The sequence below is a fragment of the Choristoneura fumiferana genome, chromosome 22, assembly GCF_025370935.1.
Source record: "Choristoneura fumiferana chromosome 22, NRCan_CFum_1, whole genome shotgun sequence".
NCBI lineage: Eukaryota > Metazoa > Arthropoda > Insecta > Lepidoptera > Tortricidae > Choristoneura > Choristoneura fumiferana.
In genome coordinates, this window is record NC_133493.1 from 11,608,816 (window position 1) to 11,680,614 (window position 71,799).

Sequence of the window (71,799 nt, forward strand, 5' to 3'; positions counted from 1 at the left end):
CCTGTATAACACGTCTGTGTGCGTAACGTAAACATGTCTTTCGTCGCTGTCGGTGCCGCCAGTCACGCACACTAAAGCATCTTGAAAGCAAGAGCTCGATAATTTGCTGAGGGTTGTTACTTCTCAGATGAACAAATTGATCTGTTTGTTCTAATTTTTCTTGGTACATAATCAATCATTTTTCGCCAAAAGCTCTACCGCCTGTGTGGGCTCTAGATGAGTTACTGTTACGATATTACTTGTTCGAAATTGAGATGATACATCAAGTTTTTACTCGACTTTTCATACTTTTCCGTAGTCTACGCGAAAAACGTCTATACAAACGCTCTGAGCGCGCGAAGACTTTATAGGAGTAAGAAAACGCGTTTAGGCCAGAAAAAATACTTTCTCATTCACTTCAATCACGATTCGATACTTTTTTTTCTAGTTTGGATACAGTCTAAGGTCCCAAGATACAGCAGGCTCTGCCTGGTTTTGGGGTCTGTTAGATATCCATTTTGTATAATTATTAATGTGTAATATGAAACAATTTTATTTAGAAAGGATCTTGACATTGAAGTTAAATTATTAAATCGTACATTCATGAACTATACGATTAAATCCATTATTTTTTCGATGAATAGCTGTTTTTTGCAGCTTCCTTAGAAAAAAAGTCGGTTGAAAGGCAAAAATGCCCCAACAACGACCTAACATACATCTCTATACTCAATGTTAATTTTGGAAGGAAATAATGTCAATCGGATGTCAATGATTTATGACAATAGTTATGTGGTTGAACAGACGTCATTCATTCATTAGATACATTTTAATGACATATTTTTATGCCGAATGACTTTAGCGAAAATTTCATTTCATTTGTTAAATTGTAATGTTATATTATGATATAATGCGGCGTCGAGACTAAATAATAATTGTGATGTGCCGATCTCATGATTGGTAACTAATTGAATCTAAAATAAGTGATGTTAAACTTCTAAATGTCTAGTGGTTTCAGTGTCTCGTTACAATACAATGAGGTAGTAGAACATGTGTCAATTTGAGATCTCCTCATTTAAAATAGGTTGCCAATCCGAGGTCTCGTCGTGTAAATTATTCGTCAATTCGAGATTTCGCTATTTAAAATTGTTGTCAATTCGAGATTTTGTTATATAAAATACTTGCCAATTCAAGATCTAGTAAATTCAAGAAAGCAATGAATCATCATTCAAGAGCCATCAGCAGTTCGAGGAATTAAAAGCGGTTGTCAATTGGAGAAAACATCAGTTTAAGATTTATTTTATTAAATAATTTTATTTCGGATTTTTATGCATCTCGTCAATTTCAGAAGTCGTCAATTTAAGATTTCGTGGAGTAAATTCCGCAGTTAAGAATTGCAACAAGTCGATTCAATACATCGACATTTAATAATAATCTCCAGTCTTCAGTTTGATCACCTTTTAAAATCATTGTCAATTCGAGATCTCGTTAAATTAAGTTAATTTTTTTTTATCAGCAGAAGAATTGCTCAACGAAATCTAACTTTATTTTTTTTTATTTTAAAAACACTGAAACCACAAAACACTGGCAACCTAAAAGAACTCGTGCACCTTGCGAAATACCGAGAACACTCTTCATTTCTTCGCCTTGACTGTGACGTAGGCGGGCTCCTCGTCGCGTCCGCCGCCGCCCCCGCCCCCGCCCGCGCCTCCGCCCCCGCCCGCGCCCGCGCCGCCACCCGCGCGCAGCAGTAACGGCAGGCGGCGGTCTACCTGCTAAACATGTATTATTTTTTTGGTACTTTCTCTACTCCCATTTTGTGAGCATGTTCGATTTTTTTTCCGCACTTTTTTTTTGTCAAATAAATTATAACAATTTTTTCGTAAAGGCGAAGCCATGATGGTTGAAAACGTTAAAAGGGTCAAAATTCTTTTCATTGCATTGTTTCTGATCACTGTCACGAAATTATTTCTTCTCTCATATAGGTAAACAAAAAAAAATGTGGTGCCGTTGTTTCTCTTTTTTGATGTTACTACAGAAAAAATAAAATTTAACTTTGCCCCATACCAAGAATTTTTACTCCGTCACTTTTTTTCGGGGACAAAAAAACCAAACGAAAAGAATTTTGACCCAAAGACATTTCAGGCATCTAAAAAAACTCGTGAGGTCTTCAGCTGACGACATCGTGAGAGGTAAACTAAAAGGTAGATCGTCAGAGGTAAACTGTCGTTTACATATTGTGGCGTCCCAAGGGGGAGGCTTTTATTATTTATTTATTTACTAGCTTTTGCCCGCGGCTTCGCCCGCGTGGGATTCGGTTATGGCGCGGTGTTCCGGGATAAAAAGTAGCCTAAGTCACTCTCTGACCCATAAACTATCTTTATGCGATCCGTCGCTCCGTTTCGATGTGAAAGACGGACAAACATACCAACGCACACACTTTCGCATTTGTAATATTAGTATGGATTTATTTATTTAACAATTTATGTTCAACATTGAACGTGTTGCATGAAATGCAGTCTTAAACGCATAATCAAAGTCAAACCCTTTTACCGTTAAAATAACTTGGTGCAACTCCTTAGCATACAGATTGAACGGTTGAATAGCAAGTAAATAAGTGTGCATAGATTCTTGTGGGGGGGATTCGATTTTCGACACAAAAAAGCTCTATTCTCATGACTGAAACCAGAGACATTCAATACTGCACGTCTTCCGGCTGATGATGATGATGATGATGTGTGTTACCTTGACGACGGAGGCGTATATAGGCGGCGGCTGTATGGAGGCCGCGTCTCATGTCTGCAGCGCCGCGTTGATCTCGCGATTGATCGTCGACTGTAACAGGAATACATTACATTTTAAACACACGCTTTTTTGGTGACTATGCTTTTCGAATTGAAACTATAGTCAGACACAGATGTCACACGGATCACTTATGTATTAGTAGTCGAGGTATGCCCGACATGTTCACGGATGGTCTTCCGTTAGAGCTTACCTAGACATTTCTTGTCAAAGGGCTGACTGTTGCATTCATATTATTTTAATAATTACCCGAAAAGAGTTTTTCATCACACTTGCTCGTAAACGTGTCGTAACATGCAGGCTACCTTGGTTGCGACCCCCCAAATAAAACGCTCGACCTTAATGTGCTTGTCATGAAACCCGTGGTCGGTCGCACGAGTCATCGCCCGTACTGATACTGCAGCGTCAGGCGTGTACTGCGGGAGGGGGAGGGGGAGGGCGGCGCTGCAAAGAGCGCAGCCTAAGGTATCGCCAATATTTGGAACAATTATATTTTTTCTTTTACAAATATAAAATTTTACTCTCAAATGTGACGAAAAACATTGGATGTCGCACGGGCGGTACTAGAATTACGAACATCGACTCATTAAGCCCTCAATCTGCAACTTCGGGCTTTAAATAGACTCTCGTTCGTAATTCCTTATTGACCGCCCTTAAGACACAATGTACTATTCTTTCCGGCGACGCGCCGTGCCGACATCCCCATGTCCTTTGTTCAACAATGAGCGTGTTTTAGTGTTTTAGCCCATGATGATGATGATGATGATGATGATGACGACATGCACTGACCAGTTCCTCGAGCTGCCGCGCCAGCTGGTCGTTGAGCGCCTGCACGACCTGCCGCTGGCCGTCGTGCGCCGCCAGCGCTAGTTCCAGCTGGCTCTGGGCCAGCTTCGCCTCGGCGTCCTGAAACACAACACACAAATATGATAACATACAAAAGTGGGTAGGAGTTACGTGACGCTGTAACATGAAAGAAAGAAAGAAAGAAAGAAAATACATTTATTCACAACACAAGACAACAATATTATTAGGTACAAAAAAAACAACACAAAGGTATGTGTCATTGCGGTTGTGAATCGGACACTGGCTCAGCATAATGCTGAAGCGTTAACACCCCAGCGCTGATTTTCAGCCAGCACCGTCGGCAACCCTCGGACCGTTATAAAGACATACTACACACCATTAACTACATAAGACTACATAAATAAACATCGCCATCAAACGTAGCAGTACCTACTTAAGTTGTAATTTAAATATATAAATAAATAAAAATAAAAGTCTATTCCCACCGAGTAGCCAATTTTTTTTAACAGATGTCAGTGGTGACGGCATGTTAAAGCTTAAATAGGTACACACCCAACTCACGCTTTACCAGCCGGGACTCACGTTTAACGAAACGAGTAATAATTACTTGGACATTCGGCCACATTACAGCAGCCGTGGACAAGTAGACTTAAAGTGTAGGGTATTAGGTTTGGTTAGCAGCGCGAGTCTTTCGAACAACCCGCACCTGATTTTCAGATTCCCCGATATCGGTATCGGACAACGATAGACGACATCTGATAGCCGACAGCATGTGCTACTTTCTCATATTTCCGACAAAATCGTTCCGATACGGGCGGCTCAAAATGGCCGCCACGCGCCCGATGCGTACACAGAGACAATTTAGATACACGCATAGCACACATACAAACTTTATCGTCCGACAGCCCACGGGCGTCCGATGGTGCCGTGAACATATCGGTGTCGGCTCCGATATCCGGTATCGGGCCGGACAATGTGAAAGACAGGTACATATTTAACACATTTTACTTGCCCCGATATCGGATCGGATAATGTGAAAACGGTCTAAATCCGATTCCGCGTCGATAGATTTGGGGAGAACCTAACCGAAGTATGGTAGTTGTCAGCTAAGCACGCCACGCACCTGTTCGCTCTTCCTTGACTTTGTGATCTGCGCCAACTCCTCGTTCTTCTGCGCCAGCTCCGCTTCCAGCTGCGCCACGCGCTGTCGCAGCTGCTCGGTTTCATTCGCCTCGTTGCCTGCCAAAGGAAACTGTGTATGAGAGTAATACTAAAGGTAATAGAAGAGATAGGTAATAAAATAAATAGTAGATTGTACCACGAAGGAGCGAATTATGTTTTTGTGAGGGCGCTGTTGTGGATCGTGAGCGGAGCGAGAGATTCAAAGTACGAAGCTTGAGAAAAAATTGCGATACACTCTACTTTTTATCTCTATACAAGGTACCTTAGTTACCCCAAAAAATACTTCTTTAATTTTAAATTACTTGATTGCATTTATTTTAGAATACCTTCACTATTTCAAAAAATATTCGGTGTCTTGCTAAGCCAGTAATTATAATTGATTTCTAACTCTACGCCCATAATTTATATTTGTCATTTTTTCACGTTTTTAGAACAAAAATAAACTCGCCGCATCCGTTCGTATCCTTTCCGACCCGATCCGATGCGAGCCGTTTGGTGGAAATCACAGATATAGATTACACTAGATAACGCAAACACCTCAATCTGTATGAAAACAACCGTGTCACTTTTTATATCTACTGTGACGTCTCAAGAGCGAATTAGCGAATTCCCCGATGTCCGCGCAAAATCGATTTAAATGCGCCGCCTGCCCGCGCCGTGGGGCTCGAGTCAGTCACTATAGTCATGATTAGTCATGTTAGCGGTCAGTCTTTGTATGGGGCCAACCCCGACGTTTGGTCGGGGTTCGGACACGCGAAGTAGATGCATTGGCGTAATCTAGTGTAATCTATATCTGTGGTGGAAATCATGCTTTGATGGTCACTCCATGAAGCCTACCTTTACCAGCGAAGTGTCTCGCGCGCGCCACTTCCTCCCGGTACTGATGCAGCTGCCGTTTCCACTCGTCCACGTTGGCGGTGCTCTCCTGGAGGGCAGCGGTGAGGCGGAGGTTGTTGCTCTTAAGAGTGGCCAGTTCCACCTCCCACTTCTTGGCGTTCGCAGAGCTGCAGAGAGGAAAGGTTTCGATACGATGACGCTAATATCGATGAGGGGTTTCTTGACAGGCGATGTCGCTAGATGGCGTTAGTATCGTGAGGTACGTTTGACGTTACAGTCTAGCTTGTGATTGGCTCGTTCAGTTATTTAACGGGATTCGATTTTAGCATTCGAAGATGGCGGATGTAGACAATATCTAATTTTGCTATTTCTGTTTCTTTGGCTAGTTGAAGTATAATTTTGATAGTGTTTTATGCGGCGATTAACCTTAACAGTGAACAGTGATCCCAAAATCCTATATTGCTCTCGTGTCTAACATTTTTTAATGCGCAAGTGGTCTCCACGTGGTTTCTGGAATTTTACTATCAAGTTGCAAAAACTACAATCACCGTACAACGTCCCTCTCAAAGAGAGTTTACCTTGACACTGGCGAAATTGTCCTATTAATTAGGACAGAAAAGCCATATTTTAAAAGAGAAGAAGAAGAAGAAGAAGTTATTTAACCAATCACAAACAAATATCGTCACTACTTTGAGATAATCTCGTATCTCAAATCAGTACGTAAACAAAATTGATCCTTGAAAGAATGTCCGTAAAGTTCACTCCGATAAATTATCGATTTTGATAAGAGTTCTTTTAAGTGACGACATCAAAGTTGTCAAACGGACCTCACGGTTCTAGCGCCAACTGGCGCACACTGGTTGAACACATACGAACTATGCATTTAATTTATTTAACAAAGTAAATGAAATAAATTCAAATTATAACATTACACACTCCCACATAATTTATTAATAATTAATCTAAATGAGCCAACTTTGCGTAACGAACGGTTATAAACGCAACTATGTTTGGTTGCTGGTATCAAAATAACATTAATCGATTGAGCCACTGAGATCGCAGAACTCCGCTGCGCCCTGTTTCCTGCGCTCACGCGGTGCAATGAAGATTACTTATTGTATAAGTTCTAATTGCAATTATTGTTTAACGCTAGTTAACGAGGTTGGTTTTCGAAATTGTTACGCGTGTTTCTTCACGCATCGGCGGTTCAGTTGGATGAGTCTAGGCTTTTTTTTTTATTCGACTGGATGGCAAACGAGCAAGTGGGTCTTGCAGAGCACCAGGGGTATTGCAGATGCGTTGCCAACCTAGACGCCTAAGATGGGATACCTCAAGTGCCAGTAAATTCACCGGCTGTCTTACTCTCCACGCCGAAACAACAATGCAAGCACTGCTGCTTCACAGCAGGGTTAGCGAGCAAGATGGTGGTAGCAATCCAGGCGGACCTTGGACAAGGTCCTACCACCTGCAAATGGCTGCATATCCATCAGAGCTATGCGAGGATGTGTAGCGAGAAATGTGTTTTTCATGGGTCAATGGAAACGCTTCATTTACCTAGCTTCGCATAGCACAGCTCTAGTGGAAGGAGGAAAGAGTTTGTCATGTACAGAACCCTCAGTGCGCGAGCCAAACTCGCACTTGGCCTGTTTTTTCAATGTGTTCGAATGGAAAAACCGTAATAAAAACCTGTAAACAAATTTTCTGACTTCGCTAGCAGTTGTTAGAAGTGTAAAAGTTGGAAAACCCCCGACTTCACTTCAAAGTTCAATATCTCGAAAACGGCAGAACCGATTTTGACAAAACATGTCTAAGAACCATCGCTAGAAAACCTGCTTTCAAATAAAAAAAACCGCATTCAATTCGGTTCACTCGTTTAAAACCTACAGTGCCATAGACAGACACACAGACAGACAGAGAGACAAACATACACACATAGCGGTCAAACTTATAACATCCCTCTTTTTGCGTCGGGGTTTGAAAAACAAACTTAATGAAGCGTGTGACAGACATACAATTATACAATACAGATCCGAGCTTAGATAACGTTATTGACTTGTGTTTATAATTTTATGGGCCTTCCAAACTCGCGAGTGAACGGGCCATAGACGAAAGAATCGACGAATAATGGCCAGTGTGCACGAGCCTTGCGTATGTAACCATAGAACTTGACTTCCCACACACCTCACAGTAGGGGAACGTGTAAAAACACAAAGTTTAAAAAGAATAATGAATGAAATTCATAATGATCATTTCGCACACCTTAGATCAGGCGTTTTCAACCTTTTGGTTTTAACGGCACACTTTTCGTTCATCAAAGTTTCACGGCACACCAGTAAAAAATAGCCAAGTTCGAGTCGGACGTTGAGGGTTCCGTACAGTATACCCATAAAAATGCATTACGGACAGCGGAGGTTTATTAAATGGCGTCTAGTGACTAGTGACACCTTTAGGTACGAAACCCCAAAAAGCTATACAGGATGGCCCGTTTAGATCGGTCAGTATGGGAAAGTCTGAAACTATAAGACGTACGAAGATCTGTTCTTAGAAACCATGTCATCGATTTTGATAACAAGAAAAACTGCATTTATACATTTAAAAAAAAACTTGTAAGTACTTGACTCGGGAATCGAACCCGGAAGCTTTGAAAAATAAAACTTACATAAGATAAAAAATATGAAACAATGCATTTTATTCATTCTAGATATCGTGTTTCATAGTAACATTTATTGCTTATGAACTACACTACCGATATCCAAATAGAACTTAATGTAAGTTTTATGTTCAAAACGACCTGGTTCGATTTTCGTACTGAGAACAAGTCTTTTTTTCTTGTTACCAAAATCGATGACATGGTTCCTAGTAACAGAGTTCCGTATGTCTTACAGTTTCAGACTGTCCCATACTGACCGATCTAAACGGGCCACCCTGTATATTAAACTAGTTATTCATTATTTCAAAGTAGCATACACTTCGCGGCACACCTGAAAATATACGCGGCACACCGGTAGAAAACGTCTGCCTTACATCTAAAGCGGTATCAACTTAAAATAATACACTAACCAATTTATTGAATCAGGCGTTACTTTGCGGAGGTCCATATCAATGAACTAAAATAATTTCCTTGCTCACCCGCGACCTTACGATAGCTAAGCTTATGCAAAATATGCGTGTTCATGCAGTTCCTCCACCTCCACACTGTAAGAACACACACAAATCACACAAACCCGTCCATCACCACCACCACACTACACTGACGCGTTTCGAACTCAACCAGAGCTCATCTTCAGAGTGACACAACCGTACACCATGCTACCAGTTGTTAGACAACCCTCACACTAATCCTCTGTTTCACCATCCCCTAATTAAATTTGTTTGACGGATAAATGTGATGCCGTCTCTGTTGTTTTGAGCGAATAGACGGAGACTGCATCACATTTATCCGTCAAATAAAATTAATCAACGGATGGTGAAATTACCCCTAAATATACCCACATTTAATTTCGTAAAGGCCTAAAATTAACATCAACGGCAACGCAACCTCAGCTTAAGTTATGGATGTTAATGGGCGGCGGTGATTGCTTTCCATCAGGTGACCCTTGCTCGTTTACCCCCTATCATATAAAAAAATAGTGTATTATTTTGAGTTAATGCCCTTTCGTTCTAGATATGCAATTTGATACAGCACACCGTGTTATTTTTTATTGGAACCTGGTTTAGGTTGCGTTTTAACCAAAGAGGTGCAAAGATGCGTTGTGAGGAATCTGGGGCACGGTAGTGCCCCCGCCAAGTCGAGCAAAACAAAAACAAAGGCACGGCCGTACCATACTTTTCTCGAAGCCATTCAGGCTATTTTCAACATCTGTTTTTCATGAACCAATAGAAACGCTTCATCTACCTCGCCTCGCTCCGCTCAGCTGTTTCCACCAGAGCGGTGCTATGCGAGGACAGGTAAATGAAGCGTTCTATTGCTTCATGAAAAACACATCGAACCTCTTCTCGATTTTGAACGAACTACTTTCAGATTTTCTTTTATTTTGTCTAATTAACAACTTGTAAATGGATCCGCGGCTGAAGTAAGTCTACTTATCAGCAGGCACAGTCAAACTGAATCGCGTATCACGGTGAAACCTTTGTGCTTTCATTTAATATTGATCTTCCATACATCTGCCAAAGACATCATAACGAAATTGATTACGAAAAGGTCCCCTCGACTTACACCGATCAGTGGCGGAGGAATCCAAACAAACACAGTGAATGCGTCATTCACAAAATACCCCAAGACAAGGAACAAATAATTTCTTGTTCGCTTTCTCTATTCCTTGTATGCTTATTTACAATTGTAATGAACTATAGGTGTTCGATAATAATGAAATATTGTTGCACTGTATGTATTTGCATTAATGTACGCTTAGAGCATTACACCAAATGGAGACGTCATGCCAAATGCAAACCAATTTCTAAGTATACAGAAAAACTGTCACCTTCGATGGAAGCGATTAGCGAAGCACAGTAGTGCGAAGGAAGTTTTTACTTTTAAAACAACAAAAAATAACCGACTTCAATGTGAACCCTACTTGGGTATCTTACATCCTTAAAGAGTAATTCTTGTAAGTACATTTTTATTTACATTGGGGGTTTCGGAAACTGCTCAACGTTTGCTACGAAATTTGCTACGTGCGGGCGAAAAATCAATCTAGCTGGGTCCTATTTCCGGGAAAAAGCATGTTTTTATCTGTAATATAGCTACCAGATATCAGTTCCCTAGTTTCAATCGAGTGGCATTCCTAAGGTAAGGATAGCCCTAATGATCGCCGAACTCTGATAGGAGAGGGCACCGGAAGAAGAAGTAGAAATTTTACGCGCAACAAGAATGGTAATTTTAATACTTCTATTATCAGCATGGTAGTTTAGGGGTATAGTGCTGGACTTGAAACTGGAGGTCTAGAGTTCAAATGTAGGTCGGCCGTGACTAACTTTATTACAAACTTTTATTTAATCTTAATTTTTTAGTTGGTATGTATGGCCGTGAGTCATACTTTTAGCAGCGATAGTTTTGCCCGTCGCCACCTTTGACTTCTCCGGTTAATTTAATGGTCTAAGATTGTATTCACTGCACATATTACATGGCTGGATGCTTTCTCTTGATGACATAGTCTTAAGGATTACTTGGTATTAGATTGCTGTCGAACGGTTACTCTGTTTAGTAATAGTAAGAATGTCATTAAAACTAAGATCTTTACACACTAATTGCAGGCATATTAATTTGGTTTAGATACATTATTTAAGTTCCCAATCCGCACTGGGCCCGCGTGGGAACTATGGCCCAAGCCCTCTTGTTCTGAGAGGAGGCCTGTGCCCAGCAGTGGGACGTATATAGGCTGGGATGATGATGATGATGACATTATTTAAACTGATAAAATCGCATTTAAATCGTTTAACCATTTACCCCCTTATTCATAAACGACAATCAAACCTATTTTAGTTAAAATGCCGCTAAAATTCGTTTGTCCTTATCTGTCACTTCGACATTTGTATTTGTTAGAAAGGGACAAAGCATTTGTTAGTTAACATACATAGGCTTGTTAAGTTTTATGAATAAGGGGGTTAGTATACACGCATGTAGTAACAACGCTGGTTCATTTAGGTAATTGTGAAGCAACCTTACCCTAGTCCTAAAGTTTATCATTTTCTTATGGTGCTCCCACATTGACTGTTATAATTGTTCAACATTTTTGTTTTCTTTAGACACCCCAGCATATTCGTAATTAGTTAATGTTTTATCATATTGTTTAATACTTAAGAAATATAGGAAAATACATGTCTATCTCGAAAACTGTAAACTTTTAGACCAAAATAAAGTACTTAAAATTACCTACTTCCAAAACCACTTTCGCGACACTTAACGCTTAACGCGTCATTTATAATTTTAATAATGACCCACCTAACAAACTATTTTAACAAACGGACCTTAAGTACAGTCAGCAACTCAAGTGCAGCTGAAAATAATACACACCCTATTATTACCATAGCAGTAGATTTATGTCAGTAAGTATCACTTGGTCTAAAAAGCAGCTGGTCTAAGTAGCAAGTGGTCTAAGTCGGTCCAAAAAGAAACTGGTCCTCTGTGGGTGTCGGAAACATGAAAAACATTAAGTTAGGTTAAAGTTGCGTCAAAGCGCGAAGGGCCTCAGCGACGCGGCATGGCAGCCCCGTCAACCTTGGGTCATAGAATGAGGGTTTTCACAGAGGCGAAATATCGCTAGATGGCGTTAGTGTCGTGAGCTCCGTTTGACGTTTGCTTGCGATTGGCTCATTTAGTAATTTAACCAATCACGACCAAAGCGTCAAACGTCAAACGGGCCTCACGATGCTAACGCCATCTAGCGATTAGCTCCTGTCAAAACCCTCATTAACGATGAACGGAAACCGATTAGACATTCCGGGAACTTTTTAGGCTACTTAGACCACTTGCATACATAACAGCTGCTTTTTAGTCACTTATGTAGAGGTCCACAGACAGCCGCCCCATCCACTTCTGATGACTGTACTTGGCATCAAGTTGACACAGTAGGCACGAGTACAGACAAGTATGTGAGCCGACGTGAAATATTCAAGCTAGTCAAGTCTCGAGCCAGTCATATTAATGAGTCCTTTGTACTCACATAATTAAAGAGAAGTCACACTACTTGTGCTATAATTAAATATTTAATATTAATTTAAGTTTCCCCGATTTGATCCGTTCTGAAGAAAGGTCGGGTCAGGAGTACTCTAAACCGACGTGCATGCATAAAAAGATTGATGAATGTAGAGGAAGCGAGAGTTGTATGCCAGAATCGTAACAAGTGGAAGGATGTAGTCCCTGCCTACCCCGTTGGGAAATAGGCGTGATTTTATGTACGTGTATGTATGTATGTATGTAATTTAAGTTTCGGTCGGTCCTGTTGTTGATTGAAACTAATTGTTATGTTCAGGCAGTTAAGGTGTTTATTTATTAAATCAGAACTTTTTACAGAGCTTAAGACTTGCAAGAAAAATCGTGCAAGTTGCATTACATTGCGAGGCCGTAAAGCCAACGAGTTTTTAGTGGTCAATTGAGCGCCGCAATGTAATGCAAATCAAGGCTTTATCCTATTGCACACAGCGTATTTTCAGACTCAGATGAAGCACGTTTCGGAAATGCGCGTTTATGACACCGTTCTCATAAATCTAGTATTAAAGTGCCTTATCTCTCGCGCGCTAAATCGGACGTTAACTGCAGGACAACTACGAAACTCGAAACTCGAAGTTCGTGTCGTGCGGTCCCTCTGACACTTATACTATTTAATACGAGAGCGAGAGGGACGGTACGATACGAACTTCGAGTTTCGTAGTAGCTAGCCTGGGTGCATCCGTAATTTTTATTTCTACGTTTACCTAGTAATTAATTTAAGGAGACGAGAACACAAAGGAAAAATAACAGGCAAACGTTTTCTCTTTCATTGCGTGTGCTGCCAGATAACCACCGTGCGGGGAGAATCTCCGCTGCGCAATGAACAGAGACCACTCTAATCAGGTCGCTACCATAGTCAGGTACAATCACACCTCGTAATATTGTTAAACAGGCAATACCCAATACAACTTCCGACAGAATTAACAGTAGGTGTGATGTACGGTACGGGTATAGTTAATATCATGTAACGGATGATTATAGCTGATTAAGTATGGAATACTAAAGATTTCAGTCATGCATTGCCGGAAACAAGTTTCCTGTAAGAGGCTTTTCCATGAAGGAGGCATACATTAACCATTTTCAAGCTTATTAGAAAGGGAGAAAGGGCCCTGAAAAAGCCTTGGTGATGGATGGTGGTGGTCTATGAGATATGACGCGTAACATCCAAGCTTACGAATATGTAGTAGCCTCCTCTCAGAATTTGATGGCTTGAGCCGTAGTATCCACGCAGGCTCAGTGCGGATTGGTAACTTCCCACACGCCACACATGCAATCACGCGTATATCTTTACTTGCCCGAATTTCATTGGGATTGGGAACTTCACACACACTATTGAATTGCTTCGCAGGCTTGTGGAGGATTCCTCGCGATGTTTTCCTTCACCGTAAAACTCGTGGTTAATTTTAATTTACAAATGTATGGGGTTTGAAGTTTGAACTCACGATCCTCTGTTTGAGAGGCCATAGGACAAACCACTAGGCCTCCACGGCTTTCACCACCACCATTCACACTTACCATAGCCATAATGTAAATGCATGATCGTAATTAACTCGTAATCATAAATCCGAACGCGCACCTATCATTCACGTTGCGTAACGTAATCTAGATCACAACGGGAAACGATTCCATCTTCACGGTTGTTATTAAAATGTGGCATGTAACTATCCCAAGAATTCTATACATCCTACCGATATGCTAACATGCGCACACATAATATAGGTAGTGCCACGAGAGTTGAAGTGAATGATTACACACACAGCTAGATGAAGAACTGATGGCATAAAAGGAGAATTAATACAATGAAAGAGTCAATTTCAAAATCCTGCTGTCATTATATGACATGTTCTTGTGCGGGTGACCTTAACTCTGGTGGCACTACCTATAAAAACCCAGTCAAGTGCGTGTCGGACTCGCGTGCTGAGGGTTCCGTACAAATTTAACCCTTTTCCAGACCCCGCCAATTTAGATACAATACTACAAAATGAATCATAGTTTTATATGGTTTACTCGTACAGTCAAGAGCAAAGATATCGACACGGCCGAAGTTGCAAAAATATGTACACACGGCCTTAATGTTAAGTGCATAAAGTCGTGTATACATATTCTTGCAACTTTGGCCGTGTCGATATCTTTGCCCTTGACTGTACCTATGAGGGATTAATTTAAAAACGAATACCTAATAGTTTTAACGACTTCAATTAATAAATATGTAAACAAAGTGGAATATTTGTGTACATTTATGTGGTTGCTATATTCACTATGCCTGGAAAGGGGTTGATAAAAACAAGGAAAATATACCTTTTATGGCATCCCACCAATATTATAAATGCAAAAGTTTTTAAAAGTCTTGTTTCTTTGCTTGTCTGTTTGTTATGGGCCAATCAATTATTTTACCGACATTTTGGGCGTCTCCTGCGTTACCACAATTGTCTCTGGCGTTAGCAAAAAATCGTACTTCCAACAAGATATTTCACTGTTTAATAGGTTGAACTGACGTAGGATGGCATGTATTCATGTACACCATCTGTTAAATTACAGAAAAAACATGTTTACTTACAAAAATCTGCAATTATTTGAAAAATGTCGCGGACAGATTACTGTGGGTAAAAAAGTTCATTGGCCCACCTACCTCTTCAGATCTATACTTTACCTCTGAACCAATTTGGATGAAACTCGGTATACAGATAGTTTGAGTCCCAGGGAAGGACATAGGATTGTTTTTATCAAGGAAAATGGCACAGTTCCCACGCGATAGCGATAAAATAATTCTACGTGGACGGAGTCGCCGGCAACAGCTAGTAGGTAATCAATATAATACAAAAGGTCATTTACACCCCTCTTTTAGGCGTGTCGGGGGGTAAATAGTTATTTCAATGCCCCTTGACTTTCAAGGGTCAGCATAATCAAGCGGTTTAAATGAAGATAAAACTTGAAAGAAATTCTATTTAATAGGACTCTACTCATCTTCTAAAGGACTTTATCTCTGTTTAGATAACACTTGAAAATCCGATCTTAAAGACGTGCAGGTAGAATTCGAATCTGAAGTACGGGACTGGGGAACAAAACACAAGATTTAAGGCATTTTAGTTAGCTTTGAGTTTTATTCTCTCTAACAACACAAAGGGTACATAAATGATTTAAAGGGCAAAAAGGTTTGCGTTAGGTGCTTGACCGCCTTTTTGGTAGCGAGTGTTCGTTTCTACATGAGTATATTACAATATACATGGTGATAAAAAAATCCTGTACTAATTTAACCCACATTACAGCTACTGGTTATTTATACGGTGCAGGTGGAAAAATATAATCATAGTAAAAAAAAAATTTGTCTTGAAGTTGAATCACAAGAAGACTATCTCCATAGGAAACATTTTATTTTTGAAAATGATTTTTCACTTGTATCGTATTAGTAGCATGATTGTGAATTAAATTATAGTACTTACTGGTTTTTTTACATCATAAATAAAAAAAAAGTAAAAATATAGATTATCTAAAATGAACCAATTTCAAGTTTAATTTTATACACGATTATATTTAATCGGTGATCACTGAGTCAGGAGTCATGAAATTTAGCACTGTTGTCGATAAAGACCACGGTGTAATTTTTGAAAATTCCCACGGGAACTTGGTAAAAACCTGCGTGATCTAATGATTAATACTTACGCGTACTAAGTCGCGGGTAAACGCTAGTATTATAAAGGAACGTTTGCACTTAAATGTGTTTTTTTAAGAAAATCCATCAATGGACTTCCCTTAAAATGTTTTTAGGGAAATTAGATTAGTCGATTTCCACGTTTCGCTCCTCTTCCTTTGTCACGTCATTACGCGCCGCGGACTTCAATTAATTAGATTGGTCTAATCGGCTCGTTTTTGCTCTGCCCGCTACTATGGCAGCCTTATCTAAGATAGATGTCGATTTTTTGTGTTCGGTATAAATTTCTTAGTTTTAGTGAAATCACCCTCTATTCTGAAGGACGTTTGGCATAGCCAAAAATCTAATTTGACATAAATACATACATATATTTTTTAAACTACCTGAATTATATATACAGCATATCAAAATTACAAAGAAATTGGATTAGTAGTTTTGCTAAAAATAAAATAAACATTATTTTCCTTTCTATGCGGTTTTCTCAAAACCATTTGATGGTTAAAATTTGGTGTACGCACTAGTAGCGAGGGGTGAGATTTTTGAGTAGGCAACCGGGAGCCAAAACACGTACCTTTAAAAGCAACGAATCAAGAAAATTAGTGAACATCATCTTTACCATTCTTGACATCTCTGATGTCTCTTAAAACGCACTGTATCCGCACAGACATAATAATATGCTAAGGTTAATAATATGGTAAGAGAAAATTATTTGTTTTCACTTTAAATACCCTCACCGATTTAACTTTATCATCACAAATGCCATTTCCCTACATTAGCCTGTAATTTCTGCGAACAAAATCTAGGCATTTTTAGACGAGTTTGACAGGACATAAAACATAACCTTCTTTAGGTAATAAAAGTACCTTATTTCATTTATCTTTTGAAGCCCATTTCCCAGCGAATGCGGTTAAATAAGCCGAACCGCAAGCATTCCCGCATCAATAGTCTGATTCCCGTCGCTCTAATATACGGGAACGCGTGGAGCGAGCCTTGATTTGATCCGCATATATCTTGGGATTCTCCGGTGTACAGTCGGTGAAAAACATCGGAAAGAAAATAGGTCGGTAGGTATATCGTCAGACCCCTTATTCATAAATGATAACTAAGCTTCTAAACTGTAATTTCGCACAAGTGTTCCCTTTAACACTTTCACTGTCCGGGTGCCCCTAACTGAGGTCATGAAGCTTTTGAGATCATTTTGAATGTCGTCAGCAAACATGTAGGTAGTTTTTTTTTGACATTCATAAGTGCTTGTTTTAGCCTAAATTGTATAAAGATATTTTGACTTTGACTTTTTGACTTTGATGTTAACGACACGTCCACAAGGAATAGACTGATTTTGCGTAATTCCGACAAAGAACTTCAGACTTTTCCGAAGAAGAGAAGTCACGAAGCTAGTTTAACACTTTTTTAATCAAATAAGTCTTTCGGGAAAGTAAAGACAACCACTTCGTTCCATATTCTCTAGAACAGTCTTTCCCAAAGTGGGCGATAACGCCCCCTTGTGGGAGCTGGAGGCCTAGAGGGGGCGCTAAGAGACCCAAAAAAATCTTCACCTTTGTGCCTTCATTAGGCGAGACTTATATGTTATTGAAGTTTTTAAGGTGAAAAAAATGGGGGGGGCCTACAAATAACTGATTTTCGAAGTGTGCGTTAGACGAAATAAGTGTGGGAACCTCTGCTCTAGACCGAGGCCGCTCTTACCAAAAACTTATTCCTCCAAACGCATCACAACAACTGCCACATTTAAACAAACTATCATGATTGACACGAGATGTCTTTCTTAAAACTAATTAATCCGTTAATATTTCAACGGTGGCGGGATAGTTTGACTGAAAACTGAACACCCCTGTAATTTTTTCAATATTTTTATAATGTATATTTGGCAAAATAAATGCTTTTCATCCATTGTTCGATGTTCAAAGTCTGTCACACCACGTCAAAGATGTAAGACTAAATTTAGAATCAGAAATGCCAATGACAAAGCTTACCCCTGTTAAGGTTAAAAGGTAAGTCAGTAAAGCTAACACAGCCACCTGAAATATTCCGAAACAGTTTCAAGATACTTCGTGTCTACTTATGTCGGTACTCCAGTAACGGGACATCGTAGATTTTTTGCCGACTGTACCCTTTACCCTTTTTATTGGCCCCCTCTTCATTTATCGTATCGTAAACATACGCAACCTATTCGTCCGTCTGCGAATGGTTATTTCGATGTCAAGGGACAGATTCGTTTATGTGAACCTACATTCATATAAGTAAATATGTTACTGAAAATTTCAATACCTGACTGAAACAGTAGCATTGCTGACTGACCTAGAGACTGACAGACAACGTAGAGCCTGAACCCAGTAGTTAGCTTCAATAACAATAAGCTACGGACTTGTTAAGAGACATTATACCTTGAGTTAAGAGATGCCTCAACAAGGGATTTTTCGAAATTCTCACAGGATAGAACTAGGCCCTACTTTGTTTACACAAGGGTTAGGCTTATCGCCTGATAGTATACAGTCAGGTAACGCTGAGCAACGTTTTCAATGACATTAAGACGATATTGAAATATACCTCAGAAAATGTAGAAGTAAATATCAAAAGTTTTTTTTTTTTCAGATTATCTGAACCCTTTTCCCATCTCCGCCTATTTAGATACGTTGCTACAATATTGATGATAATTTATAGGTAATTAGTGAGATTAATTGCCCATAAAGGTTTAATTTAATTGATTTTGTATCATATTGTAAAATAAAAGGAGCTCGAACTTTTAAGTAGGTAGATTTATGTAGTCGATGTAGGTACGCACTATTTATGCCTGAAAAACGGTTGATTTTGAAGCGAAACGCACTTAAATTTATTTGCAAAACTAATAAGACAGTTCTTTCAAACTGTAGAAAACTCATTATAATAATAAGTACTCGCCGTACTTTATAGTACAAAGCAAGGTCACAAAACGTCGTTTTGGTATTGTTGCATTACATCAAAACAACATACGAGTATATATCAAAATCAACCCTCTAATCCCGGAAACCTATCCCATCATAATTAATGCAATACACCGGATTACTAGCGTATTGTTATATCGGATAATCGTCCGTTCCGTGTGCTCACCGCATCCGGGACCCACGAACCATTTTCCCGTAAAATAAAAAATATTTAGTACTCATGGAGAAGATTTAGGGTTAAATAAAGCATGAAAGTAAGCAATCCCTAAGTTCGTATAGCCAAAGTATAAAATGCAACACAATGATCACAGCGGTGATCATCTCGGGTGGGGCGTGCGAGAAGGGGCCAGAATTAACCATTTCTTGGATATAAGTTGGCGGGCGCGCCAAATAATTTACATTTCGTGCACACGCTAAGTTACCGACGATAGCTAAAATGGAAATATCAATTGTGAGTAATTATTTATTTCTGTTGTGACGGTGATTTTCAGTGATGTGTTGTTGGGTTTTTTTTGTGTGATCGCGATCGCCTTTTTTTGAAAAAATATAGGTAGTGTCTTCGTTACAAAATTTCAATTAGGTACATCTTAAAAATTCACTGTCGGGACTGCGTAGGTATATTATGAGCTTTTGCGACTTTACCGTTGTTCCGCTGTCACAATTTAGCAGTGATCTGAACGCACGGGTGCGTTTACGGCATCGTACTAAGCCTCGGGTCTGAAAGCTGGCAGCAAATGTGTTATACGCCTGTATAAGTATTTTTTTCTTTCGCCATTAGTATACTGAGGTGGTCCCAAACATACACAAACTAGAACATTTTTCAAACGGGGGTTAGGATAAAATAATGTAATAAAACATTTATGCTCTTAAAGATGTGTTTAAACAATTTTGAATTTCTTCATAACTTCTTAATACCCAAAGTGAATAACTACTGACATTACGCATCCTTCCCAAATTTTCGTAATGGCATATTTTGAATCCATCTTAAACATTTTATCATGTTCGTACCACCGATTCAAACACATTTAAAAAAAACGCGTGAAAACAGTAGGTAGGTACCTAATTTTTCTAAAATAGTGAAAATCAGTGTTTACTATAATATTTTCGCTCGAGATAAGTCTTCGACTAGTCTACATTTAAATAATAGTCTAAAGACTACTTTTATCTCGAATATTAGGGAATATTAATAGTTGAGATACACCTTTGGCCTCGTCTGCACTTTTCATCCAGTAAAATAGGGTCAATCGCGGGTCAGTTTTTTGTAAAAAAAAAAAAAAAACAGTAGATATAGGTAGAGTCATTTACGATGACGCGTGCCGTGGTTCTTATTACAGTGTCATTAATGTCTCATTTTGACAAAATCACGCATCTTCGTGGATGGCAATAGGTATATCTTTAGTCGCGTAATTAATTTTTCAGAAAGCGATCACTTTGGGACAACAATAGGAGTAACAATTTTAAGGATCATGAAGTAATCCAAGTGTTCCCTCCATTTTAAGCAGTGTTTTATGGTGTATGGTATCATTTTTATGGCCCGTAGTATAAGTATCGCCTTAGGGGCAATAAAAGCTATACTAAAACTGGAAATTATACGCGGAAATGTCTTTCCGTTACGTTTGACTACGTTGGCTGTACATTGTAAGACAATGTACTTTTCCGTCAACAAGATGGCCGGAAAATTATTTCCTTAATTTTACAGTGATTTACATACTTAATAAAATTCAAATATTAAAAGTACAACCTGTGTTATGGATGCGACCATAGTTTTCTAGATACCCCTAATTAACTTAAATCAGAAACCAATAAAATTATGTACTACCTGAAAAATATTTTCGGCAAAAGTGAAACTTTTTCAGCGATTGAAAACTTTTCTAAAAGGAAATCAATTCATAAAATATCTTCTTAAGTCGGTTTGACTTTGAATAAAACAATTTTAGGAACATTAAAATAGTTTTTGGAAACAAGTTAAACTGACCAAATTATATCTATACAAATGATTTGATAGTATAGTAAACATGTGCTGCTGCTGCGTTCGCAGCGTGGTTTTCTTTATTGTGTGAGAATATCACGTATCTTTGTCTAATTATAGTAAAGAGGTAAAAAGGTAGTTGTTAGGCGTTTTAAACAAAAGTGTAAGTATCTTTTCTTTCAAAATTTATGTTTTTCATACAAAATTTTGTGTCAGTTTTGTCATGCCCATACTGATTGTATGGAAAACACGTCACAACTCTCATTTTTAAAAATTACTATCGGAATCGATTCTGCCCTTGATTCTGAGTAAGAAAAAACAATATTTTTTCCAAAATTGAAAAAAATGAAAAGGTGCACTTTTTTTTAAACGCCCAGTTAGTTCATTAACACAGTCCGCAAAGTAACGCCAGAATCAATCGATTTTACATCATCAAAAGCCCAGTCATTATCACTAATGAATCGCTCAATAGAATCCGACAAATATCATACAGACAAAAAATCAAGAGCAAGTGAAACGCAAGCGTCGCGTGAGCACACGCGACGCCGTATTGATGTCCGTTAGATATAACGCATAGGAAACGTAATAAATGAACGCGTTTCCAGTCGATATTAGTGAAGACTAAGTGGTTTTCGTGGCATGTTATATTAATATTAGCGTGCATACTAACACAATGTAACAGTAACGTCGACAGCCTGATTGACTGACAGAGACAATGCACAAGATTTTTCGCTGACAGTCCTTTTTGTTTGCATTTATCCAATCTACTTTAGACTAAGTAAAGCTTTTTTTAAGAGCTGCAGATTACAGATTATAAATTTTTTCGAAAGTCTTGGTCTAGAGCAAAATAACTGAGAGCCAAAGGTTTCTGCAATACCCAGCCATCCAGTTTTAAATTTTTTCGAAAGTCTTGGTCCTAGAGAGCAAGAAAAACAGATTTTTAATTTTTATTTCCTAACGTTAAGTGAAAAAAAAAAGCGAGATGTCAACTGTAATTTCTCATCATCAAATAAAAAACCGTTAATTATTGTCTTACCTAGATATATGATCATAACAAGATTGACAAGTGACAAAGACACCTCGATTTTTCTTTTTTTAAGTACTTTTTAAGTGCCACTAAAAAACCGGCCAGTCGCGCACCGAGTGTTCCGTACAAATATTTTTATTATAATAATATGATGTAACTAAAAATGTATGCTTTTCGCAATTTTTCCTTTATCTGTGCTATAAGACGTTGCTTCATACCAAATTTCAAGATTCTGAGTTCAAGGGAAGTACCCTGTAGATTTTGATTCCCTTTCAATCATTTCGAAAATTTGCAGTAGTAGTTTGATTTTTCACAGCTCCAAGGGACATTAGACCTGAGTATTTGATATGAATTTCAGCTTGGTACCTCCACGCGTTCCTCAGAAAAAGGGTCTTGACAGACAGACAGACGGACAAAAAAGTGATCCTACAAGGGTTACTTTTTTCCTTTTGAGGTACGGAACCCTAAAAATTGATTAAATGAGACTTCCACCAAGTTACATTAAAGCTGTATAAAGAGTCGGGGCGAGCTAATGACTGACTATAAACAGATTAATATCTATACAATAAGACATAAATAAGAAAAGATTCCATCGCTTTCCTTGTATCGCCCAGTGGAGTCAGCGCAAATATTTTCCGTTTGTTTTGGGGGGGAAATTGTGTTTTGTTATTCGCGGACATGTTTGTTGACGGTAATAAATATAATGAAAGCTTACGTAAAATGATATAGTGGGCGAGCCGCAAAATAGAGCTCCGGTCTATTAATTCCCACCTGTGTCTTACAAATAATGTATAGATTCAGGCGTTACTTACAAATAAGCAATAACAACGCAGCCCAACAAATAAGGTATTCTGACCTTACATCGTTTTGCTTTTTATACTGCTAATATTATAAGTGCGATGATTACGGATGTAATTTGGTATGTAGATAGTTGGACTTTTGTAATAGCATATACATAGGATACTTTTTATCCCGATATTCCCAATATCTTTATTTTTTGAGGATTCCGATAGGAATTTCGTAAAGTTCAGGATTAAGGCTATGAAATATAACCTAACAAACAAAAAGTTGGAAAGTTCAATATCTCAAAAAAGGCTGAACCGATTTTAATAAAACATGTCTATGAACCATCGCTAGAAAACCTGCTTTCGAATAAAAAAACCGCATTCAAATCGGTTCGCCCGATTAAGAGCTACAGCGGTCAAACTTATAACACCCCTCTTTTTGCGTCGGGGGTTAAAAAGACGGGCAATCATGCCATGTGGAGTTAGGATCACATTTAATGACCACCTTTAACGAACACTTTTCATGCCTTTCTGCCAAGTTTCTTGCGGCGCATTCTTCTTGGTCATGTTCTTTCCGAAAGCGCTGGTACCGTAAACTGCTTCAACTTTGCCCTCTGGCCCTAACATTGCCTTACTCGATTTAGAGTCGATAACTCAGCACCCTTTAGGTTTTTAAACTTTTAGCCCCCCGTAATAATAATTCCCGTGTAGATAAGTTTAAAACCTATAAGAGTGCTAAGTTATCGACTCTAAATCAAATCAGGCAATGTTGGGGCCAGAGGGCAAAGTTGAAGCAGTTTACCGTAGTTTAAAAAAAATGACGTGTAAAAGTGCCCATTGCCGCCTATTTACTGAATAAATGATTTGAATTTGAATTACCGGTGGGGGGGAGGAAAGTAGCTGCAAAATTCGAACTTCGTATCTTGCCATCCCGCTTACGCTAATATTATTTAATACGAGAGTGAGAGGGACAGTACGATACGAATTTCGAGCCAGATCATGAAGCCTAATGAGATTAAAATTGCGTCACGCGCGTGCGATTACCGCGGACTTGTAGCTAGCAATCTGCCTATGAAAATTGTTTATAAACAATTATGTCATGTTATGCATATGGCGTAGTGATTTAATAAGATGTGTGTTATGGTAGCAATCCCCCGTCTGTAGAAACGACTGTACAGATAAAAGAATAACCCAACCAACAATAAGTTGAAAAACCCCCGACATTGTCACAAAGTTCAATATCTCAAAAACAACTGATTTGGATGAAATGTGTCTAAGAACCATCGCTAGATAACCTGCTTTCGAATAAAAACCTGCATTCAAATCTGTTCACCCGTTTAAGAGCTACGGTGCCCCAGACAGACACACAGACAGATAGACAGACACACATAGCGGTCAAACTTATAACACCCCTCTTTTTTTAAGGTTTAAGATTATTTATTCCCATTAAGGATTTAACAATTCACTTACATGAGAACTTAAAGCAATTTGTTATAAATAGAGTTCAACTCAAAATTTGAAGTACAGACCCGTAAAAATGTGTGTGGACATGAGGCCACTATCCTTCTCAGACAATCAGAATAGGACGCACTGAGCAACACAACAATTGTGGTACCAGACATAGGAATTCATGGGGCAAAATTTTATGACAGGTAGTGAGTTCCTATATCGATAATCTTAACTATCGATGCTTGTCTCATATACTAGTAATCGCCCACAGTATGTGTATTTTTTTGTGAATGAATGAACTAATGAAGAAAGTTTATTCAACACACACCTAATAGTTCCACACAAAAGTTACAATAATAGTTGAAATACAAAATATGAAATAAAATATAAAATAATATATAATTTTGTATGTGCGAGTGATAAGGCCCCGCCTCAGCATAAATGCAGACTCCTGGGATGGAGTCAACGCTGGTCTTCCGGCGGGACCATAAGTACTTATAGTATTGTTCTAATGACGAGTATGAAGGTCATACACAAAGCATATTTTAAATTATTTATTTGTTTGTCATTCAGCCACCTGAAATGGATTCATCAGTCAAGACGGAGATGTTTAACGCCCGAAAATTTGGAACAAATTCTGATCGTTTATTTTAACAACAGTAGATGGAACAGTAATTACGAAAAACAATTATGATGGATGAGTATCAAAAATCGTTTTAAAAAAGATGAGAATTACGTTATCATTTTGTTCAACTTTTACACTTTTAATAAAAACATATTTTTACAAACAAAACTTGGAGTGATCACTAGTATATGAAACAAGCATCGATAATTGAGATTATCGATATAGGACTCACTACCTGTCACGAAACTTTGCCCCGTGGATTCCTATGTCTGGTGGTAACCAAGACCTTATAATGGTTAATCATTTAGTTCTAAGCTGACAGGTCACTAAGCAGACAAAGTCTTAATAGAAAGTCAACAGTCCAACGAAAATATTAATGACCAATTACGAACACTGACAAGCGAAACATAACACCTACCTATAACGTCCTATGTAACATTTTAGCATCTACAAAATCGAACTCTGTTCTGGCCAGTATTCAATTATAATCATAGTAAAAACAAGTACTGTTCCGAACGATGGAAAACTCTCTGAGCCAAAGTGAAATGATACTTATTTTAGCACTGAACAGTAACTTTGACAGGGGCCATATTGTAGAAGCGATAGAGACAACGTAAGAACTGCCGAAGTGTCAGTAATGACATAATGATGACATGTTAATTCCTTGAACAGAACAGTCATTTGTGTGAAGAGTAATCACTAGAAGCGAGAATTTGCTCATTGATTTCTCTTTTCGCAGATCGTTCTGTTTGTGGGGTAATTTAAGCGGGTTTGCCCACGTTAAAGAATTAGGTAAAATCCGGCCAAGCGCGAGTCGTACTCGCGCGCGAGGGGTTCCGTACCATTATCTATACAACATTAGACATTAGCAAAAAAATCAAGTTTGTTGTAGGGGAGCCCCCCTTAAATATTTATTTTATTCTGTTTTTAGTATTTGTTGTTATAGCGGCTACAATAATACATAATCTGTGAAAATTTCAAGTGTCTAACTATTACGACTCAAGAGATGGAGCCCTGTGACAGATTGACGGACAGACAGACAGAGAGGGTTCCCTTGGCACCTTTTGAGTACGGAACCCTTAAAAACTGCGCCTACAGTCATGAACAGAAACAGATGAGCGGTAGTGGTGCTCAAAATGATCTAAACACTTTTATTACCTTGGTAGTAGTCGTGTGTACACTTTGGAGCACCGTTACCGCTCTCATCCGCTTTTGCTGCTGCTTTACTTGCCATAGGTACCTACCGTGTTTATGATATTATAAATAATCGCGATTTAACAATGATAACATGTGTAAGTGTTACGAAATTCATGTATGTATAAACTGTGGACAAGCAATAATCGAGAGCACGCGAACTGTCAGCAACACACAATGTTTACATACAAATCACACTATTACTTAACACAGATTTCTCTATCTTTCAGTGTATTCGGCATAGATTTACATAAATCGTCCCGTCTATATCGATTTCTTTCGAGTAAACAAGTAAAGAATGACAGATAGCGCTCAACAAGTAATATGCGTAGAAAATTTTGTAATCATTTGTCAAATGAAATGTCGACATAGCTGAACAACCACCACAAAACCATGATTAGATTTGAAAATTTAGAAAAAAAAAATCTAAGACATGCCGTCATTAAAAATGGTAACAGCCAAAAATAGGGCAATCGGTCTACTCTATTAAGGTGCGACCAAACCGCTGCTTAAAAAACGGTGACGGCACGGAATCGCAGTGACGCACCGTATGCGCACCGTCTTTTTTGCATGCTTTCCACACCGCTGCTTAAAATACGCAAACGGCGGAATCGCAGTGACGGGCCGTAAACGACAAGACTTTTGTTCGGTAAAGTCCTGACGTTTACGGCACGTTTTTAAGCAGCGGTTTGATCGCACCTTTATAAGTTGTAAGACTGCAATAGGACTAGGAATAGATTTAACTAACGTCAAAATGCCAGATATTTTAATCATACTTAAACCGTGGTTTCATGATATGTACTAATATACTAAAATCATCAGGTGAGACAGGGTTCAATCAAACTATAAAATTATATCTATGGAAGTGATTGTGATAAAATTTACACGGGCAATAAGATTCGCTTTCAACTAGTTCTTCAGCAAATAATATAAAACTATAATTAACTTATTAGTGTGTTAAAATTGGCAGGCCCTGGAAAAGCCCACATCTGTCGAAAATGTGTTTTAGATGTGTTCTAAAGTATAAGTTTCTTGGCGGATTCTTCTCAACGTAGGCTTTTCCGAGCCGGTGGTAGATTTTTTTGTCATTCATACATAAGTGCTGTTACAGCCTAAACTGAATAAAGATATCGTCACTACTTTTAAAAAAGCTCGTAACTTAAAATTTTTATTTTTTCGGAGTGAACTTTATGTGCATTATTTGAAGGGTCGATTTTGTTGACTTATTGATTTGAGATACGAGTTTTTTCAAAGTAGTGTCGATATTTTGAGTTTGACTCGTCATCCTCGTAATTAATTCCTTGTTGTCAAGCACAACTCCACTCCTAAAACTAACTACATACCGACATAGTCCAGCCCGTAACGAAACCAAGAAAACTTAATCCAAAACTAACCGCTAACGAACTTCTCGCGCCGACCGCCATTACTCGCGCAACGCGGAAACGCCCGGAAACACACGAACACGCCCGAAGTAATGGCACCGCACACGACGTGATTCATTATACGCAACATGGTAGGGTCACCAGGCAGTAAGATGAAAACCGGACTCTAATAATAATAAATTATTTAACTAAAGCAAAGCCAAGGAGACGCGATAGATTTTGTAATGAGACAGAAAAGGAGCGATATAGTAATAATGACGTATCAGACAAAGATGAAGTCTCGTCTCGTTGGCTTTGCTTTAGCTTTTCCTACGACTTTGTGAAGGGTACGTAACGCTAGTGGCTATAACCCACATAACTTACAAAATCAAAAGTTCATTTATGCCCCTTAAATGATTATATTCTGTTAAATTATTTAAAATGTGTTATATTTATACACAGTGAAAATATATCTAAAGTTATTATACCGATCATTCATTTCATTGCATTACACACCCTGTGAAGAATTCTTTTATCGCAATCCCGCGGGAGCTATACAATTTTATTTAACTTCTTCTTCGTCTTCAGAAGAATCTATAATAGCCAGTTGGTCCAGCTGTTCTCGAGTTTAGCTTAGCAACACATTTGTCTATTCATTTTTTAGGGTTTCCGCACCTCAGTCGGCAAAACTGGAATCCTTATAGGAACACTTTGTTGAATGTAAAGACTCTTTTTTTCTCAAGAACGCATGACAAGCTGAAATTAATAGGTCTGCTACCCTTAGAGCAGCAAAAAGTCAAACATCTAGTCAAAGCAATCAAAAGATACAGTTGTTAAAAAAGGGGCTTCCATATAAATTGTCGTAATCGAAAAACCTATAGTACTTCTGATTGTCCTAGAAACTTTGTTATGAAAGTCAATAGCAGAAGGGCAATAGGCCGACAATAAACAATTATTCAAAACATTAATAGCTGGTATAATTTCGTAAAAAAAAAACACGGATATGTCTCGCTAAAATATGACGCTTTGCCATCCTAACGGGTACCACGGAAGCATAGATAGTGGAAAGAAATTAGCATTATGCGTACGATACTTATACTTGGTTGCAGATTTTTTTCATGTACCTACCTATTAATTGAAATATTCGCTCTATCGCTCGCTTTGAAACTGAACAATCAATTAATATTAAAGTGTTGCATTTGTTTCTCATAAGTATACAACGTGTTATTTTTGACTTCCGTTAACTTATCCAAACCAAGTATAGGTTGTTGTTTGTTGCTTTCCATTTCTTATTATTTTCTTTGTCGTTAACAGCTTGCCCTCCCCCTTTTCCTGGTGGTCGCGTGTGCCGCGGCCCAGTTTGAAGGTTACCATGGCTACGAGGACCTGGACGCCTATAAATACAAGGCTATACCCCACCAGAGCTTGGACGAGCATCACGAGGAATACGATGTGGATTACCATGTAAGTTAGGCTGGTTCATGGGCGGCTTCAAGGGGTTGGGGGGGTCCGGGGGTTTATGACCTTCCCCTTTAACCTCATAGATTATGATAGTTAATATCTGTTTTTTTTTATTCGACTGTATGGCAAACGAGCAAGTGGATCTTCTGATGGTAAGAGATTACCACCGCCCATAAACATCTACAACACCAGGGGTATTGCAGACGCGTTGCCAACCTAGAGGCCTAAGATGGGATACCTCACGTGCCAGTAATTTCACCGGCTGTCTTACTCTCCACGCCGAAACAACAGTGCAAGCACTGCTGCTTCGCGGCAGGATTAGCGAGCAAGATGGTGGTTGCTGTGACCTTGCACAAGGTCCTACCACCTGCGACAAACGTGGAGAATCCATACTAATATTATAAACGGGAAAGTGTGTGTTTGTACGTTTGTCCGTCTTTTACGTCGAAACGGAGCGACGGATCGACGGGATTTTTGGCATAGAGATAGTTTATGGGTCAGTCACATAGGCTTCTTTTTATCCCGGAAAAATACACGGTTCCCGAGAGAACAGCGCGCAGTAACCGAATGAGGGCTATCGTTTTTTGTCTCACTAGATGGCGCACTGTTGCGTGAGGTTTTTAAGTATGACTTTCAGTCTTGTTATTACGGGCGTGAAAACAAAGTTTAGATTAAAATCATATTTAATACACCTTAAAACCGTACCATAAAAATATCGAGCTACCACAGTGTTGCATAGTCCCCGTTTTGTTCGGAAATAAGGGAGGACAAAGGTTTCCGAAAGACAAAACTGTCTCAAAACACAGACATTCATTGCCCCGGAACGCATATATGGGCCAATCAACTATTTTACCGACACTTTGGGCGTCTCCTGCGTTACCAAAATTGTCTCTGGCGTTACCAAAGGATCGTACTTCCAACAAGATATTTCACGGTTTAATAGGTTGAACTTACGTAGGATGGCATGTATTCATGTACCTACACCATCTATTATATTACAGAAAAAACATGTTTACTTAAAAAAATATGCAATTGTTTGAAAAATATCGCGGACAGATTTGTGTCGGTAAAAAAGTTGATTGGCCATATATATGTGATTTGAAATATTGACTTGTATACATTTCAGGCGCATCCAAAATATTCCTTCGACTATTCTGTGAAAGACCCTCACACTGGCGACAACAAGGAGCACTGGGAGACCAGGGATGGCGACAAAGTTAAAGGTACGACATATTTTGACGATTAACGAATTGCAACCACATAGTGGTTCGAAACATGTCGGACATACTTGATTTTGACCCATTCCAGTGGTGGGATTGACTTGAAATTTGGTAATATCGCACCTCTACTTAAAACAATATGACGTGCATAATGTTTTAAACTATCACGGCCATTACTAATTAACCCCCGACGCAAAAAGAGGGGTGTTATAAGTTGACCGCTATGTATTGCCTGTCTGTGGCGCCGTAGCTCTTAAACGGGTAAACCGATTTGAAAGCGCCTTTTTTATTTGAAAGCAGGGTTTCTAGCGATGGTGCTTAGACATGTCTTATCAAAATCGGTTCAGCCGTTTCTGAGATATTGAACTTTGAAGTGACAATGTCGGGGGTTTTCCAACTTTGTGTTGTTTTATGATTTAAATTCGGGTTTTGTTCCGCATACACCTTGACTTTAGAGAAGCTCGATATTTCGTTAGTCTCGTTACCATGGCGCAAGCAACTGTGCCGAAATATCGAACTTCTCTAAAATCAAGGCACGAGGAACAAAACCCGAATTTAAATCATAAAATAATGAGGTCACTGCCACTTTTGGATTAGAATTTATCTCGAAAAGTTAAAATTGACATAGTGCGATGGATGGATGACAATGCAAAATACAGTCAACAAAAGGTACAGTCAGCAAGAATAGCTCGTATTAAAACTATACCTACCACCAATTTTCCTTTCCAGGCAGCTACACCCTCATAGAGACAGATGGCACAAAACGCGTGGTAGAATACGAGGCAGACGACAAAAACGGTTTCAACGCGATCGTTCACAAAATAGGCACGCCGGTTGAACACCCCATCGAACACCCCGTCGAACACCCCGTCAAACACAAGCCGGTCAAGGCGTTCGAGCCGAACTACCACCACGAGTTCAGCAATCAAGGGTTTGACGATGGTTTCGTGCCGATTGTCGGATACGAACATTAAGTTAAGGTTTTTGTAGTTTTTCATTAATTTTGCATAAGTTTCTAATAAACCCCCTGACGTTGGGGATTAGAGAGAAAAGTCTATGTTAACATGTTTGGCCCCGGCAACGATCCACTAAGCTCTTACGCATATCCCACAGCAGTCACTTCTACGCCAGTGACACTTATACGTGTCACAGACGTAATACATTCCGGTGCCAGTGACACAACGTATGTGACTTTTTAGTTCTTACCCCTATGCCAGTGGCACGCATGTCGTGTCAAAATAATTCGTACTTACCTCATGAAGGCTGGCAAAGCGTAAGGGTTTACGGAACGTTGCCGGAGCCGAATGCAATCCACTAAGCTCTTAGCGCATATTCCACAGCAGTCACAAATACGTGTCACTGGCATAGGAGTGAGAACTAAAAAGTCACAGACGCTGTCACTGGGGCCGAACGTGTTAAAGTCTCTATGCAATGCAGATTATGTGATATTTTGTTTCAGAAGGCATCTCCTTTTCACTAACTTTCATGATAGAGATGTAGTGTATAACGTTTTGCCATCGTATTTTGTCTGAAAATTTAATATTTATCTTGCTTTCTCAACTACCTTACTGAAGTTTACTGAAGTACGAACGTATCCGATAAAATACGATGGAAAAATAGTTTTGTTTCTGTTAATTCTTATTATGTTAATCGTTTGTTTGAATTGGATGACTATAATGATTACTATTTGCTGAGAAAAGAATTATATCTCGGCCTATATACGTCCCACTGGAGGGCACAGCCCTCCTTTCAGAATGAGAGGGCTAAAAGAATGTATGCTTTAAATTTTCTAATGTACTTCTCTAATAGTTTGGCAACAAACGTTTCAACAAATATTCATTTAAAAACACCACATTTTACAAATTGTCAATTTCACACTCTTTATTTGACAAACCATCATATAACAAATCATTATTTGGCAAACTAAAACCACGTTTTTCAAAAAAAACGTTTAATAAAATGCATCAATTGATTAATACTTTATTAAGAATAATTAGATTTGCCTGCTGCAACTCAGGTTAACTTGGTTAAGAAATAAGTTAGCTTAGAACTGAGACCCTAAGAAAAACTGACTTCTGCCAGTAAAGTTAATTAGGTTAGAACAGCGACCTTATGGAATGCGAAAAAAAAACGAGCCACGAGAACCTAATGCTACCACTTTAACCATGTTATAATAATAATAATAATTTATTTTATTCAGGTATAACCCAATACATCGTAAATGTAAAACTACAATAAAATAAAAGTAAAATAAAAAGAACACAGTAAAAATAAAATTCCTGTATAAATATATACAGGGTCCAGCTCGACATCCACATCCTGTCATGTGACGCTCCTATTTTCGGATCGATGCACGATAGCCCAATGTCTTTTAAATCCCTCGTTGAGATCGTCATACACCAGTCTCAAAGTCTCATTCTTGGTACCGCTCAGACCATCTAGGAAGGAGGCAGATCTAGAACGCAGTATTGCAAAGAAGTCTGGCACAAACATGCTCTTGGCGCTGCAAAAGCGCGGGAGCCTGAGCAGTATGCGGAAAGCATCGTATGTAAATTAGTTTGTCAAATAATCATTTATAAATTGATGTTTTGTACAATTATTTGGGTAATTGACATCTTTTAACTAAATGATGATTTATCATATGATGTGTTTATAAAGTGACAAGTTTGTCAAAAGTACATTTATCAAATGATCATTTGTGATATGAGCAGTTTGTGATATGACGTAGTTGTCAAATGAATAGTTTGCAAAACGTTGTTTGTGAAATGATCATTTGCTAAACGTTGTTTGTGAAATTATAGTAAACCTTTTCTAAGCTATAAAGCATGTTTGTTAACTAACTTTTACTGTAGACAATGTTGGTTACAAAGATATTCTATCGCATAGTTAAATAAAGACTGTACCTGTTACTTCTTAATCTTAGTTTTAAGTGTTGTACAAAAACTTGCAATGGAATTAAACTTTTTAAATTGTTTTTATGTCTTTCTGTCTCTACCTTGAATTGGTTTGAAGGAGAGGTAAGCGCCGTACGCCATCAGATATTTCGGAGCGGCTAAGGTGAACAAAAATATCGATACATGAACTCTGATACCTTTATTAGTTATTTGTGTCACAAGGGAGCAAAATGGTGTATTTACGGCGAGGGCGTACATTGAATCCAGAATGTAGAGAAGGATTCTGCAATAGAATCCTGAGCGTAGCGAGGGATTCTAAAGTAGAATCCTGAGCGTAATGAGGGATTCAAGTGTTAACGCCAAAGATGAAAATAATTTTACTCCCGAGTGGCTCATACAACTTTTCACACCGAGCATTAAGAAACTTGAAAAAAAATATATATTAACTATTATTAAAGAACAATCAGCATAGAAAATGGCGAGGCTTTACAATTATCAACTTCAAAAAATGGCATTTGCAATAAAACACTTAGAAAAGCCTTGAACAGAAAAGTTGCACTTTGCTCCCTCTCGTCAGGGAGGAAAAGTTACTTTTCTGAAGGAGAGGTGTGAAATATAAATTGCATATGCCGATATTTTTTACCACCTTGGCCGCTCCCAAATATCTGATGGCGACTGTACCATCCCTTTCGCTTCTGGATGGACGAAGTATTTCAGTATTCATTTTTACATCTTTCTCTTTGTCTTACCTCTGTGCAAGCGCGAGCTTCAACCGGTCGTTCTCGTAGCGAAGCTGTTGTTCCGTGGACTCTGGCAACACCTCGGGCGGAGGTGCTCCCGCGGACGCCAGCGGGCCGCGCGGCGCCCGCCCCACCGTCGCATAACCGCCCTGGTTTAAAAGAAAAAAAGAAAATGCCTTCCTCTATTTTTTTAAATAGTAGATTGATAAACAAGGATTGTAAGTGATCAATTACACCCAAGATATTTAGGCGCACGAGCGAGCAAAGCGAGCGAGGGTGCTTACAGTTCGCGGGTGTAATTGATCATTTACACTCGAGTTGAACACTCTACTTTTCATCACAAATGCGAGGAAATAAAGAAAACCGTTATAAATGTATACGCAATTTGTAACAGAGAGCGGAAGAAAATTTATAGCGCCAAATCGTCTTTTTTTTAATGGCCTCGCGCTCTTTGGCTTTGGCACATCAAGACAGAACTGACTGGCCAGCAGCATTATGCCAGCATGGAGGTTTGGAGGTAAGTATTACGCATTACAATCTTCTTGTTTACCTGTTCGTGAATACAAAGGAGCACCATTCGATTTTTAAATTTACTTACACCCCTAAAGATGTAAATCGAATTTACAACTCGGATTTCAAGTTAAACGCAACCTACTTTCAGAGCTTAAGTGATGAAAAATATTTTTACGGTGAACTAAAATAATTTCCTTGCTCACCCGCGACCTTACGATAGCTAAGCTTATGCAAAATATGCATGGAAATATGGAGGAACTGCATGAACACGCATATTTTGCATAAGCTTAGCTATCGTAAGGTCGCGGGTGAGCAAGGAAATTATTTTAGTTCATTGATATGGACCTCCGCAAAGTAACGCCTGATTCAATAAATTATTTTTACGGTGTTTTTTTAAATTAATACAAAATAACGCATTTGAAATCCTCACAGTAAGACGCGAGTTAACTACTACTAGCGCTATCTAGTGGTGTTCTAGTGAACTATTATATTGAGTTTACCACTTTATTTTCAATTGATAGAATTCTTATAGGTTTTCCTGTAATCCACAAGCAATGAACTATAAGTATTTTGTATTTTTTTAATTTTAAGCTCGGTAGTTTCGGAGATCAGGGAGGGGGGGTGGGGGGTTAAGGGAAAATTTTCGTCTTCTTTCATGAATAAAATCAAAACTATTTATTTTACAATATTTAAAATATATTTGAGATCCTCATAACGAGCCCATTTATTTGATACTAGATGAAAACCCGGCTTCGCTCGGGTAAAATGTACTCATAATAATGTTTAATTTTTTTTTGCCAGTGTAAAGACTGTCGTACTTATCGACAACGATCTCTGACGTATATTCCCAGCCTTAATATTATCACAAACGTACTTTCACAGCTAACCTACGTATCGGTTATTTCACTATTTTTTTATTTATAGTAGATATTTCTCCTAAATCTTATTTGCCCAAATAACTATGAAGTCTCTGTCTCATAATCAAAGAAATTAGACCTAAAGGGCCCCATATACGGTACGATTCGTCTGTACGATCGATCTGATGAAAATCGACGAATCGTACCGCGTGTGGGGCCCTTAAGAGGTCACAATGGAGAACGAAATGCAAACCTGTGACACGTGATGACGTGACACTAACGCCACTGAGATGTGATGACTTTGACATGTTTACTTCGCCAACGCCATTATATACTTAGTAATTTATTCAAGTTTATATTGAAAATACTCCATAATCCGAATTTTCCGCCTACAAGTTGTCGACTCGGATCGACTAATTTTTTACGCTCTTCAATTTGATGTGCATTTCGTTCGAGTCTACCGTACCCCTTGACGAAATTATTAATATAGAATAGACGAGAAATAGTAAGGTTTTGCAAAGCTTTTTTTTTAGTTTCCTAATTTGTCCCCCGAAAATGACGCTTATTTAAAAAAATATTTCGTTCATCCAACAGAATATTGACAATAAATTCAAAGTCTAAAGCTTGTGTTTTTGTAATTGTGCCATTATTATATTGGATAGGCGATTTATTTAATTTGCACATCTGTGTTTGGGTCATAGGATTACACCATCCCACCAATTTCACCTGATTTGGCCCAGTAGATTAGGAGCAAATTGGCTGTGACAGACGGACGACTGATCCTATAAGGGCTCCCTTTTTTTGCACAAGGGGGGGTCAAGCTGTCTGTGACACAGGAACAAAATAAATGTGATTTTCATAGCATTAGGACAGGGGGAGGGTTAAAAACTGTCAAAATTGGTGTGACGTATTTTATGGATGGCGCCTAAACAAAAGCCCAAAAAACCGCCCTGGCTAACGAAAACTTACATAAATCTTACATCGGTAGTGATTCATTGAAGATTTTACAAAATCAATTCGGGCGTGCGTTCTAATGTACCTGCAGCGTAGACGACACGGAGTGCGCTCTCTGGTGGACCATCATCTCTTCGTTGTCCACTTTTGGCTGAAACAAAACACGATCATTAGACATTAATGGTTTCTAAACGTTAAGTCTGTGCTTAGCCTACGTGTTTTTATAGCCAACGTTTAAGTGTTTGCTACGTGCTTCCCTATGTTGAATAAAGACATTTAGAATTCGACTTTTATTAATAACTTCTTGACAATAGATTTGAATTTTTGACCGCTTACTTTCTCAATCTCGTGTCTGGCAACATTAAATTGCTTTAGAATCATCTTTAAGTTAAGTATGATAGTGTTGATTTGTTGTATCCTATTCCGGTAGATACGTGGTTGAGAAAGTAAGCGGTCATTTTGTATTTGTTTGATGATGATGATATATTATTCGACTGGATGGCAAACGAGCAAGTGGGTCTCCTGATGGTAAGAGATCATCACCGCCCATAAATATCTGCAACACCAGGGGTATTGTAGATGCGTTGCCAACCTAGAGGCCTAAGATGACCTCAAGTGCCATCAGTAATTTCACCGGCTGTCTTACTCTCCACGCTGAAACACAACAGTGCAAGCACTGCTGCTTTACGGCAGGATTAACGAGCAAGATGGTGGTAGCAATCCGGGCGGACCTTGCACAAGTCCTACCACCTGCAAAATAATGTTGATGATAATGAAGACGATGATGATAATGATAATGAGATGATGATGTTACTGCTAATGATAAGAATGAAGATGATGATGATAATGATAATGATGATGAAGACGATGCCGTTACCTGTTGCGGCGGCGGCTGCGGCGGCGCGTCGTCAGCGGGCGCGCGGGCGGCGAGCAGCGGCGAGGCCGTGGCTGAAGCCACCGGCGTGGCCGCTCCGCTGTTCCCATTGGTGGCTTTACCTGACATCTGTTGCGCTTGTATAGCCTCCTTCACCTCTTGGAACTTTTCTATGAACTGCGACAAGGAATGACGTCATGTTAGGCAAACGAAGAAATTGCATTTTTGTTAAATATTAGTTCAGCCGCGGCTTCGCACTCTTAAATTCACTAGATCCAGCAGTTGAATTGAAATTCCGCAATTTTACAAAATCAAAGCGGCTTTTCCAAAAAAATTGTGCCAAATTCCATGACTATAAGAAGAGATTTCGAGATTTTACCCCGATCCCATGGAAATTGATAATTGATAAATAGTATACCTTTCCGAGTTCGGCTTCAGACGCGAAGCCTAACCCATACACGGTGTTTGCTCGAACGTCGCTCCATTGCCCGAACTTTTGAGAAGTCTTAGTGAATGTCATGTTTGCTGTTATCGTGCTGTTTATTACCGCCTGTGGACAATTTCATTTATGAAATTTCATTTCAGTATTTGCTTTTTACTTCGTTAATTTCAGAGTAGTTGTCTGATGCCGAAATACCATATTTCACAATGCAATAAATAAATACATCAAAATCATGGGACACTTGAGACCAATTACCTAGTCCCAAACTAAGCAAAGCTTTTACTATGGATACAAGGAAACTGAAAAATATACATATATAAATAAGTACACATATTAAACATCCAAGACTCGAGAACAAATACTCGTATTATTCATACAAATATCTGCCCCGGCCGGGGATCAAACCTAGGATCTCAAGCTTCGTAGTCAGCTTCTCTAACCACTGGGCTATCCGGTCATCCAAAAAACTTATCTTTTTACTTCGTCAGTGTCAGAGTAGTAGTTTGGTGACAAAATATCAAATTTCACAATACAAGTTGGCTGCCTTCTAATAGTTAAATAAACTTAATATCTAACTAAAATAATTTCAAAATACCGTTTCGATCAGAAGCACGAGTACATAACATACCTACTAACATAGGCAAGATCAAATTATTTTTAACACAGACCGACAATCTGGTTAAGCTGTAATAGCATAGAAAATTTTGTCCAGTTCGTTATCTATCACCATTTTAATAATCCACAGCTACCAAGACGGAAAAAAATCTGACAAAGGAGCACGGAGCATTCCGTTTAAGCCCTTTAGGACGCAATTCCTCTGATAAATGCGAGTGTCTACGTAGCAGCAGTTCGCTTACCAGCAGGCGACACACTTGCTCGATTTTCTTCCTTATCTCATCAAAGAAGAAAGAATGAAGATACATTAATTTACAACAGCCCAAGACATAAAAATATCATTACTAATAGACAACATGAAGGATAGTGTGTTATTGCGGAATCGGGCACTGACTCGGCATAATGCTGAGACGTTAAAAGACACCAGCGCTGATTTTCAGCCAGCACCGTCGGTGACACTCGGATTGCTATACAGATATTAAGACAGCAAACCCCGTATCCTCTTAATAGTCCTATCCATACACTCCATCTACCCAATGCTCTAAGGATACCTTCAACCGAAGATGCTGTAAATTACCTTGGTGCCTTCAACGCTGATGATGCGGTACAGGTTACGTGAAGAGTCATAGAAGAAGGAGACGGAGACGGCAGTGGAACTGGCGGACATCCAGGAACGCTTCGTCTTTGGGTCTATGTGGAACACGTGCGCCTTGCACGTGAAGATTGGCTGCTCACTGCGAACAAATAGGGACTTAAGTACAGCAAGTAGTTTCTTCTTATTTAAGAGTTACACTCTTGTCGGTGTAGCCGATGAATGGTTCTCCACTTGCCTCAACTCAAAGCTGCCTCCTTAACCTCCTCATGCGACGTGACGGTTACCTTTCTTTTATTTGCTTTTAATGTCATCTTAGAAGGAAAAGTGGTGGGAAACTAAAAAGAGGGAGGCCGAGGATTGACTATACAAAGTACACTTACTGAGCTCAAATTTGAGGAAACCTTTAAATTGTTTTTTTTTAATGCATGATGACCAGATGGTCCCAAAGGAAGACCAGCGCCGTTCGCAAGACCGACAGATTGCTAATTTGGGACCACTTCGGGACAGGCATATTTTTAATGTTCATTTCTCTTTCACCATAGTAAGAACCTCTTCCTTGTGTTTTCTTTATGTCTAGCTAAAATATATCCTTTTGATTCGAAAGTCGTGTCATACATGAATAAAGCATTTCATTTACAGTCAATCGTTTTGGTCTAAGACGTCTGTTAGACTTCAATGAATCAGAATCCACCAAAATGCTACCAAACTTTTAATTACTAAGTTTCCTTTAAACACTCGTGTACACCATTAAGTAAATTGGCAAAACAAGGTGCATAATTAAATATGTATCAAACAACAGAGTTCGCAACAAGAGTTGTCAGAGTTCACAAATTGAAATTCAGGTAGAAACACAGCAACCCACTGCTTCGCCCACGTTTCTTTTCGGGTAAGACTTGATCCTACGAAAATATTATTATTTAAAGGTATTCTAATATTACTATTTAGTGTATAGTGGAAATTGCGGTGCAGTCGACATTTGATACAGTATATATTTTTAATCTCTCCTGTTCGGAAAGTTTAATTTTCATGGGTAGATAGCCGGGTGGAAAATTGCGTTTTCATCTCTAGTTGAAGATAATTGAGTTAAGTCAATGACACTTTTTTTCACGTTTCGACATGACCATCTAGATGCACGTCGTGACCAAGGAGATTATATACAACACTGGAGGTTGAACGCCGAACATCCGTTTGAAACAAGAAATTTGATCTTTATTACGTCACGAACATATTCCATCTCTTTCTTTAGTTAGGTTAAGAAAGAGATGGAAGTTATAAATAGGTAAGTACTTAATAAAGGTCAAACTTCTTCGTTCGGCGTTCAACCTCCAGTTTTGTATATAAGCTCCTTGGTTGTGACCAACTCGTTTTTTTTTATAGTCGGCCGTGGCAAGTGGCCAGTCGAAAAGGTACCGTTGGAGGTTGGATATAAATAAATTGAGATTGAGTAGGATGTAAATTCAATTTATTATTATTCAAATTTTTTGTAGATTTTACTTTCCTCACAGTCGAAATGAAAAGTAGAGTGTCTAATTCGGGTGAAATTACCCATTTCCCTACCCATTTCCCCTCGAACTATCGGCGCTTTCACTTCGTTCGACCGCCGGAAATATCTCCGGTTAAATGGGTCACTTTCCACCCTTGGTTATCAATCTACTATTGATACAGTTGTCGCGAACTGTCGCGAGAACATCAAAACCGAGAGAATAAAATGAATGGAAGAAAAAATAAAGCTTGACCAGAAGGGTGAGTTTTTGAAGTGCCTGGAAAGTCCGGCTGAATTTCAACACCTGCAGTTCAGTGAGTAATTTGTCATATTGAAAATATAAATGGGCAATCAGAAGACAAAGCATAAGTAAAGTTGAAAGCAACCGAAATGGCACAGAATATTGAAACATGAATTAGCCATGCTACCTTTTTTAATATGTATGGAAATCTCAAAACCATTTCGAGAAACAAGCTTTCGGTACAGTTTCTATGTATCAGATTTAAAAAAAAAACATACATTATTAAGATATTCGTTGAAATGTTTTGATCTTCAAATGACCTTTCTCTACGTCATCAAATGAACAATGGATAAGGTGCTTTGGGGTAATTCTGTAAACGGGGTTATTCCATTTATTTAAAGTTTCTCCTAAACGTGTTGATGTTTAACCACTGGCAGCACTTAAATGGACGCCCCATTTACCGCTCCTCGCGTCTCTCCAGATGAATGCGAGGCGCTGACATCGGTTGGACGTGCAATTTATATTTTTTGGGTCGAGTGCATTTTCGTGCCAAAAAGTTAAATACGAAATAACCCCAACACCGCTAACTCTAAAACCTGATAAGTTACAAGATTGAACTATTAATGTTATGACAAATAATCGTTTTTTGCGAATGACTGTGTCAGTCTAAAAGGCCTAGCTATAGTTTAAATTTTTTTCCCGAATTACCCCTATAGGGGTTATTCCAGTGAAGTGATTCCCGAAATAACCCCAGCTTACTTTAGTATGGTAAATGTCTGAGGTATTCAAACTTTCAACTTTTCAAGATTTACATTTTTTATTTGTGGTGTAAGGGGGCCAACCTCCATCTATGGACCCCAAGCCAACCTTACCTGCCCGTGGTGCACCCTGCCGTCTGACAGACTGGACTCTGGCAGCTGGCTGATTGCGGCATAGCGCAGCCAAAATCGGCACAGTTAAGTCCCCGGGCCCCGGATGGGCTGCAGCATCGGCGGTGCAATAAACTGTGCCCTACGATCGCCAACTCGCATGCCCAGTGTGGGGATTATGGGCAAACCCCTACCAGAATGAAGCGCACGGCAAAGAGATGGTCCCCAGTTCCCGGTCGCCCCGCTATTCCTTGCCATAGTAGCGTTCATGGTAACGGTGGGGCTGAGGATGCTAAGAATCCCGGTCGATCCAAGGCTACCTAAGTAAACTGACCCTGGCTACGTAGAACGGACTGACTTTTAGGACTCTTCTAACGCAGTTGGAAGTGGAGCTGGAGAACATAAGGTGGCATATTCAGGAGTTAAGTGAAATACATAGAGAGGGAGAGGGCACCATCATCTTGCAGCTGGCTGATTGCGGCATAGCGCAGCCAAAATCGGCACAGTTAAGTCCCCGGGCCCCGGATGGGCTGCAGCATCGGCGGTGCAATAAACTGTGCCCTACGATCGCCAACTCGCATGCCCAGTGTGGGGATTATGGGCAAACCCCTACCAGAATGAAGCGCACGGCAAAGAGATGGTCCCCAGTTCCCGGTCGCCCCGCTATTCCTTGCCATAGTAACGTTTATGGTAACGGTGGGGCTGAGGATGCTAAGAATCTCGGTCGATCCAAGGCTACCTAAGTAAACTGACCCTGGCTACGTAGAACGGACTGACTTTTAGGACTCTTCTAGCGCAGTTGGAAGTGGAGCTGGAGAACATAAGGTGGCATATTCAGGAGTTAAGTGAAATACATAGAGAGGGAGAGGGCACCATCATCTTAGACTCGGGCCACCTTCTGTACTTCCGCGAGGATGATCAAACATCACAGGGTGGCGTAGGGTTCCTTGTTAATAGATCCCTCTCTAACAACATTAAAGAGATCTCCAGTGTGTCGAACAGGGTAGCGTACCTGATACTTCAGCTATCAAAACGATGTAGCATGAAGTTTATTTAGTTGCTTGCATACTTGCTTCTTTGAAATGATTATGGTTCACGCGAGCGAATCATGCTCACTTGCAAGCTTGCTTAAATGTTTGCTTGCATGCTTGCTTGCTTGCATACTTGCTTGCAAGCTAGCTTAAATGCTTGCTTAAATGCTTGCTAGCATGCTTGCTTGATTGCTTGCTTCATTGAAATGTTTAAGGTTCACGCGAGCGTAGCCGCGGGTAAAAGCTAGTTCAAAATATAAAAGTGACATGGCATTTCTAATTGTTTTATATACTTACTAGTATATTCCCGCGGCTTCGCTCCTCTCCCCCTATTCTGCTATTCGGGGCGGAGACGAACTCTACAATCCACACATCAAAGATAACAATAATCTGTCCAGCTGTACTCAAGTTATAAATGGTGTAACTAATCCAGCTTTGTTCTATAATGTATGTAGATTTAATATTCCTTTGCGGCAAATTTTGAGAACCACATTGCGTTTGTGGGGTTATTTCGGAATACAGAGATTGAAAAAATCTGTAACTGTGGATATTACTAACGAAATAAAAAATAAAAATGAATGGGGCAATTTCAGCCTAAAAAGAAATATGAACCTTGAGCCAAATTATAATAAAGTCCACCTTTCAATAACACACAGAATAACCCCGCTATATTCCGAAATAGCCCCTGTGCAAAAAAATAAGTAACTAGTTTTTGAATACCAATATTTCCATAAATCGATCATATTTTAGAAACTTTTTTATATAGTATATAAGATCGATTAGTGGAAACGACAGAAATATCCTAAGACTTTAAATATAATGTACCAACTCGGAGTAATTAACGAAATTACAAACGTCATGTCAACTCATCAAAAATCCACGTGGAATTACCCCAAAGCACCTTAATGATTCCTATGCCTTATTCAAAAAAAAAACACCGACGTCTGTCTAGTCTAAGTCAAACACAATCGTGACGTTGACGTACCGTTTCGTTTTGTAGTAATTGTAGTTTGTTTGTTATTTAAACACAAAGAGTAAATAAAACCAGCATATTATCCTCTAACGGAACAGAAAATGGCCAAAAGGACGGCTAATTTCGAAAAAGCCGATTCCCGGAATTTGCCACTAGTGGACAATGTTATGATACTGGAGTTCATGACGAATTCTAGCAACCACAACATCGCTGAAATAAGAGGAGCTAAAGCTCTTATGTAAGTAAATTTCTGGCTTAAAATTAAAAATAACAACTTTATTATTTTGATACCAAATTAAATAGTACTACAGTTGAATTTATTTTCTCCCCTTTTTAGGTCATCCCGGGATAGTTACTTGTCCTCAGCTGTGGGATATGTGGAAGTGCAGAGAAGCTTGGGAATCTGTATTGTCAAAGCCAGAATTGTACCAGAGCATAGAACACAAAAGTCATATACTGTAATGGCCAAAATAAGGGAAACTGATGCCGAAATCTTAGAGTCAAACTGTTCTGATTGTGCAGCTTCTGCAGGTAAGATCTATTAAATCTTTCCTTGCGTAACTTTGATTGATTTAAAAAAAGTCTTTGTAACTATAGTTTTTTTATAATGTTTTTTTTATTACTTTTAACTTACAAATATAAAAAAATAGGCAGGATGTTACCAATTTAACCTCAAATCAATCAGTTATTTATACCAACCTCTTCTTTTTAAGGTGGCTGCAAGCATTCTTTACTGCTTTTATTTTGGCTTGAAAAGCAGAGTTGTGAGCCTTCCTGCACATCTACACAATGCTTCTGGATTAAGCCTACTTTGGGATCTGAACGAACTAAACATGTTTTGGCAGAAGATGTATACAAAAATGTTAAAAAAATTAAGATGGCTCCAAGAGATCCTACAATTTTACAAACTTTTTATGAACAATGTGTGCAAAGAGATGCAAAAGGTTCACTAATATGTAATTTACAACAAAATTAAAAAAAAAACTTTTAATCTCTTTGACATGTCGGTAGATTTTTTTGAAAAGGAAAGTAATCATGATTTTGAATATTTTAAAGACACATTAGATCACCAAATAGGTAAAGATGATATAGAAAAAATAAACCAAGAAACAGCAAATCAGGTTAATAGTAAATATTGGCATTATATTCGGCAGGGACGGCTCACTGCTCAAAATTGTATGAAGTTGCTCACTGCAAGACTGATGGCATATTAGTCCGACAAATATTAGGTGGATATAAAGTACCCGAAACAAAGGCTATTAAAAGAGGTAAAGTCTTGGAAAAGCCAGTTATTGAAGAAATAGAGAAAAAACTTCACATTAAAGTGGAATCATCAGGTTTTATTCTAATAAATAGTTTGATGGGTGCTTCACCAGATGGAGTAACTAAAGATTATGTAATTGAAATCAAATGCACAATCACAGCCAAAACATTTCAATCATATGTTACAAACAATGAGATAAGTGCTAAATATAAAGCACAAATAAATCTGCAAATGAAAAGCAACCAGCCTTAAAAAAGGTATATTTTGTGTTGCGGATCCCTTATTTGAGACAACTAAGAAAGTTCATATTTATCCAGTAGACTTTGATGAACCATACATCAATGACCTAATAAGCAAAGCAGAATCTTTTTGGAAAACTTTTATATATCCAAAAATAATGTTAAGTGCCAAATGTAACTAACATCACAATACAAGTAACTTAGCCGTACTCTTGAAATTTATATTTATACCTATGACTGCGCGGAGCGTTAGGGTTGGCAGCTACAATAGTTACATATATGTGAATATTTATTTTTTAGCTTAATATCATATACATGTTAATGTAACAGTTGATGTATACAATTAGTGTATGTGTAGTATACATACTATGAGTTCTTCAATGTGTATGTATTAATGAGTATTAGGATGATTCTAATTTTGTGCAGTTTTAAATGGTATATTTATGTCCTTGGCAGTACTACACAAAATGTTAACAACTGAAGAATGTTTTAACTAAATATGTTTTTAATTTTGTCCTACTTTTTGTATCGCAGAAACATATTTTATTATTATTAAATAAAACAATTCATGTCTTTTACAAATTCAGTTTATTTTTATTAAATCACCCTGCAAATTTATAAGCCCACAAGCAATCATTATGATTTGATCCAAGAAGCCTACATGTTTGTGATTGACAACAGAGTGGGGCTTTAAGATTTTAAATTCTCTAATTCGCCTGATGACACGCTCAACATGGATTCGCAAACTTGCAATCGTTTTGCTCTTAAGGACTTCTTCTCTGGAAGGTTTCTGATTTGCGTAAACGCTTGGTGGACGCAATAGTTTTATATTCTTATTTACTAATGCAGACTCAATTTCTTTGAAGCCTCTATCGGCTAATATCACTGCATTAACAGGAAGACATTCGATCAGGCAACTCTTTTCCACAAGGGCTTTATCAGAAATCCGCCCACCATAACCTTTGGATATAAAACTGATAAAGCCACTTGGAGTACAACCAATTAAATATTTTAAAGTGTTACAGCTTTTATACTGAGACCAGGTTTGAGATTGCCTCAAAGGATTTGTGGGTTTTTCTATCTGAATTTCAAAGCAGTCTATTATCATTTGCACATTGGAATAGTCAATTTTGAAAACCAGAGGTAAATTTCTTTTTATTTGTAAGGCTGATGGCAAGAATATAAAGTTTTGGAAATAATTTGCCAACACTTCTACACCTTGTTGGAAAAGATTTGTCATCTTCGGTCGAGTTATTTCAAATACATCACACATTCTATCCAATGTGTCATTCTGTTTGATTTTGAATAATGTAATTATCAAAGACATAATACTTGTTTTTATTGCACTTTTTTCTACTATAGTGTTTATTAACCAAACATATTTTTGAGGAAAACCTAAATAAGTTTTTGGGTTTTTATAGATTAGTGCTAAAAATAGATTTTTCAAATTAGATTTAGTTGAAACAATCTCTTCACTTTCTGTTTCTGAAGGAAAGTTATTTATTGAAGGACTAGATGCCTCTTGTACATTGACAACTTCTTCCTCCCACAGTGAGGTACTGCTTCTTGGACTTTGGCATAATATCTTCTTCTTAAAGTGTGTATTTGTTCCCTTATCAAAACACACAATCTTTTCACACTGCACTGCAGCATTCACTTTGATTGGTAATGTTGATCCTGAAGTACTAGGTATTATATTTTGGTTTAACTTTTGTTTCTTTGGTGTTTCTTGTGTGTCCTCGCATTGTAGTAAATCACACAAAACAGATCGCTTCTGACCCACAGTTAATGGAACGCGTCGAAGCTGAGCATTTCGTGCCATTACTGGTTGCTCATTCATCAGCTTACATTTGTAATAATTTTGGATATCTTCTCGCTGCAAAATAAAACAATATTATAATAATTAATAAATACGATCTAATTTATACGAGTACTCAATGGTCAAGACTTTATTATTATATATAAGCGACTATATTATATACAAACAATTGTGTAAAAGTAATGTGTTTGTTTTTTAAATAAGTACATACATATAAATGATCTTCACAACAAAACTGCAAATAGTTTTTGATGTATTTTTGTTCCACTTTACGACACCACTCCTCTTGCAGTCGTTCTGGGATTGGTACGAATAACAAATCCGGGTTATCCCGGCTGTTATTCGGACATAAAGGGACGAAACACTTGTAGCCTTCCATTTTAAACAAGTTCCGTAAGCGATTTCAAGTTTTTTTGAGGTTAGCAGTCCGCGGTGACGTTAATACCTTGACGTTGACGAAACTGTTTTTTTTTTGTGCAGTCAAAGACTACACTATCCATTGAGGATTTGATGACGTCACGCCAGCAATAAATTGATATATATTTTTATAGTAGATATAGGGCTTGCACTATCCGGTAACTTTTTATTATCCGGATATTTCGGATATTTGAAATCTCAGTATCCGGATATCCGGTTATTTTGAATAATTTGAATAATTTTCCAAATATTAAAAAAACAGCTAAAAGCAATTTTTAAAATTGTTTGATCAGTTTAACGACGAATCGTGTTAATTAACTTAATCACTGATTGTCTTATAACGCACGTAAAAATCATTATTTGTCACTTTAATGAGTGAAAATAACTTAAAAACACTTTATAACTTCTCTGTCTCCTGCGTGTTGTTATTTTGCCTTACGGACCAAGAGCCCACGACAGCCAGACCTTCGTTATATTTTAAAGGCTGAAAGTTTTTTTATGCAAGGTGTTAATTTAATAACTGAAAACCGGAAAGTACTTTGCTCAGAAATACTCAGAATCGAGAGTAGATTCGATTCATCATCTCAGCCGTCTAGGCCTCCCCCAGGCTCTCCACTCAGACCAGACTTGCGCTTTCCGCATCCAACGCGATCCAGCTATCTTAACCAGGTCGTAGCTCCATCTTGTTGGAGGCCTACCGACAGCTCGTCTCCCTTCTAACCCCATCGGCCATCAGTCCTGCGAGCACGCCCACTGCCACTTCAGTTTCGCAATTCTTCGGGCTATGTCGGTAACCTTAGTTCTACTGCTGATATCATCATTTCTGATTCTATCCCGTAGAGAAACCCCGAGCATAGACCTCTCCATAGCCCTTTGAGTGACTTTGAGCTTCCTTATGAGGCCCATCGTTAGCGCCCACGTCTCAGATCTGTATGTCATCACTGGCAACACACACTGGTCTAAGACTTTTGACTTCAAACACTGCGGTAATTTGGCCGAAAAGACACTGCCTGCTGCTCCTGCTGCCCAGCCGAGTCGGATTCGACGAGTGATCTCTTTCTCGAAGTTGGACCTACCTAACTGGATCGTTTGGCCCAGGTATACGTAGTCGTCAACAACTTCGAGCGCAGAGCCTCCGACTATTACGGGAGCTGGCACAACATTAGACATGACTTTCGTCTTGTCCATGTTAATTTTTAGGCCAACTCGGTCAGAAACTCTGCTGAGGTCAGCGAGCATAGCACTGAGGTCCTCTATGGTCTCAGCCATGACTACAATATCGTCGGCGAATCAAAGGTGAGTGAAGTACTCCCCATTCATGTTATGCCTCATTCTTTCCAGTCCAGAACCTTAAAAGCATCCTCCAATGCAGCGGTGAACAGTTTCGGAGAGATCACATCTTGTCTGGCTCCCCGCTGCAAAGGAATAAGTAGGCTTCGTGCTCTGGTCCTGTAGTCGGACAGACATAGTGGCGTTTTCGTACAGACACTTCAACACTTCGATACGTCAACTTGGCACCGCCAGAGAGCCTGCAGCACAGCCCAAGTCTCGATCGAATCGAAGGCTTTCTCGTAGTCCACAAATGCAAGGCAAACGCGGAGGTTATACTCTTCGGTCTTCTGTAAAACCTGCCGCAACGCATGTATGTTGTCTGCGGTACTATAGCCTTTTCGGAAGCCGGCTTGTTCGGGAGGCTGGAAGTCGTCAAGCCTGAGTGCGAGAAGATTTGTTATGACCCTGGAAAACAGCTTGTAAACATGGCTGGCAGGAGTTGCAACCCTACAAAGTGTCTGGCAATAAAGGAAGAAATTATATAAAAATTGAGTTTTATGGTATACACACTTTGAGGTGAAATTTTATGGCGTTTGCGTTTGGGATACATGATATTTTCCAAAGCCCTCAATATCCAAATTTTATATTTAGGGATCGTTCTTACCTGTGTTAGTACTATATATAAATAAGTTTCAGCCTCTTTATACTATAACGAAGGTCTGGCTCTTGCGGGCTCTCGCTCTATTATAAGAATAAATAACACAATACAATACAAATCGTATTGTATTGAACACCAAAAAACATTCAGAACAAAATGAAATCATAACATAAAAGGTAGGATGGGAGACGAGAAAACACAGGGGCCTAATCGCTAAAAAGCGATGTCTGTTATTCGACCTTTTAACATAGAATCAAGAAAAAAGGTGATCAATGCAGGTGTTTGTGTTGTAAGGTAAAAAAATATATAGAATATTGAAAAAATACATAAAATATAAAAATATTAATAAAATAAACACATACATTACTTACATACACCACCTCCCTTACCAAAAATTCATCACCGCCACTACCAAACAAGATGTTAAGAATGAACCTAACTAATAAGTATTGCATGTAAACCTTCCTAATACAAAAATAAATTTATCTGTGTGTATGCATAACTACAATAACCTCTCACAATGCGCGAGCGCGCGCTTAATATCAGATATTCGAATTATCCGAATTATCCGGATAATGAAGAGCTTCCTATCCGGATTTGAAAATGGGCGGATATCCGGATAATATGGATATCCGGTTATCCGGATTGCAAGCCCTAAGTAGATAGGATTAATTAAAAAAAAAAATACCGAAATTAGTTTCTTAAAATAGTCTATATTTATCAAATACATTATAATAACCATCCAAAAAAAAAATGAAGCATGACCAATTGAATGTAAAATTGAGCTTGAAGTGCCAGGCTCTTGGTGGCTTGGGATGGACTATAAGGGGAGTTGGGAGGTCCTCCGAAGGAACCTGAGGGTTCCGTTGCTGAAAGGAATGTGAGTACTTTAAATGTATACATTCCTAGTTGAAAGTAAGATGCTTTGTTTACTGATATACCTGAAATCTAGACTATTCTAGACTAAATACTTTGTCGCTATAAATTTTACTGTGAACCTAGGAATACTCCGCGACAACAGTGGACACTGTCAACCCAAAGGCATATTACGTACCTACGTTGAATAGAAGCATTATTGTTACATCTTTAAGAGTTCATGTTTACAAATGAATTATTCCGGTGGCTTCTGTCGAGACGATCATGAAATTGCTTTACCACCTCAAAGAACCGACCGCGACGGCTCGTAATTTTCCAATACACTACGCATATTACTAGGTAACCACAATCCGGTGAACATCTTAACCGTGCAATGGACAAGGAAATTACTTTCCGATCCGCCAGTCGCCCAAATTCGCGGCTGGATCGGTTCCGCATGTCATTTCCACGCCTTAAAGCCCGTAAGACCCTCGTCAAATTCCAGACTGTTGGGAATTGAAACCCGATGACACTTATTAAAAGTTCCAATAAACTTTGGCATTTGTGGTAAAGGACCCCGGACCTAAAGTATGAAAAATGTGGTTTTAGTTAAATATCCCGAGATTTTGATATTATAGATTTCAAAGTCCTGAACATAAGTCTCTAAGGTCTCTCCTCTGTTTCCGAGGCCCTTTCAGAGTTTAGTTCAGTTTTTTACACTAAGTGCATTTTCATACTTTAGGTCCAGGGACGGGGTCCTTTAGCTTTGGGTCTCGCGAAGTCGTATAAAACTAAGTGCATTTTCATACTTTAGGTCCGGGGACGGGGTCCTTTAGCTTTGGGTCTCGCGAAGTCGTATAAAACTAAGTGCATTTTCATACTTTAGGTCCGGAGACGGGGTCCTTTAGCTTTGGGTCTCGCGAAGTCGTATAAAACTAAGTGCATTTTCATACTTTAGGTCCGGGACGGGGTCCTTTAGCTTTGGGTCTCGCGAAGTCGTATAAAACTAAGTGCATTTTCATACTTTAGGTCCGGGACGGGGTCCTTTAGCTTTGGGTCTCGCGAAGTCGTATAAAACTAAGTGCATTTTCATACTTTAGGTCCGGGGACGGGGTCCTTTAGCTTTGGGTCTCGCGAAGTCGTATAAAACTAAGTGCATTTTCATACTTTAGGTCCGGGGACGGGGTCCTTTAGCTTTGGGTCTCGCGAAGTCGTATAAAACTAAGTGCATTTTCATACTTTAGGTCCGGGGACGGGTCCTTTAGCTTTGGGTCTCGCGAAGTCGTATAAAACTAAGTGCATTTTCATACTTTAGGTCCGGGGACGGGGTCCTTTAGCTTTGGGTCTCGCGAAGTCGTATAAAACTAAGTGCACTTACAAGTCAATGGCATTCAAACTCATTGTTATTTAATTGCAGTCTTAAGCACGTGAGTACGTTAGTACTATTATATATTCTGTGACGTGAGCTCAGTTCAGAATATACCTTATGTTATGGTACATATATATGGACCTCCGCAAAGTACGCTTCACAAATGATAAGTGAATAAAATAGCCATTCATTTTTAACTGACTTCAAAAAAGGGAGAGGTTCTATTTATGTTCCACTTTTTTTCTTTGTTGAATAATCAACTGATATTTAAAAAAAATAAGTAAGTAATTAAGTATAGCGCATGCGTATGTGTGTGTTCCTTTACGCAAAAAGCGATAAGCCGATTTGGATGAAACTTGGTATGTAAACAACTGGAAGTCTGGAATAATCCAAAGGGTACTTATTATCCTATTATTAGCTTTATGATATTTTTTTTTTTATTTGTTGCTGTTTATCTCACTGCCTATATTTATTTTAGACGTATATTATATGTACGATATAATTATGTATGTATTCGTAGATGTATTTCTGTTACGTTTAAATTTTCTGATCTACTTTTGATGCACCACCTGTTGTAAACTAGTCCTTCCTTCTTTCTGTAAAAAAGGTTGCCTGGATTACTCTTAAGCGATAAGGCCGCCTATTGCTCACCTTGTAATTTTTTCTCTGTGTATCTGTTTTCTGTATCGCTTACTATGTCTGGTGTACAATAAAGAGTCTTTGTATTGTATTGTATTGTATCCTTGTAATTTTCTCTGTGTATATATATATATTGTACCCCGATATTCCACATGATCCATGTAAAATTCCAGTCACCGCTTAGTTTAGCCATGAAATTATGCTCAGCAAAATGTTCTTCATACAAACAAAGTAAATAAAGACCACGATGAGGTATCGGGAATTTCTATGGGAATTTAGAAAAAAATCGGAATTTCAATTCCACTGTTAAGGTGATTTTTCACCGGCGAGGCGAGCCATATAAATTTCAATTCTCGTCTCGCCTCGTCTTGTCACGCCTTGCAGGGAAAATCACAAAAATCAGACTTAATGATTTGTGAGTGAAGTAGAGTGATGATGAGTGAAGTAAAGGCTCGTTACATTCACACTTGTTCAATTGTAGTCCCACACTACTTAAAGTGTGTGAAAAATATAAAGGCGTGAAACATTTGTAAATTAATGATTCAACTGTCACATAATTTGTATAACACGGGCGAGGTATAATTTTGGCAACAATGTGTGTGAGAATGAGGTCAGTGAGACAAAGAGGATATGAACGCTTACACCAACCGCACAGACATATCGTAGCTCTTGCAGTTAAGGTGCTCCTGTCACGTTGTAGCGCCAATGGCCAAACTGAACAGTTTGAATCAACAAAAGATGTTTTATTAAATCAGGCCTTACTTTGCGGAGGTCCATATAAATGGAGTATAAACAATTTCTGAACACGCACACATTTGTTGCATAGCGGTAGCTATCATAAGGTCGCGGGTGAACAAAATATTGTTTTTAGTTCACCAAAAGATCTCGTCTGGGCATCTATTTGGAATTTGATTGGAAATAAACAATTACGATCCGCATTGGCTATCTGCTGCTGAATTATACCGTGTTAAATACTTTGAATGTAATTAATAACACTGTAAATTTGTTAATAAAAATCCAACTCGTTGAGTTTCTTGCTGATTTTTTCTTAAAAAACCTTTTTTCCCGCTAAGGGCCTTCATTTACGGACTGCATATTAACCCGAATTTCGTGTAATTTCTTATATGAGTTTGAATCAGAGACCCGTCGGTATATTTCCATCGCAGCAAATGTGCAATTTGCGTGCAGTTTTACCAAATGCAAAGCAACTGCAATGGAAAATGGGTGGGCTGGGCAGTTGGCAGTTAGAACGCAGTCTATCTCTAATGACCCTGACGCTGTATTTCACTCTACTCTCGGCTCGGTTGGTAAGCCCCCGACCGACGAAGATAGTGAGAATCTAAATTTAAACAAACAGTTTACTTTACCAACGCTTTTTAGGAGAATATTAAATTTCTCTGCAAAAAAAAAGGAAGCCGAATAACGGAAATCGTCAAAAGAGAAATTGAAGGGAAACATCGTTAAAGAATAGACAATTCCAGGGGTCAAACCGAATACATAAATGTCAATTCAACCGCCCTTGATCCGAGTGGTGTATAAAATGAGAAGTCTACCCAATAGTGGGTACGAATTGGCTACAAGAAAGAAGAGCTCGTCGAATGATTATATCATAGACAGAGATGTTTGGAAATAATTCCGATCCGCATTGGCGATCCCTTACTTCAAACAGTGAATCTACTGTGTTCAAAATGTCGTAAGATAACACTGTAAATCTGTTTTAAAAAAATATATACAACGGTGGATACGGAGCCCTACAAATACTGTTACACATAGCTTAGTCAAACAAAACATTTTTCAAATGCCTTCGCCTCATTGGCCTTCATTATCGGGTCAAACCGTAAACCTAATTGGTAATTAGCTCTGTTTTTGGGTGAGCGGGCCTGCATGTTAATTTTGTTACTTCAAGGCTACCAATTGTTTACAATACGCGTTGGGAGGTATACAGCTTGTGTTAGCAAGTGTTAACAGAAGATACACAGGTAAACATAAAACCATTGTGAGACTCGCTCATATTTAATGAAATAAACCTGGACAACTCACAACCGACCGACCGAGGAAGACCGAGAATTGATTATACAAAGCAAATAAAAGAGAAGGTAGCCGTCATGTCATATACCTAAGGAGGTTAAGGAGGCAGCTTTGAGTAGAGAGAAGAGGAGAGTCATTCATCGGCTACACCGCAAGAGTGTTACACTCTTGTGTTACAGTGTTACACACTTTAAGAGTTACTCTTAAATAAGAAAGAAGAACTCACAACTTAAATCGAGTTTAGGGGTCTATGCAATGAGCGAAAAAGTCGTTTCGCGTCGGCCGAGCCGATCGGATATCGGATCCCGATTGGTTTGGGGAGACCCTAGCTGGACATGTTTCGGGCTAATTCGTAGCCCATATACCAGGCATACCAGTGTGCCGCGTATATTTTCAGGTGCCGCGGTTTCAGGAGCTCGAAGCGCCCTTAAGCATGCCTCACATCACAAATAAAGGAAAACGTCCAAAAATCACTTTCCTACTAAAAATAACTAACATGTTTTTTTTATACGTACCTATGCTCATCAAAGCGTGAGTCAGACTCTTGATTGGTTTCGCACTACAACCGATTCGAATCCGATCTGAATCCGTGAAAATACGATCCGAGGCAGTCGTAGAACTATTTATTTATATGGTAATTACACACTAGATCTGGTTTCACCATAGAAATATTTTTACGAGTACTCCGGCCCATATTCTCACGGATTCGGATCGGATTCGGATCGATGTAGTGCGAAATAGCTCTGACACTTGACTGATTTTTTTTTTAATTTAGAAAGCCTAATTTGCGTAAAACACTTGCGTGTTTAGCAAAGGTCAAGTTTAGGTATGTCTCTTTGGCTATGTACAGTGCTTATAATGTGCCCTTGCGTCGGGACTGTCTGAAGGACAAATTAATTTTAAAATGTAAGTGCCGTCCAATTTAGTAACTCAAGAACAACATCATGCTTCAAAAATGTATTTAATAAGATTTTATAACACACAGACTGTCACGATCATGTTATGTGTTGAACCTACCTTGTTGGGTTTCCTGCCTTTTTGTTTTTTTTTTTACATTCGTAAGCCCTTTTATAGCCTAAATTGAATATATTTTGTCATTTACTTTGACCAAAGACAAAATAGTAGTTAATAAAAATAAGTTACTCTCAAAAATTTTATTGAAGAAGCTTTTTGCTGAGGGTTAAATTTGACTTGCAAGTTTGAAAATAATTTACCTATTTAATTAACGTATCTACCTATATAGGAAAATTGTGAGTTAAAATCAAAGCTTATAGATAGAATAAGTAAAATTATGAAGATATACAACATGTTATTTTTGTTTTCCGTTAACCATGGGAATGTTGAACAGGTCAAATGAAGTTAATTTCTCTAAGACACTAGTGGCTAACTCTTACTGTTTAAAAGATAAAAGAAAATTTATAATAGGTCATTATTAAAAGTAAAACAGTGTAAAACATAAATTAGACCAGTGACATACATGACACGTAAGAAAGACAAAAAAAACTCACTTCTGAACATTATTTTGCTAAATAATAATTATGTATGAATTAAAAAAAAATTAGTTACCGGACTATAAAAAGGCGTCATAAGTTCTTAACTAGTTAATATTATGTATAAAAAAGCTACCTGATTTAAAAAATCAGTTAAGTATCAGGTAGTTTCTATTAATGAACTGATCCATCTGTCAAAGATAAGCATTCCTTTATATAATTTTTCCTTTTTTCTACTTACAATATTCCATTAATAATATCCATTTTAGAGCACAAATCCTAACAAATTCCAACCAAGTGTGTTCAATGAATTAACTCTTGTGTTCTATTGAATTCGCACACCCAGTCACCAGTCTTCCCACAAATGCTCGAGTATCTGTCAAGATAAAATGACAACTTCGACAGCTGATAACTGGGATGCTAGGCGAGGAATGCATTGATAAGATATACTTAAATTATTGTGCCCATTCTAGTTAGATTTACAATATTTACAATGTAACACATTTTTGGGATGACAATTTGATGAAATTAATTTCAATTAATTTGTTTCCTCTCTTAATTGACCTATATTTACATTGTGCAATTCTGGCCAAGCCAAAGATAATAATGTCAGATATTCACATAGTTGGTTTTGCAGCTTAAATGTCAAAGTGAGCATAGGTCTTACAGATTTGATTGATTGATTGATTGTTTAATAAGGCAGAGTCGATTTAGCAACCACTTGCATTGAGTTGGAAACTGAACCTTATTGCTTTCATAATATGTCACAATTTCCATTGTAATTGTTGAAAATACGACTAGCTTTAAAAATATTCTTTGTCAGGTATGTATTTGATATCTGCTTTTGATTCTGTGGTAGTATGCTCCAATAAATGGGGCCTTATAAAGGGTTAATACAGTCGAAACCCTCTATATAGGTAGTGCCATGAGAGGTGAAGTGAATGATTACACACATAGCTACATGAAGTACTGATTGCAAAAAAGTTAATGAATGTAAATTTACTTAAATTATCTATTTTTAATAGGTATAAGAAACAGTAAAGAAAATAAAAAAAGCTTTTTATAAACCATATTTTATAAACATAAATAAAAACTAGACAATTTATTATTCTTTGGTTTTAGTTCTCGTACACTCGTAAGTAGCTGGTGTGCCGTTCTTGATTAAGGCCTCACAGAGCATTACACACCCTGAGGAAGCCAGGTATGTGTTATAAGCACTTTTCGCACCCTCTTTTTATTTGTATAAAAAGAATAGCTCCAATGAAAATATCTCAACTGTTAATATGTGAATCACCTGTGTATTTATTTTAAAAATTATATCTATGTCTCATTTTAGTTTTTATTAAAAGAACAAATATCTAGAATATTATAACGGTAACAGTACATATTTAAGTAAATCCGGGTGTCATGATTAAGAATAGTTTCTTATGATTTTAAGCTGTCCTCTACAGCTGAGGTAAATTTGTGACAAATTTAATTGTTCTTAAATGGTCTTTTTTTTCTAAATTTCAACTGATTATTTATTAAAGTATTAGAAATAGTAGTTGGCAAAAAGATAATCTAGGAAAGGTTTTAAAAGAAAATTTAAATTAGCATACCAGACATAGCACTGACCAGTATTATTAGACCAGAGGCCTTATTGTCTAGTGCAGTTATAATCATGATCATTTTAACCAGTTTTTTCTGTTAATCAGTATAGGGTGATCATAGAAAGGGATGGTAAAAGGAATTGTTAATGCCAGAGCATTATGTGCATGGATTGTAATAAGATTGAGGACTTAATACATTTTTTGGTGGTGTGTGTATTGACTAAGGATATCCGCGAGAGGTGGTCGAGTGATTTGGACCTGTTCAATGGTGCAGAGAATGTTATTTTGAGTTGTCCGGTATCGGAAGATAATCTGGACATCGCAATAGGAGTGTTTGATGAATATGGACATCGAGTCTTTCAATGAGGCTGGCATAGTCACACAAGTGCACTTACGCCTCATAAAAATGCCAGAGCATTAGACAATACAGCCACAGAACAGTCCAACAATTATTCAGAGTAGAGCTGCGTGTCCACTGCATCGGAATCTGAGTGTACAGACCGGACATATATGTTGCTAGATTTCTATGGTACTGCATGCACTGGATCGGCATTTCTGTGTTATAGAAATCTATACAAAGCAACAAATCCATCCACTACGTACAGTGCGTAAGCTCAGATTCCAATGCATTGGATGCCGCAGCTTAAGTCACTGAATACAATTTATTTTTACTGGCTGAATTGTTAAAAAAAAATAGTAGATTAGATTTGATAATGTTTAAAAGAATTTTTCAAAGTGTATGCAAAGTTTAATTGCAAATAGCCTGGCTCAGCTAAGAGTAAAGGAGCATTGCTACAGTAAACTTTCATGATTTTCCACTCTTAGCTACTACCACAATCGGTACTTATCACACTAGCAAGGAGTAATAAAGTCACTTAAATAAAGTTTAGGAACTTTTATAATTAAAACAAACTAATTCAAATGTTATTTAGTACTTACTCTACTTCACTAATAGCTGGTAGAAAACCTGAATTATCCTCACGCATTTTACACGAAAAAAAATGACAAGTTAAATACAAATATTTTAGATTTCGCTCGACGATAAAACGCCCGAAGGTATTAGAAGCTCACAGCCTTTTAAAGGACTATTCAGGTATGAAGCTATTGTTTAAAAATAGAACCTTTCGACCTCCCGGCCCCATGCGACCTTACAGGCCGTAAATTCACTCGATCGTGTGCAATCGATGTGCAATTGCTTATTTAGGCGGAAATAGATGCAATACTACGGGACGAACGAAAGCGCAGGAAATGGGGTGTAATTGATTGAAAAGGTCGCGTATTTACGTTCAGTGCTGGTTTATTCAGCGTCAACGTGTGTCGTGTTCCTTAATAATAGTTAAAATTAGGTGAAAAACTTAAAATACCCCTTCGCATGGGCAAAATGCATCCCCTCCCTGGAAATGCCAAGGAGAAATGGAAAAGGAATTTTCGAAGGAATTGTCAACCTAGAAGAGGACAAACTTCCTGAATGAAATTCGACTTTTTGTGAAGATTAAAACTTACCCCATCGTTTCTTTTCCTGCTGTCATTTAAACACAATATTATATGAAAATGTTTTACTTCATAATTTCCAATTTTTCACTCCCGAACTGTCACAAGCGGGCGATCATGCCATAGACTAAACTAAGGGTTTTTTTTTCGAGCGAGCTACCCAACTATACCAATTTATTTTACTTATGGTGATTCCAGCTGGAACTTTGACAACAAATACCAAACATTTAACGTATTAATGATAAATCATTCATAAAACAATATAAAATAATCGATTAATTTTATTGATTAAAATTTTCATTGAATGAACATGAAAATTATTATTGTTCCTGCGGACGTTACATAAAACTGCCATCTATTAGTTCTGTTAGGAAACTCATTGAATTTAGAGCTGCTATTAGCTGCTAGATGTCGCTTATCAAGTTAATGAACTTCTCCTAGTCAACACAAGATGGCGGTTTAATATTAGTTGGTTATTATTACGTTAGATGGCGTTGTATCATGTAATTCAAAGATCGTGTTAAAAGTTGTTGACCGTGACTTATTTGCGTGTAAAAAACACATGGTTTATGAAATAATAACTTTGGAGAGAAGAGGCTTTTCTAACCGTATGTGTCACTGCTGTTATAAATAAACTATTTCCTTTCTTTATTCCTCTTTCTTTACAACACATGTGGGGGGTATAAATTATTGTTCTGTAAAAAAAAATCTGTAATAAGTGTCTGTATGATTTATGCTTAAAATATAAAATCATCAGACCCCGTAAACCACACCGTGTTTGAAGGCAGTAGGCTGCTATACCAGGGCTGAGGAGTTAATACCAAGTTACTAATTTATTATCTTGTCATTGCAGCTATATAACATTTCAAATCAATGGGACCTCTGAAAGTGGGAGTGTACGTAGATAAAAATCTGGTCTCAATATTTATTAAGATTATTGTTACCTAATACTTACTTCGCTCCTTAGTTTGTTAGTTATTTAAGTAGGTATTAGTTAGACAGACAACTCGCCACCTGCATCCACCGGCTACCTGCAACTCTCACGACGTCATCAGCCCACCTAGTGGCCACTAGTGGGGAACCTGCCAACGCCGGTTCGTGGTCGCCACTCGAGAACTTTTCTTCCCCAACGGTTATCTGTCCTTTGTCGTCTGTCTCAACGTATCCGTAATTCATCTTACGAGTAGGTAAAATATGGTGTCTAAAGGCAGCGGTGAGTGATTCCATCAGGTATCCCGCCTTCTCTTTCGCTCCCTATACAGAGGCGTCTTTACCTATAGTGCAGGGTGTGCGTTGCACACGGGCGCAGCGGTGTTAGGGGCGCCGGTCGCGGCACTTTGTCGCACTTTGTGCCTATTCCAATTTGACCGCGCGCTTCCTAGATGGCGCTAAAGTAATAATTGCACACGGGCGCTACATGGGCTAAAGACGCCGCTGTCCCTATAATATAAAAACACCAAAAAAATCAAGTTTGTTGTATGGGAGCCCCCTTAAATATTTATTTTATTTTAAGATTGGTTTTTGGAGCCTTTTAGTATTTTTTATTTCAACTCCAAATTTTGTTACTTTTTACGGTCATCCCGTGAAATCCATATCGAAAATAAAAACTGAAACATGGATGCACAGAAAAACCAGAAAAAGAGACCAGCGCTGGGAATCGAACCCAGGTCCTCAGTATTCCGTGCTGCGTGCTATACCTCTACACCACCACTGGACTGACCAGTGGTGGTGTAGGTAGAGGTACACCCTAAAAAGTTTACATTTACCTTAGCTAATTTATTTACTGTTAAGCTCGCTATTGAGTTCTTTAAATAAGTATTCGTGCAATTTATAGCAATAAAACGTGTAAGGTTTTGAATTATTACATATTTAATTACAGTTAATGTAGAATTCATCATTGACGATTATTAATATTCGATAATTATCTTTATTGAGAGAATCACGAGTCACGAAAGAAATAGGTACCTATTTTATTAAAACTACATACTTAAGGTAAATTATTGAAGGATTTAAAGACTGCAATACCTATTAACATAAATTTAGTACCTATCCAGCTTTCCAGGACTCAATCTCTTTTTTCGATATTATCTATGTATGTACATTATTCCTGCAGATTAGAGACGAAGTAACAAGCTAATCTAATTAAAAATTAAATGAAGTTTTGACTGAATGTGAGGCGGTCGGTTTGTCACTATCAGGCAAGGTACCTACGCCTAGAAAACTGAAATATTTTTTTTGCACAGCGATTTCTTTTATCTCTTATTAAAAGTTTGACGCCAATGTCTGTCTTTCTGTGGCAACGTAGCTCTCAAACGGATGAACTGATTTAAATGCGGCTTCTCTTACTTAAAAGCGAGTTTCCTTCTATTAGTTCTTAGCTATGTTTCGTTCATGCATTCTTTGTTCATATTACAGGCCACGTATTTATTTAAACGAACATTTACTCGTAAATAAACGCTTGTAAAAAATCTTGGAATACAATGCCACGGGTAAAAGCTGTAGGAATTAGTGATGTAACGAATGAAATTATTTGAACATTTGCGAACGCGAATGCGAATATTCAGTTTTTCGTTTTGGCGCCAAATTGTCTCTGGCAGTCTCGTTCGAACGAAGTGCGTTCCGTTTGTCCTTACTTTGTTCCGAGAATCACCCAGTTTATACGAACGCATCGCAAAGTAAATAAATAAATAATAAGTACCAAATGATTAATTGAACACTGATAATGTGATTAAGTTATTTTTTGTATAAAAAAACATAAGAAATGAATGCATTTTGATTTTATTAACCTATCTTTTATCTAATAATTGTATTTTTTCCTGATATTCATATTCGTAAAACATTCGCAGAAATGTTGCGAACGCGATCGCGAATATTCGTTACATCACTAGTAGGAATATTAATCATTACAGCTATTTATAACTCTAGACTTCTCATTAAACATTTTAATAACAATCGATGAGTTTATGTAACAGACGCGTAATGAAGTAGATATTTTTTACCTTTCTCTGTATTATAACCCTTCAAATGACCGAAGTATTTGAATGTAACTCTAAGATTAAAATAATATATAATATAAATAAATATACTTAATGGGACACTTCACACTAATTGACCTAGTCCCAAACTAAGCAAAGCTTGTACTATGGATACTAGGCAACGGATAAACATACTTATTAAATACATACTAAACATATTAAACATCCAATACCCGAAATGAAATTTGTAATTTTATTTGCTGTAAATAAAGTACATTATAGTTAAATAATTTATTGAATCAGGCGTTACTTTGCGGAGGTCCATATCAATGAACTAAAATAATTTCCTTGCTCACCCGCGACCTTACGATAGCTAAGCTTATGCAAAATATGCGTGTTCATGCAGTTCCTCCACCTCCACACTGTAAGAACACACACAAATCACACAAACCCATCTATCACCACCACCACACTACACTGGTGCGTTTCGAACTCAAACAGAGCTCATCTTCAGAGTGACACAACCGTACACCATGCTACCAGTTGTTAGACAACTACTAACAACTGGTAGCATGGTGTACGGTTGTGTCACTCTGAAGATGAGCTCTGTTTGAGTTCGAAACGCGTCAGTGTAGTGTGGTGGTGGTGATAGATGGGTTTGTGTAATTTGTGTGTGTTCTTACAGTGTGGAGGTGGAGGAACTGCATGAACACGCATATTTTGCATAAGCTTAGCTATCGTAAGGTCGCGGGTGAGCAAGGAAATTATTTTAGTTCATTTACATTATAGTTACCCGAGAGAGAACAAACATTGTTGATTGTTTAAAACGAAAACGTTTTTCGGCTACACGGGATGGAATTCGAACCTACATCTGCCTAGCCTATTAAGCCACGTGTAAACGGTAGTTTCCAACTCACCAGACAGTTTTTTTTTTTCTCATTAATCTGCTATCAGTCTGAACAAAGGACTATGATCAGATGTGCTGTTCCAGTTAAAGTAAGTATCATTTTCTTTAAAAAAATCTAATCTTCACTTTGAAGCGTAAGGCTGCCTATTGCTTAGCTTAGAAAATCTGCATAAATACCGGGTGAGGCCTGTAATACGAGCAAAATATTTAAACATAGATCCTCCTCGTCAAACTGAACAACATTAGTTCAGCGACTTTTAAAAATAATGGAGTCTTTGAATTTTCCTTTTTTCATACCAATTAAATACTGCTATCAATGTACGCCATCTTAGAACCCAACTGACGTCGCCTGTCACGCTACAAACATCAAACATTTTGCTCTTTCATTGCTTCTCGTATAAACTTAAAAGTGTAATATAAATTAAAAAATAATTTTATTGGAGTTTACGCATTAACTTATAATAATATGTTAAGAATTCTATCAGACCACATTTTAAATTTTCAATTAAAAAACTAATTATTTTTAAAAGTAGCTGAACAGTGTTGTTCAGTTTGTCGAGTCTGATGTTTTAATTATTTGCTCATATTACAGGCCACATCCGGTATAACCTGTTTTTTTTTGTATTGCTACTGTGTTGATGTGCAATAAAAAGTTATTGTAAGGTAAACGTCCGAGTAAAGTCCGAGAGACGCTAATTAATGCCCAATAGACGTCGATGCACCCTCCTGTCATCTCTATTGCTAATGACATAAGATTAAAGATGACAGACAACTATTGGGACAGTGACGAACACACGTACTTTTACCTTATTGTGTTACTATATTGTTAAACATAGAATTCTAATAAAAACATGATGCTATTCTTACATTGGTATGTCAAAGTTCAGTATCTCAAAAATGGCTAAACTGATTCTAATGAAACTTAGCAAGAATTACCTTATGCTTAACCTAACACCCATCTTTTTGCTTGGGTTTGAATAATGACTTTCTGCCAAGTTCCTCGCGTCGCATTCTAGGAAAAGATTCTCTTTCAGAACGCACAGGTAGTATAAAATTTCGATAATCGTTTTACGAACCACATCATCATCTTATACTAGCGTAAAACTATAGCCTCATCTCATATCTATAGCTTTCCCTTAACAAACAAAATGTGCGATGACCGACATTTTTGTAACAAAATAATAAATAGCCGCCAGAGGGCGTCGACCCCGCACGTAACGCTTGCGCAACCGGCGGCCAATCAGATCGATTTGTAAAAAGAATCTGACCATTCATGTGACACAGATTTTAAAATTAAATAAAAAAAAGAACGTCATACACACTTCTTTATTAAGTGAGCAGACAAACTAAATACTACCAATAAAGGAAATGTTATTTAAATAAACATTTAAATGAATACTTATAAATAGTTGTTTCAAATTAAAATAACTCATGTACCTATTCGAGATACTTTTCGCCCGAAATTCCTCAGTGCGTTAAGACCAAAGTCTTCAACCGGTGTGTATTGCCAGTGGTGACAGATGTATCCGAGACGTGGTTCTTCACGGGTTCTTCGTGGGCCTTATAAATAGGCTCAGTTTTGCTGTTCTCAGGGTTCTTTACGGGATCCAATCAGAAATGAGGAGACATGTAGCACTACGAGGGTCGCCGACATAGCCAAGCGAATTAGCTCGTTGTAGTAGCAATGGACAGGCCATAAGCACGGAGAACAGATGGCCGTTGGGGACCGAAAGGTTCTCGAGTGGAGACCGCGGATCGGCAAGCGCAGCGAAGGACGTTCCATCAACAAGATGGACGGATGAACTGGTTAAAACTGCGGTTTCATGAAGGGATGCAGGCCGTTTCCAACCGGAGCAATTGGAGATCTATAGGGGAAGCCTATGGCCAACAGTAGCGTCCTATGGCCGTCCTGTGTGTGAGAAACAGACAGACCGGTCAGATTTTGCAGGTGGTAGGACCTTGTGCAAGGTCCACCCGTATTGCTACCACCATCTTGCTCGCTACTCCTGCCGTGAAGCAGCAGTGCTTGCACTGTTGTCTTTCGGCATGGAGAGTAAGACAGCCGGTGAAATTACTGGTACTTGAGGTATCCCATCTTAGGCCTCTAGGTTGGCAACGCATCTGCAATACCCCTGGTGTTGCAGATTTTTATAGGCAGTGGTGAGCTCTTACCATCAGGAGACCCACATGCTCGTTTGCCATCCAGGCAAATAATAAAAAAATGACAGCGTAGCTAAGAGTTCCTTTGGTACCCTTCGGGTGCCTTGCCACCAGAGATGTGAAAGAAAGAAATAAATTAAGAAAAAAAGAAAAAAGTGTTTGATATCCACCAACTAATCATATGCATTGGTCCGCGTAACATAGCACTGGTGGATACGGGTGCTACTAAGCTATTTTTGCTATATGGAAAGATGCGTGCTCTGGATGCGTGCGTCTACTTGAGCTGCGCTTCTTAATCGCACAGCTGCCTCACAGCTGCTCATCTTCATAGCCCATCTTCCTCGAACGGCTACATCATTGCAGCCTATATACGTCCCACTGCTGGGCAGAGCCTCCGCTCAGATAAGAGCGCTTGGGCAGTAGTTCCCACGCGGGCCCAGTGCGGATTGGGAACTTCACACGCACTATTGAATTGCTTCGCAGGTTAGTGCAGGTTTCCTCACGATGTTTTCCTTCACCGCAAAGCTCGTGGTAAATTTCAAATGTGATTCCGCACGTGAAGTTCGAAAAACTCAGAGGTGCGAGCTGGGGATTGAACGTACGGTCCTCGGCTTGAGAGGCCATAGGACAAACCACTCGGCCACCACGCACGAACGGCTACATACTTAGCATTAGTCGAAACGCGGCCACGTAGTTTCGTAGCGTAGCTTTCACATCCTCGCAGCACAGCTGCATAGCACATCTCTGATGGAGGCACCTTTCGGGTACGGAACTCTAAAAAATACAACCGCCTGAGTACCTCCACTTTTTTTAAAAATAATTTAAAACCAAATAATAGCGGTTTGCTGTTTACTTCTTTTAGTTATTGTATTCGTATGATGTAAATATTGCCTTGACCGTATGACATTGAGTTTTTTTTATTTACATTTAAATTTATTTTTAGTCAAAATATGTTTAGTTCAAAGTTTACAATACCTTACAATGTCTTAACATTTAACCTAAGCAAAAATAGATTTTTTACTGATTTTTTTTTTGTACTACAATCATGGAATCTTTCCAAAATGATCTACGAATTTACCTCTATTAGTATTAGCTCTACTCTCTATTAACTCTTCTACTTTAAGCGATAGAGCAAATTTAACTTTCCACTAGTTTTATTTTGCTGGTGGTAACTCCATTTTGTGTGCTCTTCTCTTCAAAGTGCCAATACATTACTGGAGAATCCATTACTGGTCATTAGCTCTAAAAAATCATCCCTGCCCTGTCTGGTCTGCTGATCCCGGTCATCGACCTATATCAATATAGGTGTGATCCAGGTCCAATATTATAATGCTTTACACTTCTGATTTTCACTCATAATCATAACTAGACCACTCATCGATCTAGTCTCCTCGTGACCACGGCCACTGCAATTTGGCTGAAACGTCAAGTTAATTATCCCTCCCTTATCCGCTGCCATGATTTCTTCCGCCTTCGAAGGCGCCGATTTCCCTATCTTTTGGCCATCAATACCCCGCAGATGCTCGATTTTGCTCTTTTTCTTCGAGTACGGAACTCTAAATGCTCGATCATCCATACTTATCACAATGATTTAACAGCGCTAACAGCGTAATAGCCATCGGTTTCACTTCCTCATTACCTATTTTCCTGCTAACCTCTGCAAATGCATCATGAATGCAAGCTGCAATCGCTACACAACCTTGTCTCAATACATCATACAAGAACATCCTTGGCACGCGTTCAGATGTTACTAAGCATTCAATGCGACAAAGTTCCATGGTGGCGCGCGGTTTGAATTTCTTTACATGCAGACTTCCTGCAACCTTCGCTGGGGACATGGTGTTACGTGATTCGGATCTCCATTACCTGCGCGATTATTAGTTCAAAACAACATAGGTACTTTTTATGTTTTTAGGGCTTCATACCTCATTAGGAAAAACGGGACCCTTTTATAAATACATCACGTTTTTCTGTCCAATTTCTCACAGTCAAATTGCTTTGGAACTACTACACCGATTGAGCTGAAATTTGGTGACATTATGTAAGTGATGTAGAGTATGATGCAGGTGGTAGGACCATGTGCACGGTCCGCCCGGATTGCTACCACCATCTTGCTCGCTAATCCTGCCGTGAAGCAGCAGTGCTTGCACTGGTGTCTTTCGGCGTGGAGAGTAAGACAGCCGGTGAAATTACTGGCACTTGAGGTATCCCATCTTAGGCCTCTAGGCTGGCAACGCATCTGCAATACCCCTGGAGTTGCAGGTGAAAAAAGTTGGGGACCCAAACATAAATGTTTAATTGTTTAATTAACAGTGGATAAATAAAAATAAGCAAATAAAAAAACCAAACTGTTTATTGAAATAATTACGACTCAAAGTTAAGAAAGTAGGCAAGCTGCGGCGCACTTCACTCCAAAACGTTGAAAAATACAAATAATACATTTATAGGTAGATACAATTAAACATGTTTGTTTCCTTTGGGAACTCCTTGATTCTTAACTTCAATCACTTGCTTATACATAATTATAGTTCATTGCTGGCCGTCTATAGCATACCTAATTTGTGACTTTTCTCCGTGTTGTATTTGAACTCAACCTTCAGACACTGTCTCTGGCTACTTTGTTCTGGGAAAGAAGCATCGAGAATACTATTTAAGAGGGTCAGAGTACTTGAACTCATTACCGTGGGAAGTTGATGTGAACTGTTGTATTGTAGAACAGATTTGACTGTAATAGTGGTGATAAGTTGGCATGTTTGTATATTTGCTTGAATCATGTAACGCGACTATTTTATCTTTAACCCCCGGTGCAAAAAGAGGAGTGTCATACGTTTAACGCCAATGTATGTCTAGCTGTCTCTCTGTCAATGTGACATGATGACAATGTGATAAATACTGAAGTTGATTCGATTTGTAGCATTCAAACATGGCGGATGTAGACGATATCTAATTTGGGTATTTCTGCTTCTTTGGCTAGTTGAAGTATTATTTTGATAGTGTTTTATGCGGCGATTAACCTTAACAGTGAACAGTGATCACAAAATTGTATATTGCTCTCGTGTCTGACATTTTTTAATGCGCAAGTGGTCTCCGCGTGGTTTCTGGAATTTTGCTATCAAGTTGCAAAAACTACAATCACCGTACAACGTGAATGAGAAGAATATATTTATCTTTGATTTAACTGACATTGACCCAAGCCTTATGGCCGCCATTAAGAGGAATAAATAAATAATACTGAAGTTTAGATAATTATTATCAGTTTGCCCGGTATAGCTTGTCATTATTCATAATGCCCTTATTAATCACTATATTCATAACATATATATTTTTTTGTAACTTTAGCCGTTTATCTCTTTGTAGTTGACTGTACGTGGGGTCGCCTTGAACTCAACAATGATCCTAATTACTTCCACTTGCATATAGGAGGTCACTTGTACCACTTACAGTAAATGAAGTGCATTATGTACCAAGTGATTGATGAAGCGAGGGCTTGGTTCGAGGCTGTAGGAAGTACTGCCCCGGTGTTGATTGGTTTAAATTTTTAAATTCGATGCTCTGTTTTTTTTCTTTTGTACAAGTAAGGTATAGTTAGAGTCATTCACGATGACGCGTGCCGTGGTCCTTATTACAATGACATTAGTGTCTAATTTTGACAAAATCACGCGTCTTCGTGGATGGCACTAGGTATAAATAAATAAATATCACGGGACAATTCACACCAATTGGCCTAGTCCCAAAGTAAGCTTAGCAAAGCTTGTATTATGGGTACTAAGCAACGGATAAATATAATTTATATAGATATAGTTACATACTTAAATACATATCAAACACCCAAGACCCGAGAACAAACATTCGTATTTTTCATACAAATATCTGCCCCGACACGGGAATCGAACCCGGGACCTCAAGCTTCGTAGTGAGGTTCTCTAACCACTAGGCCATCTGGTCGTCTAAAGGTCTAAAGGTATATACTATGGTAAATACAGTCGACCAAACTGAATCATGTACGGTTAAACAAATTGAATCATGACCCAGGATGGAACCTTTTATTAATCAATTTCACTATGATTACCTTGACAAAAATATGAGGTAATGTCAACATGACATTAGTAGCACAAAGATGGAAACCCTGAGTCATGATTCAATTTTCGTGCCTTTGTGCTACCAAGGACCATACGCCGCAAAAGGGCCACAAATCAAAAAACAGATTTTTTTATTTTTATTGTAATAGTTGCACGTTAAATAGCATTTAAAATGCAATTATTGCAACTGACATTTTATTTTTTATTTTATTTGTGGCCCTTTTGTATTTAAGCAACGAGCGTCCTTGGTACTAATGTACTAGTGTCATGTTGACATCCCATACTTTTATAAAGATTTAAACTTTCGTGATTTTCACTCTTAATTAAATACCGCAAACGGAACTTATCAATCATATCACGCTATATAAAATATATTAAAGAACCATCGCTAGAAAACCTGCTTTCAAATAAAAAAAACCTTAGGTCCACCGGTTTAAGAGTTACGGTGCCGCAGAGAGACTGACAGACATACAGACCGACACACGGTCAAATTTATAACATCCCTATTTTTGCGTCGCGTGTTAAAAACACACGAGTAATATTTCGTTCCTCATCATTATTATTTTAATAGTTTTGAAATTTCATTTTTGATATATAAATTTTTAGTACTTTTTGTATGTTTATATTTTGTGAGCTGCGACCGCATCACGATTTCGCAAATAATTAATATATGTTTTTATTCTCTTCGTGTTATGTTTGTATTAAGTATTGTGTTCTCTGTAATATGCGTATTAAAAAAGATTTCTAAATATATTTCTATATCAATCTAGGGCATTGACCAGACGAAAAAAGTTGAGTGTATCGCGTATAAATACCAATAAGATGAGCGGTTGATTTTATATTTTTTAACGACGATGATGATGAAAATAAAACGTATAAATAAATATCATAGGACACTTGACACCAATTGACCTAATCCCAAACTAAGCAATGCTTTGGGTAATAAGCAACGGATAGTCGCTGCTTAAATGACTAAATAAGAAACGAACAAGTTGCGATATGTGGTGCATAGGAGAAATTTGTGTCTGTACTCCTGTCCAGTGGCGGTGTAGGGGCATAGCATGCAGCACGCAATGCTGCAATGAGGACCTGGGTTTGATTCCCAGCGCTGGTCTCTTTTTCTAGTTTTTTTGTGCATATATGTTTCAGTTTGTATTTTCAATTTCGGTTTTACGGGATTACGGGTTAGTATTAATACAAAATCTATGAGCGAATCGTGACTCCTCATAAAAAAGCATGACAGTTGATTGACAATGTCCAATAAATGTCTAATTTTCTTAAATTCTCCAAGCAGTGTTAAAAATTATTCACCAAGAGAATAAATAAACCGTGGAATATTTTAGAAGCAGTACCTAAATAAGGACTGGTACATAATTTCTGTGAACCCATAACAATAGGAGACCTAGTTCGATCACCTTCCGATCTAGAACAACGATCTAGAACTGAGCCATTGATAGAGTTCAAATCGGAGCAATTAATTGTCCATCTTATAAATTTCCATAATTAAGTTACATCATCTTTTTCTTCGTTAATAGTTTCTAAGTGGACGATATTATTGTTTGGTCGACCACTGTCATTTAAATAAATATAAACATTTTTTGACGTTGAAAATAATTTAGTACCTACTATAGTTTGTTATTTGAGAGGGGGGTTTTAGCCAATAACCACCACGCCAGCAACGACGGGTTGGTGATCGCATTACTACAACCGGGCTTGACAGTTTCCATCGCCGCTTGTAGATCTTCAACTCAACGACCATTCTCCTCTCCTTGGGGTATGCTCTTTGAGAAGCTGACAGGCTGCTTCCCTCTGCCAGGGCCTAGCGCTTATTTGATGGCGACCTCAATATCGACCCCGAGTTCCCAGCACCCTGTCACTCTATGATTCGAGCAGTGGTCAGGTGAAACAGGGCAGGGGTGCGACAAGGAATCACTGGGAGTTGACTGACTGCCGTAAACAACTTTACATCGCCACATACAATACGCAAACACTATCTACAGATGATAGACTGATGATATCCGGCAACAAGCTGGCGTAAACTGGATGTGAGTGGCAATGAATAGGCAAGACTGGAAAAGTGGAGAGGAGGCCTATGTCCGAAGACGGGCGCTAAGGGCTGTTATAGATAGATAGATAGTTTGTTACCCGCGACTCCGTCCACGTGGAATTCGTTTATCCCTATCCCACGGGAACTACGCAATTTTCTGGGATAAAAACAATCGCAAGTCCTTCCCCGGTACTCAAACTATCTGTACTGTAGGTACTGTAGCACATTTGTCTTCTAGACCATCGACATATGCAAATTAAGCAAAATCAGCACATCCACGATAATTTGATCGATAATTAAAACTCGGTAATCAGTTACCTATTGTTTAACCGATTACATAACCGTTGCGTCGCTCAATCCGGTTTCGGAGCGGGTTGTTAATCCATTAGACTAATTGGAATTTTTTAGCGGCCAAGCGTGAGTCGGTTACATTTTTACACTTTTAAAAACTTGCCTATTATGGAATGATGTCACAGAGAGATATCTCCGGCACATGTTTGGGGACCGAAGTCTGCAATGGAGAACAAAAATCGTACCCGTAAATAATTTCTATATTTACCAGTTTGCGTTACCAAGTGTAATGTGAACTATTATAAGAACGTTGTTTTAATGCCATACAGCAGTTGCCTTATCGTTGTCTTATTTATCAAGATCTCGAACGCAGAACGCTTTTAGGGATAATGCTAAGAGCAATTGTTTTGAATCTCAATTAGGTACTACTCGTAATATACTTAACTTTTTCTACACAATGAGATTTTTAGTTCGCCGGACGGGATTCAAACCTGCACCTCCTGTGGCTTTACATCCTACCAACTAAACCACCGGGGATTACTACCTAACAACCGAAAACCTACGCCAATAGCGGCGTGAGGTGTCATCTCTAAAGACCTCAATAAAAACCTCTGTTGCTAATGAATTAAAAAAACGGGCAAGTGCGAGTCGGACTCGCGCACCAAGGGTTCCATATAATGATTAAAAATATTTTTATTATAATGATGTAACTAAAAAATTATGCCATTCGCAATTTTTCCTTTATCTGTGCTATAAAAGACTTGCTTCGTACCAATTTTTAAGATTCAGAGTTCAAGGGAAGTACCCTGTCGGTTTTGATTCCCTTGCGAGTGTCGTAAATTTGCAGCATAAACGGCTGTATCTTTTGATCGCGTTGGTTTATCAGTTTGATTTTTTTCACAGCTCCAAGGGACAGTAGACTGGGGTATTTGATATGAATTTCAGCTTGGTACCTCCACGCGTTCTTGAGAAAAAGGGTCTTGGCAGACAGACAGACGGACAACAAAGTGATTCTATAAGGGTTCCGTTTTTTCCTTTTGAGGTACGGAACCCTAAAAACGGCGACTAGGTGTACTGGGACAGTGATTAGCATTTGGATGAACTAATAAATACTTTGCTCACCCCACCCGCGACCTT

At 38.4% G+C, this 71,799-nt stretch overlaps 2 protein-coding genes and 1 long non-coding RNA gene across 6 annotated transcripts; 2 read left to right on the plus strand and 1 right to left on the minus strand.

Moving 5' to 3' along the window:
* Positions 1 to 1,700: 1,700 nt before the first annotated feature.
* homer (protein) lies at positions 1,701 to 58,326 on the minus strand. 4 transcript variants are annotated; one of them, XM_074105121.1, is made up of 11 exons: positions 58,216 to 58,326; positions 38,459 to 38,615; positions 37,243 to 37,374; positions 36,828 to 37,001; positions 36,036 to 36,101; positions 33,636 to 33,775; positions 5,605 to 5,771; positions 4,709 to 4,824; positions 3,568 to 3,684; positions 2,722 to 2,811; positions 1,701 to 1,751 (listed from the first exon to the last, which is right to left on the minus strand). In XM_074105121.1, exons 1-10 carry the CDS (start codon positions 58,239 to 58,241, stop codon positions 2,770 to 2,772), a joined length of 1,137 nt encoding a protein of 378 aa, XP_073961222.1. In that variant the 5' UTR covers positions 58,242 to 58,326; the 3' UTR covers positions 1,701 to 1,751; positions 2,722 to 2,769. The 4 variants fall into 4 exon arrangements, with proteins under 4 accessions (XP_073961222.1, XP_073961220.1, XP_073961223.1 ...); XM_074105119.1 differs by lacking the exon at positions 58,216 to 58,326 and adding an exon at positions 57,652 to 57,772; XM_074105122.1 differs by lacking the exon at positions 58,216 to 58,326 and adding an exon at positions 55,365 to 55,441.
* LOC141440565 (uncharacterized) lies at positions 19,264 to 32,966 on the plus strand. The gene is made up of 4 exons (XM_074105123.1): positions 19,264 to 19,352; positions 28,626 to 28,775; positions 29,899 to 29,995; positions 30,722 to 32,966. Exons 1-4 carry the CDS (start codon positions 19,338 to 19,340, stop codon positions 30,964 to 30,966), a joined length of 507 nt encoding a protein of 168 aa, XP_073961224.1. The 5' UTR covers positions 19,264 to 19,337; the 3' UTR covers positions 30,967 to 32,966.
* On the plus strand, positions 43,078 to 44,910 carry LOC141440412 (uncharacterized). Its single transcript, XR_012452695.1, has 4 exons — positions 43,078 to 43,311; positions 43,411 to 43,604; positions 43,787 to 44,150; positions 44,830 to 44,910. It is a non-coding gene; the product is annotated as an uncharacterized lncRNA (long non-coding RNA).
* Positions 58,327 to 71,799: the final 13,473 nt, after the last annotated feature.

What these genes read in the sequence shown, in the direction of transcription:
- LOC141440565 (XM_074105123.1), top strand. An exon ending in AATACGATGTGGATTACCAT is followed by an intron (nt 28,776 to 29,898) that starts GTAAGTTAGGCT and finishes TATACATTTCAG; the next exon opens with GCGCATCCAAAATATTCCTT. An exon ending in GGATGGCGACAAAGTTAAAG is followed by an intron (nt 29,996 to 30,721) that starts GTACGACATATT and finishes TTTCCTTTCCAG; the next exon opens with GCAGCTACACCCTCATAGAG.
- homer (XM_074105119.1), bottom strand. Translation starts at nt 57,698, where the DNA reads ATGCGTGAGGATAATTCAGGTTTTCTACCAGCTATTAGTGAAGTAGA. An exon ending in CGCAGCCGCCGCCGCAACAG is followed by an intron (nt 36,102 to 36,827) that starts GTAACGGCATCG and finishes GTTTTGTTTCAG; the next exon opens with CCAAAAGTGGACAACGAAGA. An exon ending in AGTCAAGGAAGAGCGAACAG is followed by an intron (nt 3,685 to 4,708) that starts GTGCGTGGCGTG and finishes GTTGTGTTTCAG; the next exon opens with GACGCCGAGGCGAAGCTGGC.